Source organism: Glandiceps talaboti, chromosome 7 (genome assembly GCF_964340395.1).
Source record: "Glandiceps talaboti chromosome 7, keGlaTala1.1, whole genome shotgun sequence".
NCBI lineage: Eukaryota > Metazoa > Hemichordata > Enteropneusta > Spengelidae > Glandiceps > Glandiceps talaboti.
Genome location: NC_135555.1, coordinates 22,396,991 through 22,463,048, shown reverse-complemented (window position 1 = coordinate 22,463,048; position 66,058 = coordinate 22,396,991). Strand labels below are relative to the sequence as shown.

At 36.4% G+C, this 66,058-nt stretch overlaps 2 protein-coding genes across 3 annotated transcripts; both read left to right on the top strand.

Annotated features, from left to right (window-relative positions):
* Positions 1–34,800: 34,800 nt before the first annotated feature.
* Positions 34,801–51,720, top strand: LOC144437257 (magnesium-dependent phosphatase 1-like). Its single transcript, XM_078126159.1, has 5 exons — positions 34,801–34,858; positions 35,839–35,899; positions 42,700–42,810; positions 44,255–44,362; positions 51,619–51,720. Exons 1-5 carry the CDS (start codon positions 34,801–34,803, stop codon positions 51,632–51,634), a joined length of 354 nt encoding a protein of 117 aa, XP_077982285.1. The 3' UTR covers positions 51,635–51,720.
* Positions 51,611–65,158, top strand: LOC144437256 (RING finger and SPRY domain-containing protein 1-like). Of its 2 annotated transcripts, none has more exons than XM_078126158.1 (6): positions 51,611–51,734; positions 52,068–52,211; positions 52,451–52,562; positions 52,893–52,995; positions 55,427–55,574; positions 56,462–56,563. In XM_078126158.1, the coding sequence occupies exons 2-5, from the start codon at positions 52,167–52,169 to the stop codon at positions 55,494–55,496; spliced, it is 330 nt and encodes a 109-aa protein (XP_077982284.1). In that variant the 5' UTR covers positions 51,611–51,734; positions 52,068–52,166; the 3' UTR covers positions 55,497–55,574; positions 56,462–56,563. The 2 variants fall into 2 exon arrangements, with proteins under 2 accessions (XP_077982284.1, XP_077982283.1); XM_078126157.1 differs by lacking the exons at positions 51,611–51,734; positions 52,068–52,211 and adding exons at positions 57,624–57,754; positions 62,250–65,158 and having other exon boundaries at positions 52,454–52,562; positions 56,462–56,566.
* Positions 65,159–66,058: the final 900 nt, after the last annotated feature.

Genomic DNA, 66,058 nt, shown 5'->3' with positions numbered 1-66,058 from the left:
ATAATTTCTGATAAAATATTGTCTCATTGAGAGAAAATCCTCCTCAATCCTGACAATTCGCAGAGTTCACTATCAGTATCACGCGGACTACAACTCAACGCACGTAGCTAGACGAACAAAATTTGGCCGCGTGCCAACCGTGCATTATCGCTCGTTTTAGACGTGCTAGTTCGATGTCTAGACCAATCAGATCTCTCGATTTGCGCCATCAATATACTGGCATAATATAATATACCATATACTATACTATGCCACACACTATATACTGTGCTATACTATATACTATACTATACTATACTATATACTATAAACTACACTATACTATACTTAAACAATAATGTACGCCCTCCCAGCCCATAATGGACGAAAGCAAACTTTGAACGACATAATGGGCGAGGCGACAGCCGAGCCCATTATGGAGTGCAAAGTTTGCTTGAGTCCATTATGGACTGGGAGGGCGTACATTATTGTTATTATTTTATAGTTTTGCCAATTCCAGTGAATTTGTAGACCGAGAAACGCAAAACAACGGATAATATACACACCGCTGAACATCGTCTGCCATGTTCGGCCCGGAAGCTGAATACTAATCATAGCGACGCACGTACGTACACGGACATAAGCGTGTATTGTTATGCTCGTTCCGGGGCCGCGATGCCCAATAACGGAGTACATTATCAGTAATAATGTGCAGCGGTCACAAAATTCACTGGAATTGGTAATGCTATAATATGATATACAATATACTATGCCATATACTATACTATACAATATACTATACTATACCACACTATACTATGCCATACACTATATACTGTGCTATACTATACCATATACTATACTATACAATATACTATACTATACTATGCTATACTATATACTAGACTATACTATGTACTTATACTATACTATACCATAGTACCGTATACCCGGTAGTTGCCCAGCAACAGAAACTACATACGTGCTTCACTAGTGAAAAAATGGAACTAATAATTGTAAATAATTTTGACATAGAATATTGAGATGAACTGTATCAAAATAAAACTCTTCTCCTTCAACGCATCTTTGACGTTACTACCATTTCAAGAATAACAAGTTCACCAAAAAGAAAAATCATTATCAACCAAATTGAAACCATTTCAAGAGGAATGTGCTTTGCAATTCACCACAAACGCTGCATGCAACTCTCAATCCCAATGAAGCAATAGACTACCACATAACCTTGCCCTGTACACCAACACTTAAACTGTAAACTTTTTACCTTTATTTTATTTATCTATTTATTTTTTTACCACATTTTTAATGTGGTTCTCCAGGTAGTGGAGGAATGTAATCGGACTGAACTGAACATGGTGTCGCCCGAGTCACCAAGCGAGTTAACATATCAAGACGCACTGGAGAAATTTGGATATTAACAGATATTCATACGTGAAAGACTTTCAGAAAAGAAAAAATATATGCATGATAATAGTCCATGAGTTGGAGCCAATTAAGCCCCATCGACTCGCAGCGACCTACATGTACACGGCAACATTGACTAAGTGAGCATATGAGCATGACATTATCAATGAAATTGCCATGTTGGGCATCGAGGTTGTCCAACGACGTCATTTACAATTGTCAAAAAAAACCCACACGGTTTCAGGCTTTCACAAAGAAAGATTGGAAAGGTAAATTACTTGATATGACCATCAAAATACATTTACAGGGTCAAATTTGCGCTACGGTGTACGTGTATATGCGCGCGTTGAATGTTGAGTGATCTGTATGCAAATCACACGATAGCCATGATGTCACATCATGAATAAGTAATAGAAAGGGAGATACAGCAAGCGATCACAGTCGCTCGTGCCTCTGGCACTCGCTGATCAGTACGCGGTTATAGTATTGCTCCGGATCGGAGCGAGGCGACGACTTTAGTTTTAGATAAAACGTAGCAAAAAAGTCATGAACGAGTGTCCACGGTCTAGTCTAACCTAACATAACAGACAAGATGGCTGACTGGCGCCCCAGAATGCCTTGCTAGAGCAATACGTCAAAACCCATATCCAGCCACTGATGAGGGCGGTATTCCAATTATATGGTTATCTAGATCTCATTACCCCTTCTTTTCTCTGGCAATGTCCACATGTTAAAACAGAAAAACAGTTACTTGAGAACGACAGAGCGTGACCCCACTATACTACCGGTGTATATCTTCCATTTTTCAACAAATCTTAGGTGTATTTGTGAACATTTCTCAGGATATGTTCCAATTTTTTTATTAAGCTTATAAACAATCATGTCAAACTGCCTGAATAATAAGAAAAAACATACAGTTGTGAAATTATGTTTGTGTGAAGGTAGCAGGACGGTCCGACTAAAAAGTCATTAGCCACAAACATTAAACACTGAAAATATCAATTTGTTTGTCTATATATTTCTCTTAATCTCTGCCTTGTTGTCTTATTACTTTAGTACTATGAGTCAATACTGTGATTCTAAACTTTACTTCTATCAAACTTTTATTGGTGTTATTTGAAATAAACACCTGCCACTAATTTATGATTATAGTACTAGGCTGAAGGCTAAGGCACTCGCTGATCAGTACGCGGTTATAGTATTGCTCCGGATCGGAGCGAGGCGACGACTTTAGTTTTAGATAAAACGTAGCTAAAAAGGCACCAACTACTGTCGACAGTTTAACCAGACATTTACATAACAGACAAGATGGCTGACTGGCGCCCCATCATGCCTTACATCAAAACCCATATCCAGCCACTGAGGGCGGAAATAACAAACAAATACAGTTGTGAAATTATGTTCGTGTGGCGGTAGCAGGCTGGTCCGAGTAAAACGTCATTATACACAAACTTTAAACACTGAAAATATCAGTTTGTTTGTCTATATATTGCTCTTAATCTCTGCTTCGTTGTCATATTATTTTAGTACTACGAGTCAATACTGTGATTCTACACTTTACTTTGGTGTTATTCCAAATAAACACCCCAAGGTTAAGGGATGACATATTAAACAACAAGTTACCTCACTGCCTTACAGACTATCACATGGCACCATGTTCATGATTATAGTACGACGTTCAAGGTTAAGGGATGACTTATTAAACAAGTTACCTCACTGCCTTACAGACTATCACATGCCACCATGTTCATGATTATAGTACGACGTTCAAGGTTAAGGGTTGACTTATTAAACAACAGTGTTACCTCACTACCTTACAGACTATCACATGCCACTAGTTCATGATTATAGTACTAGGTTCAAGGTTAAGGGATGACTTATTAAACAACAAGTTACCTCACTGCGTTACAGACTATCACATGCCACCATGTTCATGATTATAGTACTAGGTTCAAGGTTAAGGGATGACTTATTAAACAACAAGTTACCTCACTGCCTTACAGAATATCACATGCCACCATGTTCATGATTATAGTACGACGTTCAAGGTTAAGGGTTGACTTATTAAACAACAGTGTTACCTCACTACCTTACAGACTATCACATGCCACTAGTTCATGATTATAGTACTAGGTTCAAGGTTAAGGGATGACTTATTAAACAACAAGTTACCTCACTGCGTTACAGACTATCACATGCCACCATGTTCATGATTATAGTACTAGGTTCAAGGTTAAGGGATGACTTATTAAACAAGTTACCTCACTGCGTTACAGACTATCAAATGCCACCATGTTCATGATTATAGTACTAGGTTCAAGGTTAGGGGATGACTTATTAAACAAGTTACCTCACTGCCTTACAGACTATCACATGCCACTAGTTCATGATTATAGTACTAGGTTCAAGGTTAAGGGATGACTTATTAAACAACAAGTTACCTCACTGCCTTACAGACTATCACATGCCACCATGTTCATGATTATAGTACTAGGTTCAAGATTAAGGGATGACTTATTAAACAACAAGTTACCTCACTGTCTTACAGACTATCACATGCCACCATGTTCATGATTATATAGTACTAGGTTCAAGGTTAAGGGATGATTTATTAAACAACAAGTTACCTCACTGCCTTACAGACTATCAAATGCCACCATGTTCATGATTATAGTACTAGGTTCAAGGTTAAGGGATGACTTATTATTATACAAGTTACCTCACTGCCTTACAGACTATCACATGCCACCATGTTCATGATTATAGTACTAGGTTCAAGGTTAAGGGATGACTTATTAATATACAAGTTACCTCACTGCCTTACAGACTATCACATGCCACCATGTTCATGATTATAGTACTAGGTTCAAGGGTAAGGGATGACTTATTAAATAACAAGTTACCTCACTGCCTTACAGACTACCACATGCCACTAGTTCATGATTATAGTACTAGGTTCAAGGTTAAGGGATGACTTATGAAACAAGTTACCTCACCACTTTACAGGCTATCACATGCCACTAGTTCATGATTATAGTACTAGGTTCAATGTTAAGGGATGACTTATTAAACAAAAAGTTACCTCACTGCCTTACAGACTACCACATGCCACTAGTTCATGATTATAGTACTAGGTTCAAGGTTAAGGGATGATTTATTAAACAAGTTGCCTTACTGCCTTACAGACTATCACATGCTACCATGTTCATGATTATAGTACTAGGTTCAAGGTTAAGGGATGATTTATTAAACAAGTTACCTCACTGCCTTACAGACTACCACATGCCACTAGTTCATGATTATAGTACTAGGGTCAAGGTTAAGGGATGACTTATTAAACAACAAGTTACCTCACTGCCTTACAGCCTATCACATGCCACTAGTTCATGATTATAGTACTAGGTTCAAGGTTAAGGGATGACTTATTAAACAAGTTACCTCACCACTTTACAGGCTATCACATGCCACTAGTTCATGATTATAGTACTAGGTTCAATGTTAAGGGATGACTTATTAAACAACAAGTTACCTCACTGTCTTAGAGACTATCACATGCCACTGGTTCATGATTATAGTACTAGGTTCAAGGTTAAGGGATGACTTATTAAACAACAAGTTACCTCACTGCCTTACAGACTACCACATGCCACCATGTTCATGATTATAGTACTAGGTTCAAGGTTAAGGGATGACTTATTAAACAACAAGTTACCTCACTGTCTTACAGACTATCACATGCCACCATGTTCATGATTATAGTACTAGGTTCAAGGTTAAGGGATGATTTATTAAACAACAAGTTACCTCACTGCCTTACAGACTATCACATGCCACCATGTTCATGATTATAGTACTAGGTTCAAGGTTAAGGGATGACTTATTATTATACAAGTTACCTCACTGCCTTACAGACTATCACATGCCACCATGTTCATGATTATAGTACTAGGTTCAAGGTTAAGGGATGACTTATTAATATACAAGTTACCTCACTGCCTTACAGACTATCACATGCCACCATGTTCATGATTATAGTACTAGGTTCAAGGGTAAGGGATGACTTATTAAATAACAAGTTACCTCACTGCCTTACAGACTACCACATGCCACTAGTTCATGATTATAGTACTAGGTTCAAGGTTAAGGGATGACTTATGAAACAAGTTACCTCACCACTTTACAGGCTATCACATGCCACTAGTTCATGATTATAGTACTAGGTTCAATGTTAAGGGATGACTTATGAAACAAAAAGTTACCTCACTGCCTTACAGACTACCACATGCCACTAGTTCATGATTATAGTACTAGGTTCAAGGTTAAGGGATGATTTATTAAACAAGTTGCCTCACTGCCTTACAGACTATCACATGCCACCATGTTCATGATTATAGTACTAGGTTCAAGGTTAAGGGATGATTTATTAAACAAGTTACCTCACTGCCTTACAGACTACCACATGCCACTAGTTCATGATTATAGTACTAGGGTCAAGGTTAAAGGATGACTTATTAAACAACAAGTTACCTCACTGCCTTACAGCCTATCACATGCCACTAGTTCATGATTATAGTACTAGGTTCAAGGTTAAGGGATGACTTATTAAACAAGTTACCTCACTGCCTTACAGACTATCACATGCCACCATGTTCATGATTATAGTACGACGTTCAAGGTTAAGGGTTGACTTATTAAACAACAGTGTTACCTCACTACCTTACAGACTATCACATGCCACTAGTTCATGATTATAGTACTAGGTTCAAGGTTAAGGGATGACTTATTAAACAACAAGTTACCTCACTGCGTTACAGACTATCACATGCCACCATGTTCATGATTATAGTACTAGGTTCAAGGTTAAGGGATGACTTATTAAACAACAAGTTACCTCACTGCCTTACAGAATATCACATGCCACCATGTTCATGATTATAGTACGACGTTCAAGGTTAAGGGTTGACTTATTAAACAACAGTGTTACCTCACTACCTTACAGACTATCACATGCCACTAGTTCATGATTATAGTACTAGGTTCAAGGTTAAGGGATGACTTATTAAACAACAAGTTACCTCACTGCGTTACAGACTATCACATGCCACCATGTTCATGATTATAGTACTAGGTTCAAGGTTAAGGGATGACTTATTAAACAAGTTACCTCACTGCGTTACAGACTATCAAATGCCACCATGTTCATGATTATAGTACTAGGTTCAAGGTTAGGGGATGACTTATTAAACAAGTTACCTCACTGCCTTACAGACTATCACATGCCACTAGTTCATGATTATAGTACTAGGTTCAAGGTTAAGGGATGACTTATTAAACAACAAGTTACCTCACTGCCTTACAGACTATCACATGCCACCATGTTCATGATTATAGTACTAGGTTCAAGATTAAGGGATGACTTATTAAACAACAAGTTACCTCACTGTCTTACAGACTATCACATGCCACCATGTTCATGATTATATAGTACTAGGTTCAAGGTTAAGGGATGATTTATTAAACAACAAGTTACCTCACTGCCTTACAGACTATCAAATGCCACCATGTTCATGATTATAGTACTAGGTTCAAGGTTAAGGGATGACTTATTATTATACAAGTTACCTCACTGCCTTACAGACTATCACATGCCACCATGTTCATGATTATAGTACTAGGTTCAAGGTTAAGGGATGACTTATTAATATACAAGTTACCTCACTGCCTTACAGACTATCACATGCCACCATGTTCATGATTATAGTACTAGGTTCAAGGGTAAGGGATGACTTATTAAATAACAAGTTACCTCACTGCCTTACAGACTACCACATGCCACTAGTTCATGATTATAGTACTAGGTTCAAGGTTAAGGGATGACTTATGAAACAAGTTACCTCACCACTTTACAGGCTATCACATGCCACTAGTTCATGATTATAGTACTAGGTTCAATGTTAAGGGATGACTTATTAAACAAAAAGTTACCTCACTGCCTTACAGACTACCACATGCCACTAGTTCATGATTATAGTACTAGGTTCAAGGTTAAGGGATGATTTATTAAACAAGTTGCCTTACTGCCTTACAGACTATCACATGCTACCATGTTCATGATTATAGTACTAGGTTCAAGGTTAAGGGATGATTTATTAAACAAGTTACCTCACTGCCTTACAGACTACCACATGCCACTAGTTCATGATTATAGTACTAGGGTCAAGGTTAAGGGATGACTTATTAAACAAGTTGCCTTACTGCCTTACAGACTATCACATGCTACCATGTTCATGATTATAGTACTAGGTTCAAGGTTAAGGGATGATTTATTAAACAAGTTACCTCACTGCCTTACAGACTACCACATGCCACTAGTTCATGATTATAGTACTAGGGTAAAGGTTAAGGGATGACTTATTAAACAACAAGTTACCTCACTGCCTTACAGCCTATCACATGCCACTAGTTCATGATTATAGTACTAGGTTCAAGGTTAAGGGATGACTTATTAAACAACAAGTTACCTCACTGCCTTACAGGCTATCACATGCCACCATGTTCATGATTATAGTACTAGGTTCAAGGTTAAGGGATGACTTATTAAACAACAAGTTACCTCACTGTCTTAGAGACTATCACATGCCACCATGTTCATGATTATAGTACTAGGTTCAAGGTTAAGGGATGATTTATTAAACAACAAGTTACCTCACTGCCTTACAGACTATCACATGCCACCATGTTCATGATTATAGTACTAGGTTCAAGGTTAAGGGATGACTTATTATTATACAAGTTACCTCACTGCCTTACAGACTATCACATGCCACCATGTTCATGATTATAGTACTAGGTTCAAGGTTAAGGGATGACTTATTAATATACAAGTTACCTCACTGCCTTACAGACTATCACATGCCACCATGTTCATGATTATAGTACTAGGTTCAAGGGTAAGGGATGACTTATTAAATAACAAGTTACCTCACTGCCTTACAGACTACCACATGCCACTAGTTCATGATTATAGTACTAGGTTCAAGGTTAAGGGATGACTTATGAAACAAGTTACCTCACCACTTTACAGGCTATCACATGCCACTAGTTCATGATTATAGTACTAGGTTCAATGTTAAGGGATGACTTATTAAACAAAAAGTTACCTCACTGCCTTACAGACTACCACATGCCACTAGTTCATGATTATAGTACTAGGTTCAAGGTTAAGGGATGATTTATTAAACAAGTTGCCTCACTGCCTTACAGACTACCACATGCCACCATGTTCATGATTATAGTACTAGGGTCAAGGTTAAGGGATGATTTATTAAACAAGTTACCTCACTGCCTTACAGACTACCACATGCCACTAGTTCATGATTATAGTACTAGGGTCAAGGTTAAAGGATGACTTATTAAACAACAAGTTACCTCACTGCCTTACAGCCTATCACATGCCACTAGTTCATGATTATAGTACTAGGTTCAAGGTTAAGGGATGACTTATTAAACAAGTTACCTCACCACTTTACAGGCTATCACATGCCACTAGTTCATGATTATAGTACTAGGTTCAATGTTAAGGGATGACTTATTAAACAACAAGTTACCTCACTGCCTTAGAGACTACCACATGCCACTAGTTCAAGATTATAGTACTAGGGTCAAGGTTAAGGGATGACTTATTAAACAACAAGTTACCTCACTGCCTTACAGCCTATCACATGTCACTAGTTCATGATTATAGTACTAGGTTCAAGGTTAAGGGATGACTTATGAAACAAGTTACCTCTGAATCACCACTTTACAGACTATCTCATGCCACCATGTTCATGATTATAGTACTAGGTTCAAGGTTAAGGGATGACTTATTAAACAACAAGTTACCTCACTGCCTTAGAGACTATCACATGCCACTGGTTCATAATTATAGTACTAGGTTCAAGGTTAAGGGATGACTTATTAAACAACAAGTTACCTCACTGCCTTACAGACTATCACATGCCACCATGTTCATGATTATAGTACTAGTTTCAACGTTAAGGGATGACTTATTAAACAACAAGTTACCACACTGCCTTACAGACTATCACATGCCGCTAGTTCATGATTATAGTACTAGGTTCAAGGTTAAGGGATGACTTATTAAAGAAGTTACATCACTGCCTTACAGACTATCACATGCCACTAGTTCATGATTATAGTACTAGGTTCAAGGTTAAGGGATGACTTATGAAACAAGTTACCTCACCACTTTACAGGCTATCACATGCCACTAGTTCATGATTATAGTACTAGGTTCAATGTTAAGGGATGACTTATTAAACAAAAAGTTACCTCACTGCCTTACAGACTACCACATGCCACTAGTTCATGATTATAGTACTAGGGTCAAGGTTAAGGGATGATTTATTAAACAAGTTGCCTCACTGCCTTACAGACTACCACATGCCACTAGTTCATGATTATAGTACTAGGGTCAAGGTTAAAGGATGACTTATTAAACAACAAGTTACCTCACTGCCTTACAGCCTATCACATGCCACTAGTTCATGATTATAGTACTAGGTTCAAGGTTAAGGGATGACTTATTAAACAAGTTACCTCACCACTTTACAGGCTATCACATGCCACTAGTTCATGATTATAGTACTAGGTTCAATGTTAAGGGATGACTTATTAAACAACAAGTTACCTCACTGCCTTAGAGACTACCACATGCCACTAGTTCATGATTATAGTACTAGGGTCAAGGTTAAGGGATGACTTATTAAACAACAAGTTACCTCACTGCCTTACAGCCTATCACATGTCACTAGTTCATGATTATAGTACTAGGTTCAAGGTTAAGGGATGACTTATGAAACAAGTTACCTCACCACTTTACAGACTATCTCATGCCACCATGTTCATGATTATAGTACTAGGTTCAAGGTTAAGGGATGACTTATTAAACAACAAGTTACCTCACTGCCTTAGAGACTATCACATGCCACTGGTTCATAATTATAGTACTAGGTTCAAGGTTAAGGGATGACTTATTAAACAACAAGTTACCTCACTGCCTTACAGACTATCACATGCCACCATGTTCATGATTATAGTACTAGTTTCAACGTTAAGGGATGACTTATTAAACAACAAGTTACCACACTGCCTTACAGACTATCACATGCCGCTAGTTCATGATTATAGTACTAGGTTCAAGGTTAAGGGATGACTTATTAAAGAAGTTACATCACTGCCTTACAGACTATCACATGCCACTAGTTCATGATTATAGTACTAGGTTCAAGGTTTAGGCAAATCGGATTATACCTAAGGTAAATACGTCCATAATAAGACTTGCAATAAATTAATTTTTGGAACAGTTTGCCATGTTCATTTCATTATTCTCTAAAACATGTAGACTTTATCCATTAATGTGTCATTTTGTATTTAATTAATGTATTTGTCTTGTGTCTAATATTGATTTTACATTTTCATTATGCTATTTTTGTGACTCCCATTACCTAGTTACCAACTTTGATTTACTTTTTGGTAGAAACTGTAGATTTCGTCCTATATGGCACAGTGAGAGTGATCTACGACACCAATAAATATATATAAACATATATAAGACAATCATTGACTTACTTCTGCCTTGAGATTGGTAATCACATCCATCCATTTTGGGTCTTGTTATCCATCTTGGGTCTTCGTATCCATCTTGGGCATTTGTATCCATCTTGGGCCTTCGTATCCATCTTGGGTCTAGGGTCTTGTTATCCATCTTGGGTCTTCGTATCCATCTTGGGTCTTCGCCTCCATCTTGGGTCTTCGTATCCATCTTGGGTGTTCGTATCGATCTTGGGTCTTCGCCTCCATCTTGGGTCTCGTATCCATCTTGGGTCTTCGTATCCATCTTGGGTCTTCGCCTCCATCTTGGGTCTTCGTATCCATCTTGGGTCTTCGTATCCATCTTGGGTCTTCGCCTCCATCTTGGGTCTTCGTATCCATCTTGGGTGTTCGTATCGATCTTGGGTCTTCGCCTCCATCTTGGGTCTCGTATCCATCTTGGGTCTTCGTATCCATCTTGGGTCTTCGCCTCCATCTTGGGTCTTCGTATCCATCTTGGGTCTTCGTATCCATCTTGGGTCTTCGCCTCCATCTTGGGTCTTCGTATCCATCTTGGGTCTTCGTATCCATCTATGAAAGTGAATGAAACAAAACAGTTTAGTAATTAATATATAGCATTCACTGATATTGTAATGTATTCTAATTTTGCTACACGCTGCAGTCTTGATAAGCAAATGTTTCTAACTTCTAATGTTCCAGTGTGTAATACTAATTAATATCAGGTAAAATCACTTTATATAAGACAATTATTAACTTACGTCTGCCTTGAGTCTGCCTTGTCCGTCTCTGGTCTTCTTGTCCATCTTCTTGTAGCTCCATTATAATTGTGTCCACCTGGTTGGTTTTTATTGTTTATTTTTTTGCTGAATTCCCCTTTTCTATCATCCTGATTCATCGTGAACATGTATAATGAAAGACTGATATGTATGATACCAATACCATTTCAAAAAGACAATTTGACTTGCTTTACTGAGGAGAAATTTAGTGAGTTAATTAGATTTATTGGTGCCTAAATTAGTGAAGTGCAAGATAGGAAAGTGCCGGCAATTAGTTCTTTTTGAACTGGCATTGGCAAAATAGAACGCTTCCATTAAGTTTGTTCACGTTTTCCAATTTTGTCAGCTCTAAAGTATAGCATCGAGTGATGCTATACTTTTTTGCTACTGCTTGACAATGGAACTCGCCAAACTGTTTTCCATTGCCTCCCCCCCCCCACACCACCAACCTAACCCAACACGTACAAGAGAACAAAATAGTATGTCAGTCATCCCAACCACAAGGAAGTATAACCCAATACTTCCATTTCCCAACCAACCAAGTAGGCACAACTTTGGGCATACATCCTCCGTCTTCTCAAGTTCCATCTTCCATCCAACTTCAGCAACTTACAGGCAGACATCAGAGAGGTAACTCGGCGTCTGAAAATATCAGTTTGTTTGTTTATATATTGCTATTAATCTCTGCTTCGTTGTCTTATTATTTTAGTACTACGAGTCAATACTGTGATTCTACACTTTACTTCCATCAAACTTTTATTGGTGTTATTCCAAATAAACACCCCAAGGTTAAGGGATGACTTATTAAACAACAAGTTGCCTCACTGCCTTACAGACTATCACATGCCACTAGTTCATAATTATAGTACTAGGTTCAAGGTTAAGGGATGACTTATTAAACAAACAACAAGTTACCTCACTGCCTTACAGACTATCACATGCCACCATGTTCATGATTATAGTACTAGGTTCAAGGTTAAGGGATGACTTATTAAACAAGTTACCTCACTGCCTTACCGACTATCACATGCCACTAGTTCATGATTATAGTACTAGGTTCAAGGTTAAGGGATGACTTATTAAACAACAAGTTACCTCACTGCCTTACAGACTATCACATGCCACCATGTTCATGATTATAGTACTAGGTTCAAGGTTAAGGGATGACTTATTAAACAACAAGTTCCCTCACTGCCTTACAGACTATCACATGCCACCATGTTCATGATTATAGTACTAGGTTCAAGGTTAAGGGATGATTTATTAAACAACAAGTTACATCACTGCCTTACAGACTATCACATGCCACCATGTTCATGATTATAGTACTAGGTTCAAGGTTAAGGGATGATTTATTATACAACAAGTTACCTCACTGCCTTACAGACTATCACATGCCACCATGTTCATGATTATAGTACTAGGTTCAAGGTTAAGGGATGACTTATTATTATACAAGTTACCTCACTGCCTTACAGACTATCACATGCCACTAGTTCTGTATCATGATTATAGTACTAGGTTCAAGGTTAAGGGATGACTTATTAAATAACAAGTTACCTCACTGCCTTACAGACTACCACATGCCACCATATTCATGATTATAGTACTAGGTTCAAGGTTAAGGGATGACTTATGAAACAAGTTACCTCACCACTTTACAGGCTATCACATGCCACTAGTTCATGATTATAGTACTAGGTTCAATGTTAAGGGATGACTTATTAAACAACAAGTTACCTCACTGCCTTACCGACTATCACATGCCACCATGTTCATGATTATAGTACAGGGTTCTGGGTTAAGGGATGACTTATTAAATAACAAGTTACCTCACTGCCTTACAGACTATCACATACCACTAGTTCATGATTATAGTACTAGGTTCAAGGTTAAGGGATGACTTATGAAACAAGTTACCTCACCACTTTACAGGCTATCACATGCCACTAGTTCATGATTATAGTACTAGGTTCAAGGTTAAGGGATGACTTATTAAACAACAAGTTACCTCACTGCCTTACAGACTATCACATGCCACTAGTTCATGATTATAGTACTAGGTTCAAGGTTAAGGGATGATTTATTAAACAAGTTACATTACTACCTTACAGACTATCACATGCCACCATGTTCATGATTATAGTACTAGGTTCAAGGTTAAGGGATGACTTATTATTATACAAGTTACCTCACTGCCTTACAGACTATCACATGCCACTAGTTCATGATTATAGTACTTGGCTCAAGGTTAAGAGATGACTTATTAAACAACAAGTTAAATCACTGCCTTACAGACTATCACATGCCACCATGTTCATGATTATATTACTAGGTTCAAGGTTAAGGGATGACTTATTATTATACATGTTACCTCACTGCCTTACAGACTATCACATGCCACTAGTTCATGATTATAGTACTAGGTTCAAGGTTAAGGGATGACTTATTAAACAACAAGTTACCTCACTGCCTTACAGACTATCACATGCCACCATGTTCATGATTATAGTACTAGGTTCAAGGTTAAGGGATGATTTATTAAACAACAAGTTACATCACTGCCTTACAGACTATCACATGCCACCATGTTCATGATTATAGTACTAGGTTCAAGGTTAAGGGATGATTTATTAAACAACAAGTTACCTCACTACCTTACAGACTATCACATGCCACCATGTTCATGATTATAGTACTAGGTTCAAGGTTAAGGGATGACTTATTATTATTATACAAGTTACCTCACTGCCTTACAGACTATCACATGCCACTAGTTCATGATTATAGTACTAGGTTCAAGGTTAAGGGATCACTTATTATTATAAAAGTTACCTCACTGCCTTACAGACTATCACATGCCACTAGTTCATGATTATAGTACTAGGTTCAAGGTTAAGGGATGACTTATTAAATAACAAGTTACCTCACTGCCTTACAGACTACCACATGCCACCATGTTCATGATTATAGTACTAGGTTCAAGGTTAAGGGATGACTTATGAAACAAGTTACCTCACCACTTTACAGGCTATCACATGCCACTAGTTCATGATTATAGTACTAGGTTCAAGGTTAAGGGATGATTTATTAAACAACAAGTTACCTCACTGCCTTACCGACTATCACATGCCACCATGCATGTTCATGATTATAGTACTAGGTTCAAGGTTAAGGGATGATTTATTAAACAACAAGTTACCTCACTGCCTTACAGACTATCACATGCCACCATGTTCATGATTATAGTACTTGGTTCAAGGTTAAGGGATGACTTATTATTATACAAGTTACCTCACTGTCTTACAGACTATCACATGCCACCATGTTCATGATTATAGTACAGGGTTCTAGGTTAAGGGATGACTTATTAAATAACAAGTTACCTCACTGCCTTACAGACTATCACATACCACTAGTTCATGATTATAGTACTAGGTTAAAGGTTAAGGGATGACTTATGAAACAAGTTACCTCACCACTTTACAGGCTATCACATGCCACTAGTTCATGATTATAGTACTAGGTTCAATGTTAAGGGATGACTTATTAAACAACAAGTTACCTCACTGCCTTACAGACTATCACATGCCACTAGTTCATGATTATAGTACTAGGTTCAAGGTTAAGGGATGATTTATTAAACAAGTTACATTACTACCTTACAGACTATCACATGCCATCATGTTCATGATTATAGTACTAGGTTCAAGGTTAAGGGATGACTTATTAAACAAGTTACCTCACTGCCTTACAGACTATCACATGCCACTAGTTCATGATTATAGTACTTGGCTCAAGGTTAAGAGATGACTTATTAAACAACAAGTTAAATCACTGCATTACAGACTATCACATGCCACCATGTTCATGATTATATTACTAGGTTCAAGGTTAAGGGATGACTTATTATTATACATGTTACCTCACTGCCTTACAGACTATCACATGCCACTAGTTCATGATTATAGTACTAGGTTCAAGGTTAAGGGATGACTTATTAAACCACAGTGTTAACTCACTGCCTTACAGACTATCACATGCCACTAGTTCATGATTATAGTACTAGGTTCAAGGTTAAGGGATGACTTATTGAACAAGTTACCTCAAACCCTTACAGACTATCACATGCCACCATGTTCATGATTATAGTACTAGGTTCAAGGTTAAGGGATGACTTATTAAACAAGTTACCTCACCACTTTGCAGGCTATCACATGCCACTAGTTCATGATTATAGTATTAGGTTCAATGTTAAGGGATGACTTATTAAACAACAAGTTACCTCACTGTCTTACAGACTATCACATGCCACTAGTTCATGATTATAGTACTAGGTTCAAGGTTAAGGGATGACTTATTAAACAACAAGTTACCCCACTCACTACCTTACAGACTATCAAATGCCACTAATTCATGATTATAGTACTAGGTTCAAGGTTAAGGGATGATTTATTAAACAAGTTACCTTACTGTCTTACAGACTATCACATATGCCACCATGTTCATGATTATAGTACTAGGTTCAAGGTTAAGGGATAACTTATTAAACAAGTTACCTCACTGCCTTACAGACTATCACATGCCACCATGTTCATGATTATATTACTAGGTTCAAGGTTAAGGGATGACTTATTATTATACAAGTTACCTCACTGCCTTCCAGACTATCACATGCCACTAGTTCATGATTATTGTGCTAGGTTAAAGGTTAAGGGATGACTTATTAAAGAACAAGTTACCTCACTGCCTTACAGACTATCACATGCCACTAGTTCATGATTATAGTACTAGGCTCAAGGTTAAGGGATGACTTATTAAACAACAAGTTACCTCACTGGCTTACAGACTATCACATGCCACCATGTTCATGATTATATTACTAGGTTCAAGGTTAAGGGATGACTTATTATTATACAAGTTACCTCACTGCCTTACAGACTATCACATGCCACTAGTTCATGATTATAGTACTAGGTTCAAGGTTAAGGGATGACTTATTAACCAACAGTGTTACCTCACTGCCTTACAGACTATCACATGCCACTAGTTCATGATTATAGTACTAGGTTCAAGGTTAAGGGATGACTTATTATTATACAAGTTACCTCACTGCCTTACAGACTATCACATGCCACCATGTTCATGATTATAGTACTAGGTTCAAGGTTAAGGGATGACTTATTGAACAAGTTACCTCAAAGCCTTACAGACTATCACATGCCACCATGTTCATGATTATAGTACTAGGTTCAAGGTTAAGGGATGATTTATTAAACAACAAGTTACCTCACTGCCTTACAGACTATCTCATGCCACCATGTTCATGATTATAGTACTAGGTTCAAGGTTAAGGGACGACTTATTATTATACAACTTACCTCACTGCCTTACAGACTATCACATGCCACTAGTTCATGATTATAGTACTAGGTTCAAGGTTAAGGGATGATTTATTAAACAACAGTGTTACCTCACTGCCTTACAGACTATCACATGCCACTAGTTCATGATTATAGTACTAGGTTCAAGGTTAAGGGATGACTTATTAAACAGGAAGTTACCTCACTGCCTTACAGACTATCACATGCCACTAGTTCATGATTATAGTACTAGGTTCAAGGTTAAGGGATGACTTATTAAACCACAGTGTTAACTCACTGCCTTACAGACTATCACATGCCACTAGTTCATGATTATAGTACTAGGTTCAAGGTTAAGGGATGACTTATTGAACAAGTTACCTCAAACCCTTACAGACTATCACATGCCACCATGTTCATGATTATAGTACTAGGTTCAAGGTTAAGGGATGACTTATTAAACAAGTTACCTCACCACTTTGCAGGCTATCACATGCCACTAGTTCATGATTATAGTATTAGGTTCAATGTTAAGGGATGACTTATTAAACAACAAGTTACCTCACTGTCTTACAGACTATCACATGCCACTAGTTCATGATTATAGTACTAGGTTCAAGGTTAAGGGATGACTTATTAAACAACAAGTTACCCCACTCACTACCTTACAGACTATCAAATGCCACTAATTCATGATTATAGTACTAGGTTCAAGGTTAAGGGATGATTTATTAAACAAGTTACCTTACTGTCTTACAGACTATCACATATGCCACCATGTTCATGATTATAGTACTAGGTTCAAGGTTAAGGGATAACTTATTAAACAAGTTACCTCACTGCCTTGCAGACTATCACATGCCACCATGTTCATGATTATATTACTAGGTTCAAGGTTAAGGGATGACTTATTATTATACAAGTTACCTCACTGCCTTCCAGACTATCACATGCCACTAGTTCATGATTATTGTGCTAGGTTAAAGGTTAAGGGATGACTTATTAAAGAACAAGTTACCTCACTGCCTTACAGACTATCACATGCCACTAGTTCATGATTATAGTACTAGGCTCAAGGTTAAGGGATGACTTATTAAACAACAAGTTACCTCACTGGCTTACAGACTATCACATGCCACCATGTTCATGATTATATTACTAGGTTCAAGGTTAAGGGATGACTTATTATTATACAAGTTACCTCACTGCCTTACAGACTATCACATGCCACTAGTTCATGATTATAGTACTAGGTTCAAGGTTAAGGGATGACTTATTATTATACAAGTTACCTCACTGCCTTACAGACTATCACATGCCACCATGTTCATGATTATAGTACTAGGTTCAAGGTTAAGGGATGATTTATTAAACAACAATTTACCTCAAAGCCTTACAGACTATCACATGCCACCATGTTCATGATTATAGTACTAGGTTCAAGGTTAAGGGATGATTTATTAAACAACAAGTTACCTCACTGCCTTACAGACTATCTCATGCCACCATGTTCATGATTATAGTACTAGGTTCAAGGTTAAGGGACGACTTATTATTATACAACTTACCTCACTGCCTTACAGACTATCACATGCCACTAGTTCATGATTATAGTACTAGGTTCAAGGTTAAGGGATGATTTATTAAACAACAGTGTTACCTCACTGCCTTACAGACTATCACATGCCACTAGTTCATGATTATAGTACTAGGTTCAAGGTTAAGGGATGACTTATTAAACAGGAAGTTACCTCACTGCCTTACAGACTATCACATGCCACTAGTTCATGATTATAGTACTAGGTTCAAGGTTAAGGGATGACTTATTATTATACAAGTTACCTCACTGCCTTACAGACTATCACATGCCACTAGTTCATGATTATAGTACTAGGTTCAAGGTTAAGGGATGACTTATTAACCAACAGTGTTACCTCACTGCCTTACAGACTATCATATGCCACTAGTTCATGATTATAGTACTAGGTTCAAGGTTAAGGGATGACTTATTGGACAAGTTACCTCAAAGCCTTACAGACTATCACATGCCACCATGTTCATGATTATAGTACTAGGTTCAAGGTTAAGGGATGATTTATTAAACAACAAGTTACCTCACTGCCTTACAGACTATCACATGCCACCATGTTCATGATTATAGTACTAGGTTCAAGGTTAAGGGACGACTTATTATTATACAAGTTACCTCACAGCCTTACAACTATCACATGCCACTAGTTCATGATTATAGTACTAGGTTCAAGGTTAAGGGATGATTTATTAAACAACAAGTTACCTCACTGCCTTACAGACTATCACATGCCACCATGTTCTTGATTATAGTACTAGGTTCAAGGTTAAGGGATGACTTATTATTATACAAGTTTCCTCACTGCCTTACAGACTATCACATGCCACCATGTTCATGATTATAGTACTAGGTTCATGGTTAAGGGATGACTTATTATTATACAAGTTACCTCACTGCCTTACAGACTATCACATGCCACTAGTTCATGATTATAGTACTAGGTTCAAGGTTAAGGGATCACTTATTATTATACAAGTTACCTCACTGCCTTACAGACTATCACATGCCACCATGTTCATGATTATAGTACTAGGTTCAAGGTTAAGGGATGACTTATTATTATACAAGTTACCTCTCTGCCTTACAGACTATCACATGCCACCATGTTCATGATTATAGTACAGGGTTCAAGGTTAAGGGATGACTTATTAAATAACAAGTTACCTCACTGCCTTACAGACTATCACATACAACTAGTTCATGATTATAGTACTAGGTTCAAGGTTAAGGGATGACTTATGAAACAAGTTACCTCACCACTTTACAGGCTATCACATGCCACTAGTTCATGATTATAGTACTAGGTTCAATGTTAAGGGATGACATATTAAACAACAAGTTACCTCACTGACTTACAGACTATCACATGCCACTAGTTCATGATTATAGTACTAGGTTCAAGGTTAAGGGATGATTTTTTAAACAAGTTACCTTACTGCCTTACAGACTATCACATGCCACCATGTTCATGATTATAGTACTAGGTTCAAGGTTAAGGGATGACTTATTATTATACAAGTTACCTCACTGCCTTACAGACTATCACATGCCACTAGTTCACGATTTTTATTCTACACATATTCAATTCAACAATCTTATATTCAACTCTGTATTTAGTTTTAGTATTAAATAAGTACAATTCATTAAAAAAGGTTTCTATGTAGTACGGTACGTTTCATTTGTCTGAGAGTGCATGTAACATGTGTAAGTGTGATATGCAGCGTACGTGTACGTTCATTCTGTATGAGTGACGTCACTCGTACTTGAGACTTGCGAGCTCGTAACTCTGCCCGTACTTGGTCAGTTTTGGGCCAATTACTTACATGACGAGGTTCAAGGTTAAGGGATGACTTATTAAACAACAGTGTTACCTCACTGCCTTACAGACTATCACATGCCACTAGTTCATGATTATAGGTTCAAGGTTAAGGGATGACTTATTGAACAAGTTACCTCCAACCCTTACAGACTATCACATGCCACCATGTTCATGATTATAGTACTAGGTTCAAGGTTAAGGGATGATTTATTAAACAAGTTACCTCACTGCCTTACAGACTATCACATGCCACTAGTTCATGATTATAGTACTAGGTTCAAGGTTAAGGGATGACTTATTAAACAACAAGTTACCTCACTGCCTTACAGACTATCACATGCCACTAGTTCATGATTATAGTACTAGGTTCAAGGTTAAGGGATGACTTATTAAACAAGTTACCTCACCACTTTACAGGCTATCACATGCCACTAGTTCATGATTATAGTACAAGGTTCAAGGTTAAGGGATGACTTATTAAACAACAAGTTACCTCACTGCCTTACAGACTATCACATGCCACTAGTTCATGATTATAGTACTAGGTTCAAGGTTAAGGGATGACTTATTAAACAACAAGTTACCCCAATCACTAAATTACAGACTATCAAATGCCACTAATTCATGATTATAGTACTAGGTTCAAGGTTAAGGGATGATTTATTAAACAAGTTACCTTACTGCCTTACAGACTATCACATATGCCACCATCTTCATGATTATAGTACTAGGTTCGAGGTTAAGGGATGACTTATTATTATACAAGTTACCTCACTGCCTTACAGACTATCACATGCCACCATGTTCATGATTATATTACTAGGTTCAAGGTTAAGGGATGACTTATTATTATACAAGTTACCTCACTGCCTTCCACACTATCACATGCCACTAGTTCATGATTATTGTACTAGGTTCAAGGTTAAGGGATGACTTATTAAAGAACAAGTTACCTCACTGCCTTACAGACTATCACATGCCACTAGTTCATGATTATAGTACTAGGCTCAAGGTTAAGGGATGACTTATTAAACAACAAGTTACCTCACTGCCTTACAGACTATCACATGCCACCATGTTCATGATTATATTACTAGGTTCAAGGTTAAGGGATGACTTATTATTATACAAGTTACCTCACTGCCTTACAGACTATCACATGCCACTAGTTCATGATTAAAGTACTAGGTTCAAGGTTAAGGGATGATTTATTAAACAACAAGTTACCTCTGAGTCATTGCCTTACAGACTATCACATGCCACTAGTTCATGATTATAGTACTAGGTTCAAGGTTAAGGGATGACTTATTATTATACAAGTTACCTCACTGCCTTACAGACTATCACATGTTACCATGTTCATGATTATAGTACTAGGTTCAAGGTTAAGGGATGACTTATTATTATACAATTTACCTCACTGCCTTACAGACTATCACATGCCACCATGTTCATGATTATAGTACTAGGTTCAAGGTTAAAGGATGATTTATTAAACAACAAGTTACCTCACTCCCTTACAGTCTATCACATGCCACCATGTTCATGATTATAGTACTAGGTTCAAGGTTAAGGGATCACTTATTATTATACAAGTTACCTCACTGCCTTACAGATTATCACATGCCACCATGTTCATGATTATAGTACTAGGTTCAAGGTTAAGGGATGACTTATTAAATAACAAGTTACCTCACTGCCTTACAGACTACCACATGCCACTAGTTCATTATTATAGTACTAGGTTCAAGGTTAAGGGATGACTTATGAAACAAGTTACCTCACCACTTTACAGGCTATCACATGCCACTAGTTCATGATTATAGTACTAGGTTCAATGTTAAGGGATGACTTATTAAACAACAAGTTACCTCACTGCCTTACAGACTACCACATGCCACTAGTTCATGATTATAGTACTAGGTTCAAGGTTAAGGGATTATTTATTAAACAAGTTACCTTACTGCCTTGCAGACTATCACTTGCCACCATGTTCATGATTATAGTACTAGGTTCAAGGTTAAGGGATGACTTATTAAACAAGTTACCTCACTGCCTTACAGACTATCACATGCCACTAGTTCATGATTATATATAGTACTAGGTTCAATGTTAAGGGATGACTTATTAAACAACAAGTTTTACTTACCTCACTGCCTTACAGACTATCACATGCCACCATGTTCATAATTATAGTACTAGGTTCAAGGTTAAGGGATGACTTATTAAACAACAAGTTACCTCAAAGCTTTACAGACTATCACATGCCACCATGTTCATGGTTATAGTACTAGGTTCACGGTTAAGGGATGACTTATTAAACAAGTTACCTCACTGCCTTACAGACTACCACATGCCACTAGTTCATGATTATAGTACTAGGTTCAAGGTTAAGGGATGACTTATTAAACAACAAGTTACCTCACTGCCTTACAGACTATCACATGCCACCATGTTCATGATTATAGTACTAGGTTCAAGGTTAAGGGATGATTTATTAAACAACAAGTTACCTCACTGCCTTACAGTCTATTACATGCCACCATGTTCATGATTATAGTACTAGGTTCAAGGTTAAGGGATGACTTATTATTATACAAGTTACCTCACTGCCTTACAGACTATCACATGCCACTAGTTCATGATTATAGTACTAGGTTCAAGGTTAAGGGATCACTTATTATTATACAAGTAACCTCACTGCCTTACAGACTATCACATGCCACCATGTTCATGATTATAGTACTAGGTTCAAGGTTAAGGGATGACTTATTATTATACAAGTTTCCTCACTGCCTTACAGACTATCACATGCCACCATGTTCATGATTATAGTACTAGGTTCGAGGTTAAGGGATGACTTATTAAACAACAAGTTACCTCACTGCCTTACAGACTACCACATGCCAGTAGTTCATGATTATAGTACTAGGTTCAAGGTTAAGGGATGACTTATGAAACAAGTTACCTCACCACTTTACAGGCTATCACATGCCACTAGTTTATGATTATAGTACTAGGTTCAATGTTAAGGGATGACTTATTAAACAACAAGTTACCTCACTGCCTTACAGACTACCACATGCCACCATGTTCATGATTATAGTACTAGGTTCAAGGTTAAGGGATGATTTATTAAACAACAAGTTACCTCACTGCCTTACAGACTATCACATGCCACCATGTTCATGATTATAGTACTAGGTTCAAGGTTAAAGGATGACTTATTAAACAACAAGTTACCTCACTGCCTTACAGACTATCACATGCCACTAGTTCATGATTATAGTACTGGGTTCAAGGTTAAGGGATGACTTATTATTATACAAGTTACCTCACTGCCTTACAGACTATCACATGCCACTAGTTCATGATTATAGTACTAGGTTCAAGGTTAAGGGATCACTTATTATTATACAAGTTACCTCACTGCCTTACAGACTATCACATGCCACTAGTTCATGATTATAGTACTAGGTTCAAGGTTAAGGGATGACTTATGAAACAAGTTACCTCACCACTTTACAGACTATCACATGCCACCATGTTCATGATTATATAGTACTAGGTTCAAGGTTAAAGGATGATTTATTAAACAACAAGTTACCTCACTGCCTTACAGACTATCACATGCCACTAGTTCATGATTATAGTACTGGGTTCAAGGTTAAGGGATGACTTATTATTATACAAGTTACCTCACTGCCTTACAGACTATCACATGCCACCATGTTCATGATTATAGTACTAGGTTCAAGGTTAAAGGATGATTTATTAAACAACAAGTTACCTCACTGCCTTACAGACTATCACATGCCACTAGTTCATGATTATAGTACTAGGGTCAAGGTTAAGGGATGACTTATTAAACAACAAGTTACCTCACTGCCTTACAGCCTATCACATGTCACTAGTTCATGATTATAGTACTAGGTTCAAGGTTAAGGGATGACTTATGAAACAAGTTACCTCTGAATCACCACTTTACAGACTATCTCATGCCACCATGTTCATGATTATAGTACTAGGTTCAAGGTTAAGGGATGACTTATTAAACAACAAGTTACCTCACTGCCTTATAGACTATCACATGCCACCATGTTCATGATTATAGTACTAGGTTCAAGGTTAAGGGATGACTTATTAAACAACAAGTTACCTCACTGCCTTACAGACTACCACATGCCACTAGTTCATGATTATAGTACTAGGTTCAAGGTTAAGGGATGATTTATTAAACAAGTTACCTTACTGCCTTGCAGACTATCACTTGCCACCATGTTCATGATTATAGTACTAGGTTCAAGGTTAAGGGATGACTTATTAAACAAGTTACCTCACTGCCTTACAGACTATCACATGCCACTAGTTCATGATTATAGTACTTGGTTCAAGGTTAAGGGATGACTTATTAAACAAGTTACATCACTGCCTTACAGACTATCACATGCCACTAGTTCATGATTATAGTACTAGGTTCAAGGTTTAGGCAAATCGGATTATACCTAAGGTAAATACGTCCATAATCAGACTTGCAATAAATTAATTTTTGGAACAGTTTGCCATGTTCATTTCATTATTCTCTAAAACATGTAGACTATATCCATTAATGTGACATTTTGTATTTAATTAATGTATTTGTTTTGTGTCTAATATTAATTTTACATTTTCATTATGCTATTTTTGTGACTCCCATTACCTAGTTACCAACTTTGATTTACTTTTTGGTAGAAACTGTAGATTTCGTCCTATATGGCACAGTGAGAGTGATCTACGACACCAATAAATATATATAAACATATATAAGACAATCATTGACTTACTTCTGCCTTGAGATTGGTAATCACATCCATCCATCTTGGGTCTTGTTATATATCCACCTTGGGTCTTCGTATCCATCTTGGGCATTTGTATCCATCTTGGGTCTTCGTATCCATCTTGGGTCTAGGGTCTTGTTATCCATCTTGGGTCTTCGTATCCATCTGGGGTATTTGTATCCATCTTGGGTCTTCGTATCCATCTTGGGTCTTCGCCTCCATCTTGGGTCTTCGTATCCATCTTGGGTCTTCGTATCGATCTTGGATCTTCGCCTCCATCTTGGGTCTTCGTATCCATCTTGGGTCTTCGTATCCATCTATGAAAGTGAATGAAACAAAACAGTTTAGTAATTAATATATAGCATTCACTGATATTGTAATGTATTCTAATTTTGCTACACGCTGCAGTCTTGATAAGCAAATGTTTCTAACTTCTAATGTTCCAGTGTGTAATACTAATTAATAACTTAATTCCGGCAATTAGTTCTTTTTGAACTGGCATTGGCAAAATAGAACGCTTCCATTAAGTTTGTTCACGTTTTCCAATTTTGTCAGCTCTAAAGTATAGCATCGAGTGATGCGATACTTTTTTGCTACTGCTTGACAATGGAACTCGCCAAACTGTTTTCCATTGCTTCCCCCCCCCCCCCACCACCACCACCAACCTAACCCAACCCGTACAAGAGAACCAAATAGCATGTCAGTCATCCCAACCACATGGAAGTATAACCCAATACTTCCATTTCCCAACCAACCAAGTAGGCACAACTTTGGGCTTACATCCTCCGTCTTCTCAAGTCGCATCTTCCATCCAACTTCAGCAACTCACAGGCAGACATCAGAGCGGTAACTCGGCGTCAGAAGGTAAACGCGCCGAGCAACCATTTTGACCTAGTCTCAAGTTGGAGCCTTTTTGATTTATTAGTATTTGAATTGGCACTGAGAACCAATCAAAATAACGAGAAAAAATGAATCCCTAATTCACCACCTGTGATTTAACGTTTAGGCGGGAAACTATTGTCCATATGTGAGGCCAGTATTAACGACCATGTTTTACACATGTTATATTGAGTGACAGCCAATCAGCGTCTACAGTCAAAAATATACCCAATTGTTCACTTTGTGGGAATTAACAAGTGGTGTATGACAACAACGGTATTACATAACATACCCTTGGGTTCACAGCATATTCTAATCAAATGGTTCATGCGAAACGCCAATAGTCGGAAAACGGTGCTACATCTTGCAGCAAGATTAGTGAAAACGCTCTGAACGCAAAAGTCGGAATGAGTCGCCCCCCGTTTGAATTACATACCTTAGTTATAAACTGGAATGTCAGAACCCAAGAAATAATGAAATAGGGTGACTTCACCGACAATGTGATATAACTAACGTGTATCTATAGGAAGTTTGCGATTTTCCATCTCTATATATCACAGTTTTACGATCCAGATGTAAAAATGTACAAGAAGGTGTTGTTAGTATCATTTCAAAGATAACTTGAATGGCCCTCCTCCCATTTAAAATCAAAGTATAAAGTATATTGTATGTTTTATGTTACTTCCAAACGGTATGTAAACTATACGATAATGTAGTATAATATATTGTCGATATAAATCGTTGATGTCTAGATTTGTACATTTGTAACAAAAAAATATCATTATTTATATGTTAATAACTTAGTATATTCATGGAAGTATGGAAAATCACTACTTCCATGGCAATCACTACTTCTATATGGTATACAGTGACACCTCTGACGGCGGTTATTTGAACAATAAACATGCATTCCCATTTTAAAAATAATTTGTACGATCGTTGCAGACGTAGACAGTGTTATTTGTAACTTTACATGTAACCTGCTACGGATCAATTCAACTTGACCAAAAGAGGGATACTTCTCGAGGTATGTACATAGCGATCGTCAATATTCTATATTTGCTCCTTCGAATAACGAGATACAAATAACAGTCGGGTGTTAATACAAGTGCTGGTATATACAGTTCATAATAAATATCATAACAATGGAAATATATACAATAATGTATATTTGAGTTGGCACATAATCCCCCTTGCTTGTTTGAAATATCAATATATATATTATGAGTTCCATTCAGTACACTTCAAATTCTGTTTTCTGTTAACTAATTCTTCCTTGATATTGTTAATTTGTACACTAAAAGTAGCAAACTTTAACTTGGTCTAGCTGGCTCACACAACTCGTGTATGGTATGGTTATGCTGTGATTGTATAGTCCTGCTTGGTGCTGAGCGAAACGCGTGCACCGTCTGCAAGTAGCGAAACGCGTGCACCGTCTGCAAGCAGGACCGGGTAGTTGAAGATCATGGCTCTCTCGTTTGGTGGTGCGCCCCAACGGCGAATGCAATAGCTGTTGCCACAGGGTACAGGACCAATGATCAATTTTGTACTCGCGATTTTCCGGATTTCTAATATTATTTTCTGTATATTTCAAATAAAGTTTTAAATACTGTTTCCTCTTACTGTTTTTTTCCGTGTATTACCATTTAGTCTGATCAGTAGATGTTTACACTCACGGCATAATGCGTTAATTTGGGCAAATAGTGAGTTTGTTCTAGCAAGCTACTAATTAATGCAAAGCTGATAAACTCAGATAAGACATTGATATCAGGTAGGAAATAGAAAAAAAATAGTAAGAGGAAACAGTATTTAAAACTTTATTTGAAATATACAGAAAATAATATTAGAAATCCGGAAAATCGCGAGTACAAAATTGATCATTGGTCCTGTACCCTGTGCTGTTGCCAGGGATATTGTTACCATCGCTTCTATTTCCTCTGTCATCGCTGTATTTTAATAATAAAACTACAGTGGATTATTCCAATTAATGATGGAAACTTAAAGTGTACATGCAAAGGTACATACTTTTTTTCGTAATTATGTTTATTTTGCCATAAAAATAAATGAAATTGCATTCATACCTCTAAATATTGCGCGCATTGGCAAGAAAGTCGCAAAAATACTTGCCCCCTTAATCCCCTGTGCTACGACTAACTTCGGCACCGCAACCACCTCACGAAAGGTGTCGAGGTCCCACGTGTTACAAAAGTCTTCTAAGCCTTCAGGTAAGCCTTTGTGTAATGTTTACTTATGAATTACTAATTACGCTTGCATTATAGTATTATCTGTAACTGTACATATTGTGGTGTACCAGTTTAGTCTTCCGACAACAATGGTTCCTTGGTGTTTTGTCGGCAGCACCCGCAGTGAAACATCACCCTACACATATTTCCGAGTGACATAACTGAGTAGGTAATAATGGGTGAAGGCAGTTGAAATCACGTAAAAACTGGACAGTGACGCCATACAGTGAAAGTCGGTAAATGTTACCGGGCCGGGGTTCTCCACGCCACCGGTGTAGCCATGACCAAAGCGAAAAAAGGAAGACAAATAAAATAATTTGAAATGATGTTTTCAAGAAAGCAAGTTAGCTTCATAAAATATTTTCATTACGATAGCATTTGTTTTTAAACAGTGCGTAGTCCGATTGTGTGTTTTGATTTCCATGTTGCTGGGAGTCGATCGTTTTCATTGTGATACATCACATACATCGTCGGAATCATATCAAAGTAAAAAGACGCAACGCTCATTATAATGTTGCTATTTTTGTTTCCATTGTTTTGTCTACATGAACAATTACCGTGTCATGCCAATCACATGTCAAAAGTGGATGGACACAGCAAAGTACAGTCAGCACTAAGCTTCACGCTCCCAGGTCAAATAACTTCCACAACGTAAGACATGTCTATCCATAAAAAACTCAAACAAAAATGGTCGGAGACAATACACAATACACCACAGTACGGCCGGCTTCAGTGAACATGGGCCGTGCTTTGAAAGAAGATGAAACCACTTCATGTCACTGTGTGGATGGTAATGAACGCAGTAAAAATGAAATAAAGTACGTGTACACATAGCTTTCAAGAGGGACGGTTATCCAACAAAACGTTCTGCTCTAACGAATTTGTGGGTCTACTTTCGCGAAGATTTTGAATGGTCATAGATTGAATGTACTGTTACAACACGCTACATTTGAACAACTTGAGAGAATATTATGGCGAACTCTTGAAGCCATTCTCATTCTCTGTATGTTTGATGGGTATGGAAATATTACACAATTTTCGTTTCGATTACATTGTCTGCAGGAGCTGTTTTCCACCCATTGAATAGTTATGTCAACAAAGGACGCTGATAACAGCATCACTTTATGTAAACAACACGGCTTCACTAGGACATACTCATTCACTACCAGAGGAACTATCGTTACTGCTAGCGGTCGGTTCGAATGAATTTGGCTAAATCACACCATCAGATGTTAATGCTGGAGTATATTGCTCTACGCTTGAGGAATCTGATCAATATTCAACGTCGGGTTCTGGCGAAAACGGGTTTTGAAGTTGACCTTCTGGTTCGACCATAATGGCTTTGCATGTAAAGATACACTGACGAATGCGTTTGTGTTCCCGAAGTGACGTCATAAAGTTCCAAATCCTGTCCTATCCATATGCAAATGAGAGGTACTTACCTGAAGGTGCTCTGTGGCTGAGCCAAGAGTGCCTCATTTTTCGCGCAATTTCTCGTGTTAGAATTATATTGTACTATTACAAACCCGATTTCCTTTATTTTTATGGCAAAATAAACATAATTACGAAAAAAAGTATGTACCTTTGCATGTACACTTTAAGACCAACAACAAATTTTCATGACGTCACATTTTTATTTATATGCATACCCAACTATAACCATTTCTAGAATAATCACTACCAGACTACACAGGAATACCATACAGGGAAAATGAAAACAACTTCTACATGTAATATATTGTTACACAGTACACATTTTATTAACCAAAATTGGTGTACAAGTACTGAAATGTTGACAGCATGTAAAAAAGTATCTACCTATGCAGATTTGAATATATTATCTAGTTGAGGTAGTATATACAGCCTTCCCACGGCGATCACTCCGAACAAAACAAACGTCACAACACGATGAATAGAGGTAAATAAGGACATCTAGCCGCTTTCACCACATCGGATTTTAATCAGATTGCATGTGTGTATGAGCGAGTCAACTACTTATTTTATTATACATGGTTGTTATACATTTTATTTTATTATACAAACGTAATTCCTTGAAGGGGGGGGGGGTAAGATTGTCGTTTTTCGCGTGCGTCAAAATCACTACAGCCTACAGGGATATTTAATTCATACTAAGATGGAATCAAAAGAGGCAATGCTATTTTGCTACTCTTGAAAATGACAGTCAGAAACTTTGCCGACATACACGGAGTGAGATGCATGTTGTTCTAAAATAATCGTATGGCCAAGTAACCTAGCCGCCTGCCAGGGAGTGATGTACAATTAATGAATGACAAAAACAACAATATGAATGCTGCGAAAACATGATTTTATTATTCACCCACACCTAAACAGAAGTTCCTGAATTCAAGAGACTGTTTTTTCTGTTTGTTCGGTCATCACAACTATAAATGATGGTACGTGACGAACGCGCGTGTCAACCAATTTCGTGCGACTAGGATCGAAACTAGTAAGCGTACAATCCAAGCAAGTCATTACTGATTACACATTAGACATTATACCTCATTTACTTGTACGACAACTCTTGGTTTTTAAAACGTCCTATATAGCTTTACGTTTTAGGATTGCCTAATGCCAAATTCTAGACTAGACGGGTAGCTGTTTAGACACGATGCGATTCATAGTACACAAATATAAATATGGCAGTCCACTACGTATACGTAGGTAACGTCATGTGATCTTGTCTGTCAACGAAAGTTAACGAAGGCACAGTAGGTATGTGCAGAGCCGATCGTTCAATCCACGGGCATTTGTTTCCCGAGTTATGGCTCAGAATATTTCTATCAGAATACAATAAAATGACGATAATATCGTTAATATTGACGTATTAAACCAACACTATATGAAAGGGGTAAAATTACACTTGTTTCTGTGATCGCACAGTTTCACTAAATGCGAAGGAAGACACAGGCATTTGTTTCCCGAGTTATGGCTCAGAATATTTCTATCAGAATACAATAAAATGACGATAATATCGTTAATATTGACGTATTAAACCAACACTATATGAAAGGGGTAAAATTACACTTGTTTCTGTGATCGCGCAGTTTCACTAAATGCGAAGGAAGTCGTGTCTTCCTTCGCATTTAGTGAAACTGCGCGATCACAGAAACCATAACTCGGGAAACAAATGCCTGTGGTTCAATCGTAGTCGCAACTTTTAAAGGACGTACCTTCATGATAATTGATTTGAATAGACTATGTGGGGAGGACGTTGCCAAAATCCACCTACACGAAGGTTCTAAGTTAGGCCATGTTGGAGTATAACGTGAAACTAATACGAATGTAAATCCGGAAATTATCGATGAGATGTCACATGTTTGACGTGACGTGAGTGACCTCTAAACTTGGACTAAATGGTCTTAGATAGCGTGGTATTACGAATGTTTATTTCGGCACTAGTAACAAGTTGCTCGTTCGACTGATGTTGATTCAATACTTCTATTAACGTGAAAATCAAAAGTTCGGTCGCCTGAAATAATTATTCAGCAATAGTTTAGTAATTCCAAACGGATTTGTAGATGTTTGTAGATGATAGTTGAAACATGCATGTCAAAGGCGTTGTCAACGTGTTCGTCACTGTCGCGGTGCGATGTCACAGTCAAAATCAACTTGTATAAATTACGGAAGCGTGCGAATATATAGACTCGACATAAACAACTTGAAGGCTAAAAAGCATGAGAACTGGTAAATACAATTTCTAGTTGAAACTATGTTTTGCAGAGACAGTTAAATGTTTTACAATTTGAATTGCAATGTTGCTATCCAGTGAAAATGGTTACTTCATCCGATCTAATCTTTGGAATGGCCTTTAATGGGAAGTGGTGTCCTGCTGTTTGCAAAACATCCATTTCAATTTCTCCAGTGTTTGAAGCTGCCAACGTAACGCTCGTCCTAATTGGCTATTCAAAAGCGCGAGATTCAAACGGGATTGTAGATTACACTGGTTCAGATGTGGGAAGGCGGCGATCACTCCGAACAAAACAAACGTCACAAAACGATGAATAGAGGTAAATAAGGACATCTAGCCGCTTTCACCACATCGGATTTTAATCAGATTGCACTGCTACCATTCACGGACAATGTGAATGATAAGGTGAGATGGCACACTCAACAATATGCATCGTTTTATTAAACAATTTCCCAACAACATATGTAGTTTTATTTTTTGTATTTTGGCATGTAAAGTACTCGTAACAATAAATGTTGAGTGCTCATCTCACTCTTACATCTCAAAACACACAAAACAACCCTTACCAAAAAGAAACGGTAAAAAGTATGCTTAAAGTATACTTATTCTATACTTAGTACTTAAAGTATACTTTGAATTCTCAAGTACATTTCAAGTATACTGAAAATATACTCAAGTATACTTCAAATATAAATTTACAATAATTGGATCTTCAATTTGGTCACAAAACCGGATTGTAAAATGTGACCCTCCCCAAACATTGTAATGCAAAATATGACCCTCCTCAATTCCTCCGTCCTCCCCCCTTGTAAATACTGAAGGCTCCCTAACTATGCAACGAAATTTACAAGAGTTTAATTTCAGAGACACGATATTTGATATCATATAATCTTATTTCGTTCAAATATGTATGTATGTATGTATGTATGTATGTATGTATGTATGTATGTATGTATGTGTGTGTGTGTGTGTGTGTGTGTGTGTGTGTGTGTATGTATGTATGGATGGATGGATGGATGGATGGATGGATGGATGGATGGATGGATGTATGTATGGATGGATGGATGGATGGATGGATGGATGGATGGATGGATGTATGTATGTATGTATGGGTGTGTGTGTGTGTGTGTGTGTGTATGTATGTATGTATGTATGTATGTATGTATGTATGTATGTATGTATGGATGGATGGATGTATGTATGTATGTATGTATGTATGTATGTATGTATGGATGGATGTATGTATGTATGTATGTATGTATGTATGTATGTATGGGTGTGTGTGTGTGTGTGTGTGTATGTATGTATGTATGTATGTATGTATGTATGTATGTAGAAAGAAATGCATAAGGAACTAATAAACCATGGCCAGTCCGTATATATAGCTGTTAAATCCGACGTTTCGAATAAATATTCTTTTTCAAAGGAAAAATTGGCGAGACAGAGAAATGCCAGGTGAAAACCCGAACATTTCTAAATAAATAAATATGTATGTATGTATGTATGTATGTATGTATGTATGTATGTATGATGTATGTATGTATGTATGTATGTATGTATGTATGTATGTATGTATTTTTACTTATTTGTTTGTTTGTTTGTTTGTTTGTTTGTGTATTTGTTTGTTTGTCCGTTCGTTTTCTGTAAGCATAACCTGAGCCTGAGCCCCCTGTGTCAGGGATTGTTGGCTAAGATATACTTGCTTAAGGACAGCCCCCCACCCCCAAATCAATCCCACCTGTTGTATCCATGGGTGAAATGTTACCATGAGTATACCTATATTTTGATGTTGTGCGATATTCGGATCCACTATTTCTGTTGCGACAAACTTTCCAGCCTTCACGTTGTGCTATCAACATTGTTTAAAAGAGCGACATAGTATTCAATTCTGTATGTATACCCTTTCTTTGTAATGATTTGTACCAATGAACTTATTTATATTTCATCAAAATATATAATTAAATTGAAATGACATCTGGAACGGAAGAGTTGCCTTGGCAACCTCCTAAAGTAAGAACTGTATAGTTCAAGGCGATTTTACAGAATCCGTACTCATCCTGAGAATGTATTTAATATTGATCAATTAAGATGCAAGATTTAAATTAAATGAAAGGTTTTCAATTATTTAATTATATATTTTGCGGAATTGAGGTGGGTATGTACTGTAGTGATTACTTTATATTAAACACCGATTGGCGTAATTTTGGCATATGTTGAGATTTTTTAAAAAATCCTTCAAAGAAGGAAAATTAACGACTGGAGGGGAGATGAGAATTACAGAAACGGTAACGTGTGGATGTGGTGACCATTTCCTCACTTATCGACAACAACTCCAAAACACTGAAAAAAAAAATTGAGGTATACTATCTTATATTACTAGTAAGAAATGGTTACAAAGAAAACGCTACAAAGGATTGCCTTGAATCCGTGAGGATCTCCATCCGCTTACAAAGTATTGAAGACACATATTCTGTTAAATTGAATTATGATACAGTGATGTCGACGGAAAGTTATCAGTTGCCTATATCATCACGGTCAACATTAATACAGGTCACCTGCGATGGCGCACTTCTGATTAATATTTGGAATGGCTTCCAGCGTTATTTTTCCTTCCGTGGTCCCAGCCTTAATTGTGTTCGATCTAGGTAAGTTAGTTAAGTTCGGAAACTTAAAAGACTTGACTTATCGACGGCATTGTAACCCGGGCCGGCCGGGACAACTTGGTGACTGCAGACGGTGTAAGTCGAGACTCGATTCTGAACTTTGTCCCGATGCTTGTCAGAATAGAATCCCGCCTTACTCGGTCTGTAAGTGTAAGCAGTACTACGTATTCGACAGTTTATTATAGATAGCACACAGGGGCGTGTATTATTGCTTAGATTTCCGTTTTCTTAGGAAAATATCATACGAATCTTGCTGCTACAAATGTATCAATCTCTATACTACTACGTATACTATAAATGTACAGGTAGGAATATATATTCAAAAGGTTGTTATATTTAGTCTGTAGACCTGGAAAACAACAATCTATGAAATATTACACGCCCCTGTGAGATAGCAAGCCATCGGCAAATGCATTTTTGTGTGATATGCGAAATGCTGAACAACTTCACAAGATCTGCCTCATGTTTGTGTTTTGAGTGTGCAAATATTATTCTTTAGCGATGTTATGTTATGTTACGGTTTTGAATTATCAGTGATAGGTTTTCATCATATATTGGATCCTGCACGTATTTGTGTATAGCTTTTTTTTATCTTTAGTAACATGTATCTGTTACAATAACTCATTCTAACTGTGTGTGAACAAATATATTTTAACTCAGAAGCAAAGACTCCACAGATAGCTGTGAAATGTTTAAATATAAGTAAGTTACTGAAGTGCTATTTTATCTACCAAATCATTATGTAAATTCATAGTGATACAAGTTTATAGGACACAATGTAGTTTTTATAGCTGCACAGGTTTACACCAAATAATGGGAATTTTCAGTGTATTATCTGACTTGATTTTTCCTTTAAAAGGGTGATAATACATTTAGTACAATTCCAGATATACTTTTTACCCCCTCAGTGTCTACTTTGCTGACTTTAAAACAAAGCTGTTAAATTAATTTGTTTATTTCAGATTATACACTATGGCCATTCTGGGTGGATACCCATTATTCCCCACCATTTACAAAGGCAAGGTATGTACACAAGTCTAATCCATACAGATCCATGTTATCCATGTTACTACCTGTAAGGAAGTGTCCAGATTTACTTCCAAGGGGAAGATTTTCCATTCCCCCCCCCCCCCAGGAAATAATGGGAAAAATTGTTGACCCCCTCCCTGAGAGTACTTGTTTTTTTCATATGCCCTCCCTCCACATACATACATACATACATACATACATACATACATACATACATACATACATACATACATATATACATACATACATACATGCATGCATGCATGCATGCATGCATGCACACACACACATCAGGGGCATCAATCACCCCCCCCCCTCCCCCCAAATCAAATCTGTACATTCCCTAAGATAACACACTGGTCACAGAACAAAATATTTGACAGAAAAAGAGTACTAGATTTCACTACTCTTGCTGTGTTTTAAAAAGACAGGGAATAGATGGGAAGAAAGCTGTCAACATGTTATATACATTTAGTGTCATTAAACTTGATATTCTGAAAATTCTTGTTCATATGGGTTGGAGCTGAGTTCCAAGGACTACATTTTGTACATGATTGAATTACATGTATTTACAATTATGTACAAAGTGGTTCTCAAAGACACAGCACTACCTATTTTTTTCTTTTTCTTTTTTTGTTTACATATAAATACATGAAAAATTGTTGACATTAAATGGTAAAGTTGATAATAAATTTTATGAGAGACCTTGTAAACTTTATAAGGAATTTGGATGGAGAATAAACTTACAGATTGGGACATAATGAAAAGACAGTATTATAGCGGAATTATTTTTACATCAAATTTAGACCAAGACATCCCCAGTGAGAATGAAATCATTCTATCAAAGTACGACACTATATGTATGTAGTATTCAGGTTTAGGCAAAAAAAAAAATGTTAAGTTGTTTTTTTTCTGGCATGCATCACTGAAATACCCAATGTCAGTTGTTTTGTGTGTGTGTGCTTGTCCAACTCATGCTGTCTGTAGATCTGAGGGGGAAAACAAAAATAACCCTCCCTACTTCAGTGAAGACAACTGCAGAGCCAATCATGAACAAGCAAATGACATCTGTCGCCATATACACACTTGCTCTAAAGTACTAAATAAAAAGAACAGTAACTGTCATAAATAGTAGACTGAGTGACTGAGGTTTGTTGAGAATAAAAAAAAAAGTTGCATTGTCACACCACTTTAGACAAAATGTTCTGACCAGAAACAATTTTTTTATGGCCTTACACTAAATAATGTTGCAGAAAATATAATGTATCTGTTTGTTGTAGGGTTTCATCTACATTTCCAAGTTGTTGATTGGATTCTATTGGTTTTGTTTCCAACAAACATAATGCTAGCCCTAGTTATTTCTGTCTTTCTCATTACCTAATTCACCATAGATTTCTTCAATCTAGCAATATAATAAAATTAAAATAATGCCCTCTATGGCAGGAAAAGAAAAATTCACAGTATCACTGATGCCAGTGATGGTAAGAATATGAACCTACTAAGGCATATCTGGGTGAAAATTATCATTTATCGCTGAAATTTGGGAAACAAATGGTTTATAGATTCCTTATGACTTTACTTATCATTTCTACGGTATCTAGACTGGTAAAATATGATTATGAAATAAAAGTATTATGAAAATGTACAAATACACTTTTTCAAAAACAACAACCAACCATCCCATCCTTTTTCAGGTATTATGAAGCAGAATCATAGAATGAAATAGGGCTGCCCTAATGTGTAACATAGAATGAAATAGGGCTGCCCTAATGTGTAACATTGAATAAAATAGGGCCGCCCTAATGTGTAACATTGAATGAAATAGGGCTGCCCTAATGTGTAACATAGAATGAAATAGGGCTGCCCTAATGTGTAACATTGAATAAAATAGGGCCGTCCTAATGTGTAACATTGAATGAAATAGGGCTGCCCTAATGTGTAACATAGAATGAAATAGGGCTGCCCTAATGTGTAACATTGAATGACATAGGGCTGCCCTAATGTGTAACATTGAATGAAACAGGGCCGCCCTAATGTGTAACATAGAATTAAATTTGGGCCGCCCTAATGTGTAACATAGAATGAAATAGGGCTGCCCTAATGTGTAACATTGAATAAAATAGGGCCGCCCTAATGTGTAACATAGAATGAAATAGGGCTGCCCTAATGTGTAACATAGAATGAAATAGGGCTGCCCTAATGTGTAACATTGAATAAAATAGGGCCGCCCTAATGTGTAACATTGAATGAAATAGGGCTGCCCTAATGTGTAACATAGAATGAAATAGGGCTGCCCCAATGTGTAACATTGAATGACATAGGGCTGCCCTAATGTGTAACATTGAATGAAACAGGGCCGCCCTAATGTGTAACATAGAATTAAATAGGGCTGCCCTAATGTGTAACATAGAATGAAATAGGGCTGCCCTAATGTGTAACATAGAATAAAATAGGGGTGCCCTAATATGTAAAATAGAATGAAATAGGGCTGCCCTAATGTGTAACATAGCTTGAAATAGGGCTGCCCTAATGTGTAACATAGAATGAAATAGGGCTGCCCTACTGTGTAACATTGAATAAAATAGGGCCGTCCTAATGTGTAACATTGAATGAAATAGGGCTGCCCTAATGTGTAACATAGAATGAAATAGGGCTGCCCTAATGTGTAACATTGAATGACATAGGGCTGCCCTAATGTGTAACATTGAATGAAACAGGGCCGCCCTAATGTGTAACATAGAATTAAATTTGGGCCACCCTAATGTGTAACATAGAATGAAATAGGGCTGCCCTAATGTGTAACATTGAATAAAATAGGGCCGCCCTAATGTGTAACATAGAATGAAATAGGGCTGCCCTAATGTGTAATATAGAATGAAATAGGGCTGCCCTAATGTGTAACATTGAATAAAATAGGGCCGCCTTAATGTGTAACATTGAATGAAATAGGGCTGCCCTAATGTGTAACATAGAATGAAATAGGGCTGCCCTAATGTGTAACATTGAATGACATAGGGCTGCCCTAATGTGTAACATAGAATGAAATAGGGCTGCCCTAATGTGTAACATTGAATGAAATAGGGCCGCCCTAATGTGTAACATAGAATGAAATAGGGCTGCCCTAATATGTAAAATAGAATGAAATAGGGGTGCCCTAATGTGTAACATTGAATGAAATAGGGCTGCCCTAATGTGTAACATAGAATGAAATAGGGCTGCCCTAATGTGTAACATAGAATTAAATAGGGGTGCCCTAATATGTAAAATAGAATGAAATAGGGCTGCCCTAATGTGTAACATAGAATGAAATAGGGCTGCCCTAATGTGTAACATAGAATGAAATAGGGCTGCCCTAATGTGTAACATAGAATTAAATAGGGGTGCCCTAATATGTAAAATAGAATGAAATAGGGCTGCCCTAATGTGTAACATAGCTTGAAATAGGGCTACCCTAATGTGTAACATAGAATTAAATAGGGCTGCCCTAATATGTAACATTGAATAAAATAGGGCCGCCCTAATGTGTAACATTGAATGAAATAGGGCTGCCCTAATGTGTAACATAGAATGAAATAGGGCTGCCCCAATGTGTAACATAGAATGAAATAGGGCTGCCCTAATGTGTAACATAGAATGAAATAGGGCTTCCCTAATGTGTAACATTGAATAAAATAGGGCCGCCCTAATGTGTAACATTGAATGAAATAGGGCTGCCCTAATGTGTAACATAGAATGAAATAGGGCTGCCCTAATGTGTAACATTGAATGACATAGGGCTGCCCTAATGTGTAACATTGAATGAAACAGGGCCGCCCTAATGTGTAACATAGAATTAAATAGGGCTGCCCTAATGTGTAACATAGAATGAAATAGGGCTGCCCTCATGTGTAACATAGAATTAAATAGGGGTGCCCTAATATGTAAAATAGAATGAAATAGGGCTGCCCTAATGTGTAACATAGCTTGAAATAGGGCTGCCCTAATGTGTAACATAGAATGAAATAGGGCTGCCCTAATGTGTAACATTGAATGAAATAGGGCCGCCCTAATGTGTAACAGAATGAAATAGGGCTGCCCTAATATGTAAAATAGAATGAAATAGGGGTGCCCTAATGTGTAACATTGAATGAAATAGGGCTGCCCTAATGTGTAACATAGAATGAAATAGGGCTGCCCTAATGTGTAACATAGAATTAAATAGGGGTGCCCTAATATGTAAAATAGAATGAAATAGGGCTGCCCTAATGTGTAACATAGAATGAAATAGGGCTGCCCTAATGTGTAACATAGCTTGAAATAGGGCTACCCTAATGTGTAACATAGAATTAAATAGGGCTGCCCTAATATGTAAAATAGAATGAAATAGGGCTGCCCTAATGTGTAACATAGAATGAAATAGAGCTGCCCTAATGTGTAACATAGAATGAAATAGGGGTGCCCTAATATGTAAAATAGAATGAAATAGGGCTGCCCTAATGTGTAACATAGCTTGAAATAGGGCTGCCCTAATGTGTAACATAGAATTAAATAGGGCTGCCCTAATATGTAAAATAGAATGAAATAGGGCTGCCCTAATGTGTAACATAGCTTGAAATAGGGCTGCCCTAATGTGTAACATAGAATGAAATAGGGCTGCCCTAATGTGTAACATTGAATAAAATAGGGCCGTCCTAATGTGTAACATTGAATGAAATAGGGCTGCCCTAATGTGTAACATAGAATGAAATAGGGCTGCCCTAATGTGTAACATTGAATGACATAGGGCTGCCCTAATGTGTAACATTGAATGAAACAGGGCCGCCCTAATGTGTAACATAGAATTAAATTTGGGCCGCCCTAATGTGTAACATAGAATGAAATAGGGCTGCCCTAATGTGTAACATTGAATAAAATAGGGCCGCCCTAATGTGTAACATAGAATGAAATAGGGCTGCCCTAATGTGTAACATAGAATGAAATAGGGCTGCCCTAATGTGTAACATTGAATAAAATAGGGCCGCCCTAATGTGTAACATTGAATGAAATAGGGCTGCCCTAATGTGTAACATAGAATTAAATAGGGCTGCCCTAATGTGTAACATTGAATGACATAGGGCTGCCCTAATGTGTAACATTGAATGAAACAGGGCCGCCCTAATGTGTAACATAGAATTAAATAGGGCTGCCCTAATGTGTAACATAGAATGAAATAGGGCTGCCCTAATGTGTAACATAGAATTAAATAGGGGTGCCCTAATATGTAAAATAGAATGAAATAGGGCTGCCCTAATGTGTAACATAGCTTGAAATAGGGCTGCCCTAATGTGTAACATAGAATGAAATAGGGCTGCCCTAATGTGTAACATTGAATGAAATAGGGCCGCCCTAATGTGTAACATAGAATGAAATAGGGCTGCCCTAATATGTAAAATAGAATGAAATAGGGGTGCCCTAATGTGTAACATTGAATGAAATAGGGCTGCCCTAATGTGTAACAGAATGAAATAGGGCTGCCCTAATGTGTAACATAGAATTAAATAGGGGTGCCCTAATATGTAAAATAGAATGAAATAGGGCTGCCCTAATGTGTAACATAGAATGAAATAGGGCTGCCCTAATGTGTAACATAGAATGAAATAGGGCTGCCCTAATGTGTAACATAGAATTAAATAGGGGTGCCCTAATATGTAAAATAGAATGAAATAGGGCTGCCCTAATGTGTAACATAGCTTGAAATAGGGCTACCCTAATGTGTAACATAGAATTAAATAGGGCTGCCCTAATATGTAAAATAGAATGAAATAGGGCTGCCCTAATGTGTAACATAGAATGAAATAGGGCTGCCCTAATGTGTAACATAGAATGAAATAGGGCTGCCCTAATGTGTAACATAGAATTAAATAGGGGTGCCCTAATATGTAAAATAGAATGAAATAGGGCTGCCCTAATGTGTAACATAGCTTGAAATAGGGCTGCCCTAATGTGTAACATAGAATTAAATAGGGCTGCCCTAATATGTAAAATAGAATGAAATAGGGCTGCCCTAATGTGTAACATAGCTTGAAATAGGGCTGCCCTAATGTGTAACATAGAATTAAATAGGGCTGCCCTAATATGTATTATCATTTGTCTGTTGTGACATAGCCACATGTGTGACGTTATTGTGAAATCTTATGAGCTATACAAAAACATACATACCAGCAATACAAATATACAATATATGTTTAGATTAATTTTTTATAATATATTTTCAAAATATAATGTCAGGGGACTAGGTTTTATCTAGTCACTGTTAAAAAAGTTGTGTAAAATTTGCACACATTCTAAGGTCAAATGATTCATTAGCCATGTACAATTTTAGGGAGTATCATATTGCCCAGTACACTATTTCCAAAATGCATGTGATTTATCTTTTTGAGTTCAAGTATTGATTTCACCTTAAATACACAAATTTCATCTTCAAAGTTGTGAAAATAAGATACAAGATACTGTGTGGTACTGTAAAGGATTGAGTCCTTCACATTGCAACCATTATCCTACCAGGTCCCCACTTATACATTTGGGTTAACTTGTAAACAATCTTGGTCTACATCTTGTCCAAGGGCTGTAGTCATACTGAATTAAATGCTTGTGAAATGGCTCAACTGACAAGTTTGCAGAATCTCAGCTGGCCACACTAACCAACCAACCATATCTTGACTCCAGAAAAGTCAATAAACATGACTTGACAAATATGCCATAGAGGGCGCTCTTTACTTGACATGATATTGTGTACTCTATTTTTTAATCCAGATATGTTTTCATTTCCATTCCAGTAATGGTAGAGTGTTTGATAGAAGGAAAGATGAAATGATTTTATACCAAGATGTGAAGTCTATCCTGCAACTAATAGAGGCTAAAGGGATTCAAATAGCTGCTGCTTCAAGGTATTTTATCTTATGGTATAATAGCAAATAATAACGATAATAAGAAGAATCATTAAATAAAGAAATTTGTTGAATGGTTACCACGGATTAGCACCCTAATGCCCTAGTATTGAAAAGCAGGAGGAAACCGAAGTACCCAGGGAAAACCTGCATTGTTTGGCAGGGTCAAACTGAGCATCACCCTTCTTACATACAGACATGGTTAAATTTTAATCTTACCCAGCCAACACCTGGCGGGTTCGAACCCAGACTGTAGGGTTAAGAGGTGTACAAACTAACCACTCGACCACTGGCAACCCATAATTGGAGACTGTTGTAATAATATAGTGATATTATTATTATTATTATTATTAGACTTTATTTAATCTCGATAGACTGTTGAGCCAGTGGCTCTTCTCACACAGTGTCGAGAAAAACATTAAAATATTATATACAATATATACATTAAATACTGCACACATCAAATGAGGACAAAACAAGCAAAAATATAATAGGTACAATAACAAAATAGACGAACATCAACAATACACAACTGAAATTATGAATCACTTGAAATTGAAAAATGATATTTACATTTGCTTTTAAAAGCCTGCAGTAAGGGACATGATTTTAAGTCAAGTGGCAAACTGTTCCATATTTTTACACCACTGTAGGTAAAACTTTTCTTAAAAAACTTGGTTCTATGTTTTGAAATGTATAAATCTTCCCTGGCAGCAGATCTAGTATTCCGACTATGAACATTGTGTATCCTTTTAAAAACATTCAAATAATCCGGTGCTAAATTGTTTTGTACTTTATACATTAAAATTGACTCATTATATAAAACCCGTTTTCTGAATGGTGTCCAATACAATGTATGGAATAAAACATCACTAGAAGTGTTATAATCACAATCTAAAGTATTTATTATCAGAACTATGTATACTGTTCTAGTTGATAACAATCACATATATTACTGTGGAAAATGTGCTATCGGCTAACTAAGATAGACAAACTGTGGAAAATGTGCTATCGGCTAACTAAGATAGACAAACTGTGGAAAATGTGCTATCGGCTAACTAAGATAGACAAACTGTGGAAAATGTGCTATCGGCTAACTAAGATAGACAAACTGTGGAAAATGTGCTATCGGCTAACTAAGATAGACACAAACTAAACCTATTCTTGCATGTGGTAGATTACACAAGTGGATGACAGCAGTGCCTTGGCTATGTGGATACAATCACCTTGTAATCAAGATAGTGCAAACACTGAATGAGGTTGACTGTGTGGTGACTAGAGGAAAACTTGCTATCAGAAATGCCACCCTACTTTGAGTGTAATTACATCAATTAATAGCTTATATCAACATGTAATAACATTAGTTTTACTTTTTGTATGTGTGTTAGCATGCCGATAGTTGATCTTCCATTGTTGTATGTTCTTTTTGAATATTTTTTTATAGAACAGAAGCTCCTCCTGAAGCCAAAACATTATTGAAGTTGTTCGATATTGACCAGTATTTTAACTACAAAGAAATCTACCCTGGCTGTAAGAAAACACATTTTGGAAAGTAAGTTGTTTTCCTTGTCTTTCATTTGAAGATAAACAAAAAAGTTTTCAAATGAAATAACATTTTAATGATAATGTTGCAGGGTCTTTTTTTGATAAAATTTGATACTATTAGTTTGTAGCTTTGTCAGAGTTTTTTGCATTTGACAGCTAAGCAGGTGCCACCAAACCAGAAAGACCAAGCACCATGTTTTTTTACATCTCACACAACATGGTTTTTTTGTTATGAATGACACATACAAAATACAGACACTAGCCCCATCTACACGGCACTAAAAATCCTACCTGAGGTAGGATTCGGGATAGTTTGAAGCCTGTGTAGACGCAAACGCGTCCTGAAACCGTCCTGAAACTGTCCTGACTTAGGACACCTTTGAGAGGTTTCCTGAAACCCTCCTGACTTCGTCCTATGTACTGTCAGGACGGAATGCGCGACATCTACGCCGCAACCTTCATATGTGCAGACACAAACCTATTCTACCTCAGGTAGGACTTGGGACTGCCTCAGGTAGGATGACCTACGTGTAGATGGGGCTAATATGTTGAAGATCATGGCTCTCTCGTTTGGTGGTGCGCCCCCAACGGCGAATGCAATAGCTGTTACCAGGGATATTGTTACCATCGCTTCTATTTCCTCTTTCATCGCTGTATTTTAATAATAAAACTACAGTGGATTATTCCAGTTAATGATGGAAACTTAAGACCAACAACAAATTTTCATGACGTCACATTTTGTTTATATGCATACCCAACTATAACCATTTCTAGACTAATCACTACCAGACTACACAGGAATACCATACAGGGAAAATGAAAACAACTTCTACATGTAATATATTGTTACACAGTACACATATTATTAACCAAAATTGGTGTACAAGTACTGAAATGTTGACAGTATATAAAAAAAGTATCTACCTATGCAGATTTAAATATATTATCATAATTGAGTGTTAGGTATGGTCTAACAAAATAAATTGTTTGGTTCTGGTTACCCAACCTCAACTAATTTTTCAATACCGACCTGCAAATTTAACGTATTCGAGAAAAAAAATAAAATCGCAAAAATTGTGAAGTCTTGCAAGAAATAGTGGATGCAGAAACTGACATCAACTTAAAAAGACAATATAAAACTGTTCTTCCAATTTGCAATGGCTGTACATCTGATGGGAAGAAACCAATAACACAGACACCACACAATATTTTTGTTAGGCCGAATAAATGTATGTACAAAATACTAATAATACATCTGTTGCAGACCTCACTGTATGTGTGTGAATCCCCATCTGAATAATAATAAGATAACCGAGTGTGGGAGGTGAAAGTGTAATATTGCACTTCAGATTAATGTCATTTCTATGGGTTTATGTGCATACACAGACATGCACCAGTCTCTGGGGAGATTTTTTTGTCTCATATTCTTCAAATGTTTTGAGTATGTTATTCAGTTTTGAAAAATGTCCAACTTTTTTTCAGTTACTAGTAGTCTCCCATGCGTTAAGGTATTCACCCAACTGTTTGCAATCACCATTCAGGTCACCATCTAACACAGAAACACATGTGTGTTTAAAAAAATCTTTATTCAAATTAAGAAAGAAAATGCCTGGAGACTTGAGCAAGTCTAGTGCATGCAGTGAGATTTACAATAGGTATATATATACCCAGGTTGGTCATGAATTTCACATACTAATGGCCCCTCCTGGGCCCTAAGATGGAAAAAGTGCGACATGTAAATGTCATTCGAAGGAAAGATACAGATATAAAAATTCCAAGCTCTAGTTGATATAATGATGAGATGAAACATTCGTTTCCTTACAATCTCTTTCACTGAACTGTTAATAACACGGCTGAGTCAGCATCAATATATCTCAGATAATGTTAATAACGTTTCCCTAACATGTATCAACTGCATCTTGTTGAAAAACCATGAGGGTTTTTTTTTATCAGCAAATGTTTACCTGCAGTGTATTGATCTAATTGAGTTGTTATCATGTCAAGCTTAAATTGATTTACAGTTTGCATTGTGTACACGTTAAAGTGGCCATATGGATGAGGATTTGGTATTTGTTTTGATAACTTGATAAAATAATTTTATCACGGCTTCTACTTGAAACATTTATGTGAAAAAAACATATGCCAAATCCTTGTTTATAACTCAATAAATTGCAAAATCATAACAAAATTTCTAAATTGTTTTTATATTGTACGTACAAAAACAAACTATTTACAATTTCTTTTTTTTAGCTTTTTGCAATGTTTTGAGTTACAAACACAAGACTTTGTCAATGTTGTGTCACATTGATTTTTCGAGTAGGACACCATGATAAAATTGTTTTATTAAAAAATTAAAAATCCAAAATAAATACCAAATCCTCGTCCATATGGCCACTTTAACAGTGATATGCTTGAGAAGAATACAGGGAATGTTACTAGTGCACTATGTTCTATACAGTATATGATTATTTTGTAAGTATAGCCAAATGCTGATAGTATAACCACAAGTTGAAATGACAATGCATTCTGAGACATGGTGAATTTTGTTGTTGCGAGTCAAAATACCATTTCTTGTGAGTCACTACATAGTAAGAGATAGGGGAACACTAAATTTTGGTGCGTCATTAGAAATTGTGTGCGTCAGTGGTGCATCAAATTGGCTTAGAGGGCACACTGCTCACAGGTAATATAACGGTAAGTCATACTATCAAATTTGAACTATACTATGTCACATGGATATGATACACTTATACACAGAGGTAATCAGTAAATAGTTGTGACAGTTCAATGAGAAAGGTTGTAACTATGTGTCCTATTCAAATAAATCATTAGCATATACCACAGCCTGTTTTACGACACCGTCCAAGACGCATCGCCAAGAGGCAATGATTTTGCAGTGTCACAGAAGAAATAAGACTGTAAGATAGATCATATTGTTACGCCCTCTCAAGGGGTTGACCAATGTATGAGGGCGCCCTCTCATGGCATACCTTACAGACTTGGAAGAAATAACAGCTCTGATTTGTGAGAATGAAAGAAATGACTGCCAAGGTACCGGTAACAATAATGTTATTTTATTTTTCATATAGAAACCTCATTAGTCAGTGAAATGGAAGACAAAATCCAAATTTAACACATCATCATATATCTTGTAATATTGCCTGTTGTGTTTACTTTTTTTAGTAAATCTGTACAAATTCAAATTACTGATGGTTAACGCTTGATAGTTTTTGTACATGACCTTTGACATAATGCAAAGTTGAAAGGTCATAGACGCCATTTGGCTACGATTGTCAATACACTAGGAGTTTGTGCAGGAACTTCGGCTTATATTTCATATATTTTAATACTCAAAAATTTTAGCTGAAGACAATACTTTTACAGTTTGGCTACATTTTTATAGCAGATGAAAACATTTGATTATAGTACATTGTGTATACTTATAGTGGCATATGGATGACAATTGGGTATTCAGTTTTGATTATCAAATTATAAGACAATTTTATCATGGCATCCTACTTGAAAAATCAATGTGAAACAACATAGACCAAGTCCTTGTTTGTAACTCAATATAATGTAAATAGCTATAAAAAATGTGTAAAAAAAGTTTGTACGTACAATAACAAATACTTTTACACACTTATCAGTCTTTTTAATTATTGAGTTACAAACAAGGCTTTGGCATATGTTGTTTCACATTGATTTTTTTCAAGTAGGAAGCCATGATAACGTTGTTTCAAAAATTAAAAATCCAAAATAAATATCCAATCCTCATCCATATGGCCACTTTAAAAGTCACAATATGTAAGTTAATGCATTGATTCACACCTGATAACATAAATCTGTCTTTATTTTACCTTTACTTATTTACAAAAATGCACCATTAAAAGTGTGTGTATTTGAATCTGGAAACATTGACTACAACATTGTTGAGAGGACAATATTTGTAGAGAAAGTAGAAAGACGTGTGTTTCAAAGTGTGCTACGATGAAAATTGAAAAATTCATTTTTGTTCACTAAAGATTATGTGCCTAAGGGATGATTGCACAATGTTGCACAAGCTCAATAAATGAACTTTATTCGTTTAGGACAAAACCCCTTTCTTCCCTCCCCTAACAGAACATTCACAAGTGCGACACTGTCATGTTTATATATGATGTAAACCACAATGACAACTGTAGCGGTCACACTACTACGATCGATGCAATGTAAAACATGATGGCAAACACTTTAAAATACTACTGGAAATGTTCAAACCCAACAATGTATCTCACATTAGAAGTCAATTGTAAAAATATAGATATCAACATGTCGGTAGTAAATACAGAACCTGTTTTCAAAATTTGGTTCGAAGTGCAAAAATGAAGTTCAACAATCGTATTGGTGCCAGAATCCTCTAAACGAAAAAAGTTTGTTTATTGAGCTTGTGTGACATTGTGCGATCGTTCCTAAGTATCAAGGTACAGTAGCATTGAGTTGCATTTCCTACTAATACCAGTGGTATTAGCTATTGTTATGGTGATAACTTGACGATGTGTATCATACCACTGTATTTACATCTTTTTCACATATACAACTACTGACATCAGATGGTGGACGAACTGAACCTCTTATAAACAAGGAAAGTAAACAAATGAATTGGATTAATAACCTTGGTTGAGAATGTTGGAATAACAGAGACTTGTATTACACACCATGGTTTGAAAAGAAAAGTTTAATGGCCTCTTTATGTGTACATGAAATGCCATGAGAACTGTACATTTGTTTGTGAACTCAGCTAATAGGTAAAGTGGCCGTAAAACTGTTCTTATCAAATGATGGAATGTAATACAAGTCTCTGTACTTCAAGTATGCTGTGCCAAGTGTTATCATTTGTTTACTTTCCCTGTTTGTAACAGGTTCTGTTTGTCTGTGGTCTGATGTCAGTAGTTGTACATCTGCATTCATATTCAAACCAGGTCACAGTGGTTGCAGTGACAAATATTTCAATCTAGCAATGATGTTGTACAAACACAAACGACGCACTGTACAATATTTTACTCACAACTCTCTCTGATTTATACAAATCTCACCTGTGTACAGGATTTTGTAAAAACATTTTTGCCATTTTCAAAACGTAGATTGACACTGATGAGTTTCTGAATACATATTTTCATTGGTTCTGGTATCAATGATTTATTGTAGAAGTAGCAATTTTAGAAATTTGTCAACAGATTTTCTTGAAAGATATGCAAAATATTTTCTATGAAACTAAGGAAAATATATGCACCTGTTATGACTTTGCCAAAGATATAGATTTATTTGAATAGGTATGACAAAAGAACTTTACATATTAAAACTCATCATACACACTGTCTACCCAAGTTAGTGATACTTTGACATTGAAAAGTGTTTTATTCACAGTACATGTTTCATTTAGTTGTTAGCACATTTTATGCATAATTTAGAACTTTATTTTTGATTCCTAGATGCACTTTTGTTGCATATTGATTAAATGTAATTACGATGCTTAAAATGTTGACAAATATGGGTTATTGATGATGTTATAAAATAAGGAACTTCCAAGCATACCAATCAGAGAGAGTTGTGGGTAAGATAGTGTACAGTGCGACGTGAAATGTTAGTAAATGATAAAAAAAATGCTTTGAAGAGTATAAAGTTGACAAAATCACTGATAATTTACAATAATAGTAAGTTTATAAAAAAAATAACATTCCAAAATGTGACACAAGTCTCGCTATGAAACCATAGTAATTTTTCCCTCTCACTAAAAAAGAGAATGTTACATTATTTACAGATACCATGATGGAATAATTCCACTAAAGGTGATATCTAATCAATATTTACGATCAATATTTTTGCTAAAGTGGTCATATGGATGAGGATTGGGTATTTATTTTGGATTTTTAATTTATAAAACAATTTTATCATGGCTTCCTACTTGAAAATCAATGTGAATCAACACTGACAAAGTCTGTATTTGTAACTTAATACAGAGCAAAAAGGTTTATTTTTTAAATGTGTAAAAATATTCATTATTGTACGTACACATTAATTAATGAGTTGCAAACAAGGACTTTGTTAATGTTGTTTCACAGTGATTTTCCAAGTAGGAAGCCATAAAAATCCAAAATAAATACCCCCAATCTTCATCCATATGGTGACTTTTAAGGGTGGTAAGCAGGTAAAATCTATCGGAGGTTCCCCTCATTTTACCAGAGATCGCAAACAAAATTAAGGTAGATTGTATGGAAAACTTTACAACTTTTACAATTTCCACATTTCTGTTATTGGGGTTCCCTAACCTTAGCAAAAAACACTGACTATAAAGTATAAACTTAAACTTAGATATTTTTAAGAAATTTTTGCGATTGAAAGGTGTTCACCAGTTCCTATAGTCTAATTTTTGCACGTTACTAAGCCCAGTACAATGGTCAAGAAATTTCACCTTCATATTTTGTCTTTGGTGAAAATTTCCATGTTTACAACATAGTGGATAGGTAATATGTTTTTGTAATCTTATATGAGTTTAGTAACTCTCTGTGTTTGTAGAGACAGGAAGCTATTTTCTATGCAGACTGCACTGAGAACAAGTCAACCCAAGACTATGGATGATTACTAATACATCCGTGTCAAGACAAAAAATTACATCATACTTGAAAGTTTTAAGTAGAGAGAAAAAAGAAAGAAAAAGCTTTCACCAGAATACATACTCCTTGTCTATGAGATAGAGAAATAAATATCTATTTTAGCCACATACAAAGCAAGGGTTAGTTCAAAATACAAAAACAGTACATCTGCTTTATTCATCATTTTCATGTACTATTTTAAGATGTCCACTTCACTTGTTTGGGTAGATACAACTAACATTTGTTCTCAGTACAGCCTGTTTGTAAATAGCTTCCTGTCCAAACATAAACAAGACTTTGTTCTCAATTATACTCCCACTGTGTACAGACAGTAAAACTGCTGTTATAACCATCTACTGCTACTAGAACAGCAACTGAGGCAATAAAGTGTTGCCATTTCATTTTATTACCCTGAGGGCTGTTATGTAGCAATTATTTCCTGAAACTGAAAGCCAACAGAAATAGCTGCTACATTAATTCTTGTTTAGAATTCATAGATAGAAATCTACAAATGTATTTCAAAATTTGTTTTACCATGTAACTAAAATGCAGAGACAGTAGATATATGTAAGTATTGATGGGTACTTACCTTTGATTCTTTTTGTTAAACTGTATGTTATTCTTGTAATTTCAGTTGTAATGGATGGTAGAGCATACACATATGAAACACTTGACTTGGCAGGTTGTAATGCCATGTTAAATAGTAACGATGTGAGTGAATATCTCAAGATATCCCCCAATGGTTTGGAGGTAAGTAGGAATAACAATTCTCATCAGACAGAGTGTATTTTCCTAGTGACGCAATGAAAACTTGTCTCACGGTGGCACATGTTGTACCTTTGCAGCAATGAATAGGTGTGTGGTTTTATGATGATGAATATACTGTAATGTCACAATAACTGTAACTTTCTCTTATTCTTCATCACATGAAAAATACACCCAACTTTTTGGAAACAATTCAAGCTGTCTTACTACTTGCTGTATATACATTACCGTACCGGATGTTATCAGCTGTACATTCTGTGTTGATGTGTTCGCTGTACATTGTGTGTTGATTTCTTTGGTACATCTTACATATTACAGGCATGATGCGATGCTTCGTCATTTGAGAGTGTCCGCTGTACATTCTGTGTTGATTCTGGAGTCTGGTATTATGAAGTAACCATTATTACACCCGGTGTTATGCAAATTGGATGGGCAACAAAAGACAGCAAATTTCTTAATCATGTGAGTGTGTAACAGTTGTTTCCATAGTAACATAGGATTATTCTTTTGATCAGTTTTTTTTTCTATAGCTCTGCCAGACAAGTTTTTCATACCTAAATACCTAAACTTAAACTTAACCTGAACTAAACTTAACTAAACTAAATGGTAAATTAGTGGACAGTGATATCTCTCTGCACTTAATGTCATAGATATATTCAATAATTCCTTGATAATTTCATATCGTTTACCGCCCTCTACAGGAAGGATATGGTATAGGTGATGATGAGTTTTCTCTCTCCTATGATGGATGTAGACAACTGTTCTGGTACAATGCTAAAAGTAGAGCACATTCACATCCAACGTGGCAGCCAGGTATGACAATGTCTGTCTGTCTGTCTGTCTGTCTGTCTGTCTATCTGTCCGTCTGTCCATCTGTTCATGTCTACATTTGTACGGCTGTTGGCATAGTATGTATGTGTGTGTGTATGCATATGTGTGTGTGTGTGTGCCTTTATGTCTGTTTGCTTGCGCATGTATGTATGTATGTATGTATGTATGTATGTATGTATGTGAGTGTGTGCATGCGTGCGTGCGTGTGCATGCATGTGCATGCATGTGTGTACGCGTGTGTGCATGTGCATGTATATGTATATTTGTTTGCAAATGAAGAAAGTTACAACTGTAGATTTATTTTTGTTGTAGGAGATGTGGTTGGATTTCTTCTTGATTTAGAGAAACAAGAAATGATATTTTCATTAAATGGCAACACTTTGCCACCTGAGAATCAAGTCTTTGAATCAGCTGGGTAAGAGAAATTTCATTTGTATTGCAAGTGGTAGGACTGTAAGAACAGAATAGAATTACAACATTTGACACAGTGCACAATCAGAGGCCAGTGAATGATCTCCATTGAAATTCTGTCATTATCATGACATTTGAATACATTGCTTTGACATTGGTTTGACAAGAACATTAGACAAAAAATCATAGCTAAACAGGTGGCATATCAGTCGAAAGACGATCAACAATACAAAAAGGCCAAATATGACCTGCGGAATGCAATAAAACAAGCCAAACGGGCGTACAAGGATAAACTTGAAGTCAATCTAACAACAAGCAACACAAGAGATTTGTGGCAAGGTCTTCAACGAATACTGAACTACAAGTCTAAATCCAAGTCGGATACTTTGAACGATCAAAAACTTGCAAACGAACTAAACATTTTCTTTAGCCGCTTCGACAAGCAAACTGTTTATCCTAATATTGACATGTCTGGTTCTGGGGCCTTTTCGGTATCGGACGATGATGTAAGGCACATTTTTGCGAAGTTGAACGTACGTAAAGCAGCTGGCCCAGATGAGGTGTCACCTCGTCTATTACGGGCTTGCTCGAGTCAACTTTCATGTATCTTCGCTGACATTTTTAATAGGTCTCTAAGTACTAGTAAGGTTCCTAGTATATTTAAAAAGTCAATAATCATACCTGTCCCTAAGAAAGCCACTATCTCCCAACTCAATGATTACAGACCCGTTGCTCTAACCTCAGTTGTAATGAAAGTATTTGAACGTTTAGTACTGAAAGTTATTAAATCTAGTCTCCCTCCTTCATTCGACCCATATCAATTTGCTTACCGTCCAAATCGTTCGGTCGAAGATGCTGTGTCTTTGGCCCTTCATTATGCGATCAACCACCTTGAAAAGGTAAATTCTTATGTCAGAATACTTTTTATTGACTATAGCTCGGCTTTCAATACCATAATTCCAGCAAATCTTCACAACAAACTACTGTCTCTTGGTCTCAATAGTTCTCTATGCAATTGGATTTTTGACTTTCTATCAAATAGACCCCAGGTGGTTAAGACGGGTTCTTTCTTTTCGGAACCAATCATTTTAAATACAGGTGCTCCCCAGGGCTGCGTTCTTTCTCCCATGCTGTATTCTCTCGTTACCCATGATTGTGCCTCATCTGCTAGCGATTCTTTGATTTTTAAATTCGCTGACGACACATCAATTGTGGGTCTTATTCAATATGACAACGAGACAGCATACCGAGACCAGGTGGACAGAATTGTTGGTTGGTGTGCCGATAATAACCTTGAGTTGAATGTTGATAAGACAAAAGAAATTATCGTAGATTTTAGGAAAAAGAGAATGTATCACACACCCCTGAATATTCATGGAAAAGAGGTAGAAATCGTAGATACGTTTAAATTTCTCGGGTCACTTATCTCAGAGGATTTAAAGTGGGAGAAAAATGTTGATCACATTGTAAAAAAGGCCCAACAACGCCTTTTCTTTCTACGCCGTTTAAAGAGCTTTGGTGTCAGTCAAGCTATTTTAAAGAAATTCTACCGGGCTGTGGTTGAGAGTGTTCTGACATTCTCAATCACAGTCTGGTATGGAAACACTACTCATAAGGATCGTGCTAAGTTAAATAGAATTGTGAGAACGGCATCACGTATTATTGGTATAGGACTTCCATCTCTTGAGTCACTTTTTAATTCACGCGTCACCAGGAAAACAAAATCTGTAATTAAGGACATAAACCATCCAGCCCACACATTGTTCGAACTGCTGCCCTCTGGTACTCGATATAGATCAATCAAAACCAAAACAAATCGCTTCAAAAATAGTTTTTATCCTCTGTCAGTTCGTATTTTAAATGATTCGTAATTTGTCTTAGCGTTTTAGCGTATATGTACATATTTTCCACTTTTAATAGTTATTCATATCCACACTGTTTGTGTTTTAACCGAGCTACGTATAACCAAAGCGAATTCCATTGTATAATTTTATACTTATACTTATGGCAATAAAGTTAATAATAATTAATAATAATTGCATACATGAATACAAAGTGGCCAGACATTTTACACTAGATTTTGTTATACATAAATTTCATGTGTGTATCTTTCAAGGAATATACACTCATCTCAGATTCCAGCTGATGTTTCCAATTTTGCATGTTTGCATGAAGTTAGAGTCTGTAATGGAAAAAGTCTTTCACAAATCTCTACTTGAAGACAAAGTGATGAACGCAGAGACCCTATTGAATAACTTAAAGTTGAAAATTGCTTAAACCAATCATACACAGCAAGTATTACTAAAAACTTTTTGACTAGAACCTCTAGCCTGTCTTGTTTACTTATTCAAATATAGCATTGTGTTCAAACCAGAGAGTTGTGTATTTTAGATACTAGATACTAAGCTAACAAGACATTTCTGTTTTGATTGCAGTATTGGCTTCTTTGCAGCAGCTAGTTTTATGTCCTTTCAACAGTGTGAATTTAATTATGATGCCTTATAAATTCCCACCATCACAGAAATTTAACAGTTTTAATGATCATGCATTACTAGGTGATGAAGACAGGGTTATTCTACCAAGGTAAGTACTTCCTGGGTCAACTTTGAATCCATTTAGCAAAGTAAGTACTTCCTGGGTCAACTTTGAATCTATTTAACAAAGTAAGTACTTCCTGGGTCAACTTTGAATCTATTTAACAAAGTAAGTACTTCCTGCACCAAATTTGAACCCATTTCGATACATTTTGCTGAGTGTTATGTTGTTATTGCTCAGTAATCGACTCAACTTAATTCCGATGTAATCCAACTCCCGGCAAAGTGGTTTGGGTGAGATGGACTTGAACTTGTCATTTGTATAGTATATGTCACTTGTCTGTTTGTCAGCAAGCTCAGCACACAGTCAGAGAGGAGAAATAGATATTCCAATGTTCCTGATCCTTACCAGTATATACACAAGAATTATAATTCCTGACAAAAGAAATTCTTATTTACTGCACAACACTTTCGAAAATTCCTACAATGTTATGACTGAAAAGCCAAGTAAACAACTCCTAGACTGTAGCTGTGATTTGCTGTGATTTGATGTCTATATGTCACAACATGTTGATACGACAGTGATAAGCTATTGAATGTCTGTTCGTTTTGGTAGGACAGCTCTCTGAAAGCTAGTTTTATAAACCTGCAGTGTACAGTTTTAGGACTTCCACTGTTTACACTATCTTGATCACAGGATGATTAGAATTGCACAACAGAGGAACCACTATCAGCCACTTGTGTAATCTACCACATCAAACAATATTACTTTTAGTTTATATCTATCTTAGTAAACTGAAGCCTCGGCTACCAGAGTCGTATTTCAGAGTTGGGAGTTTTGTATGTTCTTTCAATTTGACCATTTGTTTATTTGGTACAATGTATAAGTACTGATTTTATGTTATATTTGTTTGCTCTATCATTACCACCTTACAGGCACAAGAAGCTAGCCTTATTACGGCATATCAGTGTGAGTGAAGGTGCCTGCAATCTCTGTTTTGACAAAATGGCAAATACAATGTTAAAACCATGTGAGCACAAGTAAGTAGTATCAGTTTTATCGTATTTCCAAATTTTGCTACTTCAATTACTCTCAAAGATTTTACTTGTGTCCTACGTAGAAAAAAACATTGTCAATATTCTTTTGTAATAACAAGCATTGTGAGTCAACTTTGAAAATTACAAAAGTTGTCTACCCATACACTTTATTTATATCTGTATTATATGAAATACCAAGTGAATTGAACACTGGTGGGGAAGGAGACTTAATGTGAAATGGGCCATAGAAATAAACCTTTACTGTTAATCTGTTCAAGAAATGTCCAACCCATAGTTAAAATTAAGAGTTGGGGTCACCTTACAAGTACATGTAGATACAATAGAGGTCAAAATGATGTAAAAAATTGCCATTTTAAAATCCAATATGGCCACCAAATCCAATATGGCCACCAAATACTGCATTAACTATATGGGAAATTATTATTGTCAATCCCATTGAAAACAAGACAAGAGACAGACCTCAAAATTTCTTTTATTATTTCAAAAATACCACAAGCAAGTTTTCTGATGACAAATATTGGGGAAATGTTAAAAATCTTTATGTGAAATTCATCTCTGAGGCATATTGTACCTTAAGTTGCTTTAAATGAAATTCAAATGACCAGTATGAAAGGAATAGACACAACTGTGATTTTCAAGATAAACTCAATTGATTCGACCCCTGTTTTATAAACAATTACACTCTTTGGAAAGTCCAATTCAAACAATCAACGCCAAGTGATCTGATAACAGGAGGTTGTAAAATATAACACCGATATGTAGACTGAGTGAAGTTGACCTTACTAGAAACACTATTTTTAATAGACAATCTTACAATACAATGGATTGAACCTTAGACTGAGATTGAATACAAGACATCTATTTTACGACCTCCTGTTATCAGATACCACACTTAGTTGAATTGTACTTTCCAAAAGAGTGTAATTGTTTATATACAGGAGTTTATCTTGAAAATCACAGTTGTGTCTATTCCATTCATGCTGGTCATTTGAATATCATATATAGCCTTAATAATATATAGTTTTTATTGCATTTCCAGGCCTCCGGCCCATTTGCAAGGAGGTTACAAAAATTCAAAGTCAGATCATGACTTTCAGTTACAGAGTGCGTGAAATCAAGGGATCTACATTACAGTGAAATCAAAGCACAGTTACATACAAACATACAGAGGTACGGTAAAGTTATAAAAAATCAGAATCAACACTTAACTTGAAGACAAAATTTCTTTACGTCTCTGAAAAGCCTTATAGATATAACTTGATAGTTTTCTAAGGACAGCATCATCTTTTGAATTTACAATAAATTTACATAGGTTAGGAAACAGTATGAAATTCTCTGGAATAAATTTCAATCTCAAATCATTATAAAGGAAGCATTCAAACAAAAAATGGTACTCGTCTTCAATCATATTTCTTTTACAAATTTGACAAAATCTAGCCGTACTTTCTATACCCTCATGTCTACCTATTTCAATAGCTAAAGGCAAACATGCACACCGAAAACATGCCATAATCTGTCGTACTTTAAAATCACAGTTCAAAAACAAATATTTCTCGGGTTCAAGTAAACTCTTAAAATTTACATATGTACGCAATTTAGGTTTAGACTGTATATGAGTCCACCATAATTGTTTCGAAATGTCTTGTGCTCTTGCTACAAATTCGCTAATAAAGGTATCCTTATTTCCTACTTCTTGACAAAGCCATACGTGTCCAAACCCATAAGAATATAAAATATTTTTAACAGAGGATACCCAGTTGTGTCTACCCATTAAATCTAAATTATATAACATAAGATACGCTTGACGAGGCAATCGATGGGGAGGTAGCTCGATTAATTTAAGCCAAAAATTAACACAACGTTTAAGTGACCATACGAAAACTGGTACGCGTCCACACTCTCCTACAACTGCCTCGTTAGTCGCACTCGGTGGCAAGCCCAGAAAGACCCTACACCATCTACGCTGAAGATGTTCAATAATATCATAACACTGATAGCCCCATATTTCAGAGCCGTACAGGATAATGGGTTTGATCATTGTATCAAACAGCATGAAATGTATGTCAAAAGGGAAACCGTCAATTCTTTTACTTGCAATTAACAAAATATTCAGAGCTTTGTTTGCTTGCTCAGCTAAAGTAGCAACGGCCTTGCCCCAAGTATTTCTGGAGGAGAGAAGTAGACCTAAATATTTGTAATAGCTTACAACATCAATAATTTGCCCATTCAAAACCCATTTTTCCGATTTGGCTCTATGTCCCCCTTTCTGAAAATCATAATTTTCGTTTTGTCCATATTTACCTTCATTTCCCATTTTTCACAAAATTGACCTAAAATATTGATAAGTCTTTGCAAGTATACAACTGTATCCGCAAAAATAACAACATCATCTGCATATAACAATGAGAAAAGGTCATGCAAATCCTGTGTTAATTGAATGCCAATAGAATCAGAATTAATTAACATATTATTTAGTTCCTCTATAAAAAATGTAAATAAAATTGGGCTGAGCATACAGCCCTGTCTAACACCAACTGGACAATCAAAAGATCTCAACGCAATTTCACCTGCCTTAACACAAGACTTTACACTTGAGTACATTGAACGTAAAATGGAAAACATATTGCCATCAACACCAAGAACAGAAAGCTTATACAGTAATAAAGAATGGTTTTCCTTATCAAAGGCTTTAGAAAAGTCAACAAATAAACAATAGAATTTGCCTTTTCTGACACTTAAATATTTTTGAGTTACGGCATGCAAACCAAAAATGTTGTCTACAGTGCTATGATTCTTACGAAAACCAGCCTGACAATCGGAAATAATATTGTTACTGTCAGCCCAATTTGATAGCATAGAGTTTAAGATAGACGTGAAAATCTTCCCAAGAACATTCAATAGTGATATGCCCCTATAGTTGTTTACGTCATTCTTGTCTCCTTTCTTAAACAATGGAATGATGACCCCTCGTGACCATGTATCTGGGAAATTTCCCGATTCAAAAATTGAATTGAATAAGACAGAAAGAAAAGGCATAATAATATCTACAGAGTATTTGTAAAATTCACCAGGTAATCCATCAGGACCAGGAGCCTTTCCAGATTTCAAACTTTTCAAACTTGCCAATATTTCATTTTCTGTGATCGGAGCATTTAGATCATTGTCATCTTCAACTGGAGTAAATAACGAATCCAAATTCTTTAAGGTATCATCAACTGACTGTAGAAAATCTTTATCACCACGCTCTGAATCCCCACATTGCTAATAAAGATTACAAAAATACTCGTACCACTCATATAAGCTTATATCATTTGAAGCATAACTTTTACGTTTGATAAAAGAGTTCAGAATTTCCCAAATATTTGAAGAACCAACTTTCGTAGCTTGCCTGAGTTTCTCCCTCACAACATTCTGATAAATTTGTTTCTTTTCTCTGCACGTAAACTTCCATTTTCATCCTTCCCAATTCTGCCGTTCAAAACATGAATATTAAATTTCTTACATAAATCAATCAAAGCCTTACCAGCAGGTGTTATAGCCTTGTCTTTAGACAAAAATCGTCAGACACATACTGTACATTATCTAATGCAGGAATGTGATCAGTTGCATCGTCGATTATATAATCGTTCAATTGACCAATCCTTGCGTTAAAATCTCCTGCTAAGATTATACATTTGTCTAAATTTACACCCAGCACATCTGTTAGATGGTCACTCAACTTTTCAATCTCATCTGTAGAGTTTTGCGGCCGAAAATAGCAGCAACCCAATATGATGTCCTTGTCAATATTTAATAAACTTTTGTCGAAAGTGAGAAAAACGCAATTTTCTAACGACTTGTCATCAACCTTCAAAATCTTATCTACCAGAACCTGTCTAACATAAATAGTAACACCGCCACTAAGACGTCCCCTATCTGACTTTCTAATTGCTGGAAAAGAAAAGGCTCGATAGCCATGTAAAAAACTAATTTCGTTTTCCTTACAAAATGTTTCCAAGACACAAACTATATCATACTCTTTACAAAAATTTACGACATCTTCGTTATTTTCATGTCTTTTCAAACCACGAACATTCCAGGTTAGCAATGACACTGAATTCGCGCACCGCTTGTTCGGACCTTGGCCACACCCCTACGAAGAAACCAAACTCCCATCAACTCCTCGGTGCTTAAATAATCGTTCCACTATCTCATCGGAAAATTCGTTTACTCGAAATTCTCGTTTACAGTCCGACTCTACAACAACAAGTTTATCATACTGTAGATAGGCTTTAACACTTGGGTTGCCTTCTATCAGGGTTTGTCTATATCTTAATAGCCTTGCACGTATGTTGCGTACTCTCCTTGAAAAATCTTCCCCAATAGAGATACCGGTACCTTTTAATTTAAAGGCCTTGTGTAGAACTTGTTCTTTAATCTTGAAACTTCTGAAACCTGCAACAATAGGTTTAGAGCCTCTAACATGTGGTGCGTTGGTAATTCTGTGTACACGTTCAAATTCCACATCTCCGTCCACTTTCAGCTGGTCATGAATAATGTTTCTCACTTTTTCTTCCGAGTCCACCCACTTTTCATTTTCTCTGTCTTGTGGTACACCAAAAAACACCAGATTGTTACGTCTGCTTCTATTTCCTAATTCATCCTTATCTCTTTTGATGACATCAATAGACTTTTTCATATCGCGTAAAATCGAGGTCAACCAATTTTCAGACATTTCTCCCGAAACAGCCATATTGCCGTCTACTTTTTTGCGTGGTAATTTTCAGCTGTAAAATTCTGTAGTTCAGATTGAAAAGCTTCAAGGCCAGCTAGTTTCTGAGTGTTTTCCGAAGTTTGTTCTCTCAATTCGGACAGGTCGTCTTCCACATTGTCTATTCTCGTTTGAAGCAACGTAAAGTTGGTTTTGAGATCTTTAGTTTCTTCTAAAATGGTGTCCAATTTTACGTGAAGAGTGGCAATATCCTCTTTTGTACCTGCCTCTGAGCTTCTCAGTTTGGGAGGACCAGGGTTTTGTTCGACATTGCCGATGATGATAAGTAAACCAGCTAGACATACCTTGATGGCCAAAGACATCTGACAGTTAATGAGCGGGATACAAAGGGAAGCCATCTTGGGTAGCCTTAATAATAAATTTATTGTAAGCTTACACTGCCAATATTGTAAGTCCTTCAATCCTTGAAACATTTCAAAACTAATTAGCTGATTTACCTCTCTACTAGTTATTGATGGTACTATGTACACTGGTTTCTTTTTATACCCCAATGTAATGAGAAACCCCTCTGATTTAGATGGGGGGGGAGGGGGATTCCATCTCTGTCAGCAAAACTTGTGAAAACACCAACGTAATAAAATACTCAAAAGAGGAAAACAAAAAAAAAACATATAAATGAAATTGTACATGTTCAGACTCAGTTAATTTATACAAGCTTTTGTTTTTCCTCAGCATAAAGGTTTAATTCTTATTACTGAAATACCACTTAGGCAAGTCATTAAAAGTAACAATATTTGATTTCTAAGTTGACATTTTGACGTCCATTCTACACATGCATTACTATAGCTGTACTATAGCTGTACATGTCAACTTTGTTTTACTCCCTAGGAGCATGATATAAAATGATGTTACACAGGTACCAAGATTTGACTCAATATTATGATCTTTCTACAGGGGGCTGTGCATGGAATGTGCAATGCAAGTTGAGACATGTCCACTGTGCCGAACTTTCATAACAGTACGAGTACACAGTGGAACTTTCATAACAGTACGAGTACAGGAAGATGAGAAAGCGTCATAGCAGACAACATGTTTTTGTATGTACATGTACAAACTGTAATTTACATGGACACAGTATATCATAACAAGGGATATTGTTTTTTTTGTTCTTTTGAATGCATTTACCATCAAGATAATATTTGTTGTACAATATTGAACCATAGTTTTAATACAATATGTACATGATTACTCTTCAGTATTCACTTGTATCAGAGGTCATAAAATCATGGGTTTTTTTAACACAGTGTCTGCCCCCCCCCCTTCCCGGGGGGTTATTTAGTTGAAATGCGCTATACTCTGGTGCCCATGTAGTATTTAGTCTAGAGGCTATCTGTGGCTTCAAATCTCTTTTCATGTCTAGCTCAATGAGGAGCTGAGGTGAAATTTCGTATTCAACTGAAGCCATCCACATATTCATTAACATCAAGTCTTTGTTAATGAATCACAGAATTCTGTCCAATGATAAGTTAGCGTTTATTGGGGGCAGATATGTAATGTCCAAATAGGGTACATCTGTCAGGTCAGAATGCTACTTATACATTGTTTACATCATTGTAACAGTTTGAGGTTTACTCATTTACATGAACAACTTTTGATTCATAGTTTCTCATTGAGCTAGATGGTGTGAAGAGATCTTAAGATTCAAAGTCATGGATAGAATCTAGACTACATAGCATACAGCTTTGAGACAAGGGTTTTAAGAGGGATAATGTGGGGTAATATTTTTGTCATCGAAGGTATGTAAAATAACTTAATTGTTAATCAGCAACAGGAGATAATAATGTTTGAGTGCCATCAACTTATGTTATGAAACGTGGGAAGGGATTGCTTCCGAAAAGTATGCTATAATACTAATCAGAAAAGGGGTGAGCTAATCCAGTGGTTGATGGTCCTGGACTACAGACCACTTCTTTTTAATAATGACAACCTTGACAACAATCAGAACCACTAGATTGGCTGTAGGATCACTGAATTTTTGTAGTTACCTGTCTGGGGAACACCAGATTACAAATGGATTTGTTACCCCTGAATCAGTTTGTGCAACCCCTTCCCGGGTGACAATATGCTTCCAAATAGCACCCTCTAGTGGCCAAACTATACAATCTTTTGTTTTTCAATAATCAAAGCATAGTCAACACAGAGACTTATTCCAAGATAACTGGTTATGACTATGCCTAACCAAATGCCACAGCTTAGCTGGTTATTTTTACAAATTTAGAATTATGTGGTCAAGCAAAGAAACAGAATTTAATGTTGATATTACTGGCATTGCAGATGGCTAGAACTTATCAGACTTGTATATGTAGGGCATTTTGTGTAAGTGAAATTTTGTGTACACTGATGAAAAAAAAAACGTCATTCAGAAAACTTTCGTGCAATGTTCTTATTTTCATGCAGGAAAATCTTTTCAGTGTTTCAGTGATTGTTAATACCCATAGATGAATAATTCTATGTTTATGTTTATACCATTTACATACAAATGTTTTGTTTTTTTTTAGACCAGAAAGTTTGTTAGTCAGAGTTTAGAGAGAGTTTTGTCACTAATTCTCTAGTAAACAAGCATGTATAGGAAATTTAAATATGACATGAACTTTAGACTGTAAGATACGTCGTGATGTTTCACCCTCACTGGCCTCCTCTAACAGTAGGTGGAAGGGGTTGGTCGATGTGTGAGGGCGCCCTGTCACGGCGTACCTTACAAACTACATGAACTTCAGAAGATGTCAAAAGACCCCTTCCCCCACTTCACTCTGTTTCTCTATCAAACAGTTAAGATATATAGAATATTCAGAATTTGACACTAGGTCCTCCCCCTCTTCCCAACCGGGACTTTATGTTTTCATGCAGGTGTAGACAGCCATGTTCTAATGTGATATTTGCTAAGACTTGCCAAAAAGTCAATTGTAAATTGCCATATTGAATATATACATTCACTGTTAGTAGTACATTCACTTTGAGTATTACATTAGTAGTAATCCAGTACAAAAACAGTTTGGTTCTTTGACTAGTTTTGCACTTGAGTGGTCTTTTTCATCAAGAAATTCAAGTATTAGGGCAAACACTTTGTATTTTCGAACTTCATGTAGTAAAATTGTACTATTTCATTCCCACCCGAGAAGTCTCATTGTCAGTCAAATTGGATGTATTCTAGTGGTTCACAGATACTTCTATGGTGTTTGCATACTTGCTGTCTTGTACAAATGCTACTTTTATGAGTTTGTGCATATTAAATTAAAATTTTATTTTGTCTCTCTCAGACTTAGCCATATAGGTGAAATTAGTGTTGTCATGGTAACAGACCGATTCAGAGAAAAGTAAGCTAGCCAACAGATTCATCAGTTATCAAGAGATCAATTATTGCTTAGGTAAAACACACCCCCACCCCCTTTTTCTACATCTACCAAGGTTTTCAACCTCCTTGCTGAGTCACAACTGTTGGAAAACCAGTTTTGTGCATGAACTCCATCACCAGCAACAAAGTCAACCATTCCACCTCCTCGTTATAATAATAATCGTATAGGGATAATGTCATTTATTGGTCCAAATGAATTTAGGAATTTGTTGATATGGTAACCACTGAACAGGGTGCAGGTGTCTTATATCGTTAAACCAGGAAACTGGAATACCTTGGGAAAAGCTTTGTTATTTTGCAGGGTCAAACTATGTTGCAACTCTTAACATGCACCCTCTGCATAACCAGTGTCTCTTTAGTCTGTGAGTAATGCAGTGATAGAGCGCCCTCACACATCGACCAACCACCTTGGCATGTGAGGGCAGTGACATGATGTATCTTACAGTCTAGTATATACTCCATCAAATTTCAAATTTTGAAATTATTCTTCCTTCAAATTATCATATTTATTCAGAAGAGTATAAAATTTACAAAAGTATAATAATAATAATAATTATATAATAATATGGTTGTGATCATAATGTCATATTCCTGGAATCCTATATTTCTGCTGTTGAGTTATTACGTTTTCAAATTTTACAAATTCAAAGACATGGAAATCTCCAGAGAAAAACCATTTGGATGATGATAATAATTTGAAAAAAAATTATGATGATTAAGATAAAGTTACCAGCAACTGTCGAAAAGTGAGCAAGAAAACTAGTTGTTACGATGTAAAACAACATAATTGGTCACCTTGAGTCAGGGTAATTTGTAAATGACATTACTGTGGAGCTTTGGGTTACGTGAAAATGGAATGCATTTCATTGCATTATGGGTACCCAGAGAAGCCATGAACTAGCTACATGCGCTAAATCTGTGATTCTCAATAAATAAATTGTTTCATCTCAAGTTTTACAGGGGAGGTCAACAAAATAATGAAAGCTGTGGCCAAATTTCTTTCCATTAGTCTGTGTATGACTTACATATAACAAGCAGTCTGCCAAGTGTAAGAACACTTACATCTGCATTTTTAAGAAAGTATAGCTTTAGTTGTATTAACACCCCTATTTCCTGCAGTAGAATGGACTAATCCGTTACATTGGCTATGGAGGGTTGTTTCAATAGACATGTAGATAGGGGTGAACTGTTTAGGGAATGATCCATTTGGTGAAATGACTTTTCAAATTTACTCAACTTTGTTATGCTTATTCCTTTTGTCTAGTACAGCATTCTATGGTGGTTTACATTTTGTAATATATAGCTCAATAAATTAATTATGTGTGAAATTATGGGATATATGTGTCAGGGT

Bases quoted from the DNA above. Each gene is read 5' to 3' on its own strand.
- LOC144437257 (XM_078126159.1), top strand. From the start codon at position 34,801: ATGGCTTCCAGCGTTATTTTTCCTTCCGTGGTCCCAGCCTTAATTGTG. The intron at 34,859-35,838 runs GTAAGTTAGTTA...TGTTTATTTCAG, and splicing joins CTTAATTGTGTTCGATCTAG to ATTATACACTATGGCCATTC. The intron at 42,811-44,254 runs GTATTTTATCTT...ATTTTTTTATAG, and splicing joins CAAATAGCTGCTGCTTCAAG to AACAGAAGCTCCTCCTGAAG.
- LOC144437256 (XM_078126157.1), top strand. From the start codon at position 52,950: ATGGCAACACTTTGCCACCTGAGAATCAAGTCTTTGAATCAGCTGG. The intron at 52,996-55,426 runs GTAAGAGAAATT...TTTTGATTGCAG, and splicing joins CAAGTCTTTGAATCAGCTGG to TATTGGCTTCTTTGCAGCAG. The intron at 55,575-56,461 runs GTAAGTACTTCC...ACCACCTTACAG, and splicing joins GACAGGGTTATTCTACCAAG to GCACAAGAAGCTAGCCTTAT.